The sequence below is a fragment of the Papaver somniferum genome, chromosome 1 (assembly GCF_003573695.1).
Source record: "Papaver somniferum cultivar HN1 chromosome 1, ASM357369v1, whole genome shotgun sequence".
Lineage (NCBI taxonomy): Eukaryota > Viridiplantae > Streptophyta > Magnoliopsida > Ranunculales > Papaveraceae > Papaver > Papaver somniferum.
The window spans coordinates 147709905-147781362 of NC_039358.1; the positions used below are offsets into that span (position 1 = coordinate 147709905).

Consider the following 71458-nt stretch of genomic DNA (forward strand, 5'->3'; position numbering starts at 1 on the left):
TCTGTTCACTGGATGAATCAAGGGATTGTAGAAGAAATAAGACATTTGCTTTCTTCCTTTTATGGTTTTAATGTAAACTATGTTAAAAGAACTCCAAACAATGTAGCGCATGTAATTGCAAACAAATCTAGAACAGACGGGAACTCTTTTGATTATTATTGTAACATCCCGGAAATGTTTGTCAAGGAAATCAGGGATGATCAAACTGTCAGTTGAAGTTATGTAAAAATTTTAAGTAATACAAGAAGTTTGGTTGCATCAAAAAAAAAGTCGACATGGTCTTCATCATCATGACCATGCGGACTGTGTTTTCTTTTTCAATGTTTTTTTTTCTCTTGTTTAGATCTTTAACAGTTGGCATGATTTTCTGGCATGATTTTCGATTTATGATCATCACGAACGTTCTAAATCGACAAGATATAACAATGTTCATTGATCAGTACTTTTCGTTAGCTAGACCAATACTTCTCATTTGTTTTTCGATCTGTTATTATTATTTTGCAATTTTCTGGATTTTTTATTTATTTATGTTTTTAATTTAGAAGGCACAATTACAAGATACAACCCATATAAGTATTCCCCAATTTATGAGAATATTTCCAAATTGTGCCTTCGTAAGTAAGAGTTACATTACAATATACTTCGAGAATATGTAAGAGTTATTAATCCTGGCATTTTTAGGGGCGACCCCAAAAGAATTAGGGGCGACACAAAATGACAAAAAAGGTCACCCAAACCTAAAACAAAGTCACCCTTTATCTCAAATTTTTCGAAATGACAAATATGCCCTCCATAATCGGTAGTTAAGTCTACAATCGGGAGAAATTTGTTATATAGAGGAGATTCCATTTTCACATGATTGAGAACAACCAGAATCAGTAGTTTCATGATGTTTATTTCCTACCGATTGTACAATCGGTAGTTTCATGATGTTTGTTGCCTCCCGATTATGGTAGTAGCCCCAAATTCGAAATTTTCAAAAACCAATAGGAATTTTAGATTTCTTTATTTTCACAATCGGTAGTTTCATGATGTTTATTGCCTACCAATTGTACAGTCGGTAGTTTCATGATGTTTATTGCCTCCCGATTATGGTAGTAGCCCCAAATTCGATTTTTTTCAAAAACCAATGGAATTTTGGATTTCTTTGTTTTCACAATCGGTAGTTTCATGATGTTTATTGCCTACCGATTGTACAATCGGTAGTTTCATGATGTTTATTGCCTCCCGATTATGGTAGTAGCCCCAAATTCGATTTTTTCAAAAACCAATGGAATTTTGGATTTCTTTGTTTTCACAATCGGTAGTTTCATGATGTTTTTTGCCTACCGATTGTACAATCAGTAGTTTCATGATGTTGATTGCCTCCCGATTATGGTAGTAGCCCCAAATTCGATTTTTTCAAAAACCAATGGAATTTTGGATTTCTTTGTTTTCACAATCGGTAGTTTCATGATGTTTACTGCCTACCGATTGTACAATCAGTAGTTTCATGATGTTTATTGCCTCCCGATTATGGTAGTAGCCCCAAATTCGAATTTTTCAAAAACCAATGGAATTTTGGATTTCTTTGTTTTCACAATCGGTAGTTTCATGATGTTTATTGCCTCCCGATTATGGTAGTAGCCCCAAATTCAAATTTTTCAAAAACTAATGGAATTTTGGATTTCTTTGTTTTCACAATCGGTAGTTTCATGATGTTTATTGCCTACAGATTGTACAGGTAGTTTGATGATGTTTATTGCCTACCGATTATGGTAGTAGCTCTAAATTTAATTATTTCAAAACAAAGCTAGGAAGAAAAGAACATAATCACAATCGATAGATAATTTTTTTTTCTTCTCAACTACCGATTATGAAGGGATATATAAGTATTTTCAACCTATTTTGTCATTTTGTGTCGCCCCTAATGCTTTTGGGGTCTCCTAAAAATGACACGTTATTAATATACTCGAAAAAGATGAACAATTCCGTAGTTGGCTTTAGAGGAGGGCTAATTCGGTTTTTAATCTTCTAGTCTTGGCCGTTCTCACCAGCCCCTTGGCCCTTGGTAAGCAGCAAAGTACATGGTGGCCCATGCCGTATTTCTTTGAATAATAATAGAAACACATCTTGTCCATCCATAGATCTGACTAAATCGGCACTAAAGTCAAATTAACCTAAACGTGGGCCCACCAATTCTCATTTCAGCAGTATCTGCCGTTTATTCATATATGGACGGCTCATCAAGGATACATATTTCAATGTTAACCCTCTCTGCTCAGCCACCATGTTGCTAGGTGACTTCACACGCCATGTCAGAATAGTAGTCTGAACATCCGACTTTGCTCTTGTTGGAATTATATGTCTAATCAGCAAGAGAGAGATTGTGTGCTGTGCCCACCCATACTGCAAGGCTGTGGGGCGCAAACTAATTACATAGGGAAGATTTTTCTTATAATGTGGTTAATTTCTTCATATATATAGCGTTTTAAAAGATTTTGCGAGAAATCAAAACAGGAAATTATCTATTTATCTACTCCCTCGGTCCCACTAATAAGTGACCTAGTTACTTTTAGATTTTGTCCCATTATTAAGTGACCTCTATCATAAAACAAGGAGATATTTCTAAAATTATCTTTTAATTGATTATAAGAAATATAAGAAATATGCATAATTTGATAGTCATGTTTATATTCGTTATATAAGTGTTTTAAAATGCTATTCAATGGTACGAGTTTGCGAACATCCGTGGTGTAGTTTGAAAGATAAATCATTTCAAAATTTCACTATTTATTATCCATAAAGATATAACTGTAAAAAATGCTTAAAAATACTTTTCTCCTTACTTGTCTTAAAAATTGTGCAAACTTGAATTAGGTCACTTAATAATGGGACAGAATGATTAGTAATTTTGAAGCATTTCCTAAAAAGTACTCATATAAATATAATTTATTTCCAAAATTTATCGTAACTTTCAAAATTTGGGATTTCCCCAATGTAAATTTCTTTATTAGGTAGTATGTTGATACAAGAACAGACCGAGTCTGGCTTACCTATCTTACACGTGTATGGGCAAACATATAAAAAAGTCCAACTTAAACTAATGACCATCCAGGCATCCACAACGCCAGAGGACACTTTCTTAAAAAACCGAAACACTAATAAAGCGGACTAAATCGTGTCAGTGTCGCGACTCGGTTCTCTTCTTTTCTAAACCCTTTTTTTTTCCTCTTTCCTTTTGGTTCTATTCCTTTCCAAAGGAGAGCTCTGAGAAAGAACACACCACCGTTTTCTCAAACAGGTTCGATTTCTTTTTAGATCTGAAATAAAACTAAGAAAAAATCATGATAAGCCTCCGCTCTTCTCCATATCCATCTAGAGATTCTTACAGACTTTTTTTAAGAATAATATTGAGCTCGTTAATCGGTGATTTCATTTTCAAAAACTAAATAAAAATTATCCATCGATCTCTGATATATGTATGTGTTCGATATTTCTGACTTGTTTGTGATTATTGTTTTTGTTGTTGTAGAGTGAGAAAGAAAAAAATTTCCAAAGATGTTAGCTATTTTAAGGCGAAAAATCGCTTCTGAAGGCTCTAATGCTTCTTCCGTAAGATTTATCTGTTTCTGCTTTGTTCATTGTATCAAGATTTAGTTTTTTTTTTCTTCATATTTTCTTAAACTTGGTTGTTTTCCGTTGATTGTTCAAGTGGTCATGTTCCTTGTCTTTGATAAGGATCATTCATGATTATGTTTGTTGAATTGTTTATCAGACTATAGGGCAGTCTTTGCATAGATTACGCCCATCCGCATCTTCTGCAACAAGAAGTTACACAGCAGCAAGCAATGAGGTATACAAGTTTTATTTTTGTTCGTTTGATGATTTTTAAGTTAAATCTGAAGCTCGCATCATGAGTTCATTTGATAGATCATACAAGATGTTGCTATTGTTATTCTTCTTGCATTTTCAAGTCAAAATTGGGGTTTGATAGTTTAAAAATGATCCTTGCTGTCTTTTCTAGGAAATTGTTTTGCTGTCTTTCTGTGGACAAGTATCAATTATTTGTAAAGTAAACCAATTGGGTTGAAAATAGAAGACTTGGTTATTTGAAAACTTGTAACCATATCAGCTCTGCTAAAAAGAAACTTTAAAGACTTAGTGGTTCTAAATAGTGAAGTTCTGGTTAATCGATCTGATTGCCAGAGAAACAACCATATACATGCAAATTAATGCTACTTAATTGTTAATAACATGGAAGTACTTTACACACCTTAAAAACTGGAGCCTCCATGTCCTCAATCTTTATGCACTGCGTGTTTTGATCTTTCAATTGGACCAAAAAGTTGTGCACGGAACACAGGCGACCTAGCTGAGAGCACTAATTTATGTGCAGCAAATGTCTCCTCATCTACTACAAAATTCACATCTGTTCTCTTGCCACTTTCCAAGAGCTTCCCAAAGTGCTAGCCGATATCAGGAGGAGGTACTCGTATGGAATATATCTTGGGTCCCTCTGTATGAGATTTGACTACGGCGACGCTCTTGTACATAGACCACGAGAAAATTTGACACTATTTTGACCTCTGTATGTTAGATTTGACACTATTTTGCAAATTGGAATGGACGAGGAGTTCATCAATACTAATAAGCATACAACACAGACTCAGTATGTAGTCATAACCATCCCTTTAGGAGACATTGTTTTTCCTAGAATCTGACGTAGCGCACTTGCTTAATGTTTTCCATTTTCTCGTGGATGAAGATTCTTATTGGCATTTCACAATTTTCTATGCAGACCCTACTTCTTCGAAGAGGATCTAAGTATGTGCAGAACTTCAGTTGCCAGATTTTACCTGGTAAGAAGTAAAACAATGTTTTAGTCCTTTGGTTGTGAAGATACATGTATACTGTTGTTTCAAGGCTAAAATTCTGATCACTGTAAACCTTGTGCTTGCAGGTACTACAGTTACTTCAAAGTCTATGAGGTCAGCTCTCAGTGGAACTTACCCAGTCATTAGAGAAGTTTGAGACTGTAATTTTAATCCACTTAGTTTCTTCTATGGAACGTGCCTTAACTCAACAAGCAATATTTTGCATGCAATGTGATGCAGGGAGCTTGGCTGTTTACTTCAAAAAGATTCAAAGCTTCAAGGGTGGACTAGGTCATTCTCTTCAGATAATGGTGCGATATTCACATATTCCTCTTGTAGCTATTCCCGCTTTTGATACAATTTAGTCATACTTTTTTAGAGCAGTGTAATCTGAAAAGTAATCTGTTGATTTGAAGGTGACCTTGTTGATGCTGTTGTCCCTTTCATGGGAGAATCTATTACAGATGGTACTCTAGCAGCTTTCTTGAAAAGTATGTCATAACTTCTCATCATCATATTTCTTTGTAAGATTTTCTGTTTTGTGTGTTTGATTAAAGTATTTGTGCTATTTGAAATACGTTCGATGTAGAACCTGGTGATAGTGTTCAAATCGACGAGCCAATTGCTCAAGTTGAAACCGATAAGGTACATATCAGGAATTATTTCCAATCCTTCAAATAGTGTCTATTTTCACAAACCGCCTTTCCTGAATCTTCGATTATGCAATTCTTAGGTAACCATCGACGTCGCTAGTCCTGAAACTGGAGTTATCCAGAAGGTAAATTATTTGTTGTTGCTGTATCTTGTGTACACAAATATATTCTATTTCTTTTCCAGTTTCCTTCATGAATTTACTTATGTTAGTAAGTTCCTTTTTTGATTAAAGTTTGTAGCCAAAGAAGGTGATACCGTAGAACCAGGGACCAAAATTGCAGTCATTTCAAAATCTGGTGAGGGTGCGAACGTGACACATGTTGCTCCATCCGAGGAGAAGAATACTGTTAAAGAGACGCCAAAGCCATCACCTCCTGCAGAAAAGGAGATAAAGCCTTCCGTAGAAACTGTTGTTGCCAAGGACAAACCTAAAACACCCTCCCCAGCACCATCTAGAACTTCAGCTACAGAACCTATTCTTCCTCCCAAGGAAAGGGAAAGAAGAGTAAGTTACGTGACTTCTATGTAAATATGTCTCGTCATTTTTGTTTATACTTCATCATAGAGGGGTCTAATCTAATACATTTCTTTTTTCTCAACAATACAATAAGTAAGTTGTGAAAATAGCACATTGGTCTTTGATTACTGAAGTCACTCTGGTCCTCATTGCAGGTACCAATGACAAGGCTTAGAAAGAGAGTTGCTGCACGGCTGAAGGATTCGCAGAACACGTTTGCTTTGTTGACCACGTTTAATGAAGTTGATATGTGAGTCAATTATTTTCTCCTTACCAGAATTTTGGGTTACCCTCTGACCTTTGTTTTTTCCATCCTCTAGGTTCCCTGAGGATACCTTATTTCTCACTAACTAATGCATATATATCATGACAACTGGCTTCATATTTTATATTCGTGGTAATACAGGACTAACCTGATGAAGCTTCGTTCTGAATATAAGGATGCCTTTGTAGAGAAACATGGAGTCAAGTTGGGATTTATGTCAGGGTTTGTTAAGGTATGTACCGATCCTTGGCTGATCTTTTATTGTGGATGGGCAGATACATGTATTTCAGTTGACAATATTTCTGTGTTCCGCAGGCTGCTGTCAGTGGTCTCCAGAATCAGCCAATTATCAATGCAGTCATTGACGGCGATGATATCATCTATAGAGACTATGTTGATATTAGTATTGCTGTTGGTACTCCAAAGGTTTGTCATCGTCTGAGATGAAGTTTTTTATTCTTTTTCTTTTTCGGGTATTACATAATTTTAAATCCGGTTTAATGCGTCTTTTGCTATTGACTGAAAGTTTTCCTCATTCACTTTGTTTTTGAAGGGTCTGGTTGTTCCAGTTATCCGGGACGCCGAAAAAATGAATTTTGCTGACATTGAGAAGGAGATTAACAGGCTGGCAAAGAAGGCAAATGATGGTTCTCTGTCTATCGATGAGATGGCAGGAGGCTCCTTTACCATATCCAATGGTGGTGTATATGGAAGCCTTTTAAGCACTCCCATTATCAACCCTCCACAGGTATATCACAGACCTCTTTTTTTTTTTTTTGTAAATACAACTAATTGGGCCTAAGAGTTGAAGGTGTGCTGTAGTGTGCCAAATTTTAGTAGACTTGTCTGCGTACCGGCAATAGGAGCCTTAATTCTCATTTTTCAGAGTATTCTTACTGAAAAGGAGTCTAATAACTGGATATTCGTTTTGCAGTCAGCTATCTTGGGTATGCATTCGATCGTGAGCCGTCCGATGGTAGTTGGCGGCAACGTTGTTCCAAGGCCAATGATGTACATTGCACTGACATATGATCACCGACTGATTGATGGGAGAGAGGCAGTTTTCTTCTTACGTCGTATCAAAGATGTCGTTGAGGACCCCCGCAGACTTCTCCTCGACATATGAATGCACACAACAGATGTTTGTTGGTATTATAATGATAAAACAGAATAAGCCTATCATATGAAAACCAAAATTTTGAATCCTGTTTATTTAGATCCTTAGCAGATACTGAAATCGCGGTCTCCACCATGGTTATATTTGCAGCGAGAGACTACAAATTCATGGTGTACTTGAAAAACTCGGTACAGAGTTTTGTTATTCTTTCTGTTTAAGTTTGAGTTCCAGTTTGTATGGGAAACTCCCAGATTTGATGGCTACGCTGCTCTTACAAGATCTGGTTTGTAACAGATTGATGTTATTAATCAGAGCTGCTTCTTTTAATCTCGAATTGAGTCTGACAAATTTCCTGGGGTAGTTGTCTCTAAATTAATGGCAACTGTAAGATGAAACTTAGCTTATATAAAGACAATTCTCTTTATTGATGTTTAGAAAATCTCTCAAAACTAAACACAAGCTCTAATCTTGCTCATATGATCAACCACAACTTTGGTGATCATATATATATAGAACTATGAATTCCTTTTCCTAGTCATATTACCTTATTACATGTCTTTTCTTTTCTTAGAACTAGATGACTTCTAATTCCCTTAGGATTACATCAATTTCCTAATCTTGTCCTAACCAGCTTGTTAGTGACTTCTATGTTGAAGTTTAACCAACATTCTCCCCGTTAAGCTTCAACCTTACCCGTGACATATCTTGTACTCCAATCAGTTGTCTCATTTCTTCAAACTTGATCCGAGCTAATGCCTTTGTCAATATATCTGCTTTCTGCTCAGTTCCAGGTATGTGTTCAACGTTGACGATCTCCTTCTCGATACATTTTCGTATGAAATGATACCTTTTGTGAATGTGTTTTGTCTTCCCATGAAACACTGGATTTTTAGTGAGTGCAATTGCAGACTTATTATCAATCTTGATGAGAACTTTTTCAGGTTCTCTTTCTTTGATTTCACCCAACAGTTCTTGAAGCCATATTGATTGTTTAGCTGCTTCTGTTGCAGCCATAAACTCAGCTTCACATGATGAGAGGGCTACAGTGTCTTGCTTCTGTGAACACCATGTAATAGGTGCTTCACCTAGATAAAATATATGACCAGTTGTACCTTTTCCATCATCTTGGTCAATATTATGACTGCTGTCACTATACCCAACAATTCCTTTTGATCCTCCTCGACCATACTTCAATCCACAGCTGATTGTTCCTCTTAGATATCTCAATATCTGCTTTATTACATCACCATGAGACTTGCGTGGACTCTGCATATAATGGCTTGCTACTCCCACAGAGAAAGCCAAGTATGGTCTTGTGTGTAACAAGTATCTAAGGCATCCAACATTTCTTCTATAACTCGTTGGATCAATCTCAGCTTCTTCTTGTGCCTTTGAAACTTTAAGTCCAAACTCCATTGGTATCTTAGTTGGATTACAAGTTTCAAGTCCTGCTTCTTTCAGAATTCTCCTTGCATAAGCTTCTTGTTTAATCTGAATCTCATCTGCTCCTTGATGGACTTCTATGCCAAGGTAATAAGTGAGTTTTCCGAGGTCTGACATCTCAAACTTTGATGACATTTCTCTCTTGAACTTATTGATCACCTTAAGGGAGTTGCCAGTCAAAAATAGATCATCTACATAGACTGCAATCACAAGAAGCGTTCCCTTTTCTTCTCCTCTGTATACTGATGTTTCTTTAGAGCACTTAACAAATCTGATTTCTCTTAATATTTGATCTAACTTTGTATTCCAGGCTCGAGGAGCTTGTCTTAGACCATATAGAGCTTTTGATAACTTATAAACCTTATGCTCTTGTCTTTTTACTTCAAAACCTTCTGGTTGTTCAACATACACATCTTCTCGCAATTCACCATGTAAGAATGTTATCTTAACGTCTAAGTGGTGAATTTCCCATGAGTTTGATGCTTCTTATGCTATTAAGAGACGAATTGTCTCTAGTCTAGCAACTGGTGCGAAAACTTCATCAAAGTCTATGCCTGATTCTTGAACGTATCCCTTAGCTACAAGTCTTGCCTTATATTTGTTGACAGTACCATCAGCATTCCGTTTTATTTTGAAGATCCACTTAAGACCAATCACTTTTACCCCACCTGGATTATCAACTAGAAACCGAGTCTTGTTTCTGTTGATTGAAATAATTTCTTCTCTACATGCTTGTGTCCATTTAGTCGAGACCTTTGCTTCCTGAAAATTACTTGGTTCATCATTAACAGAAAGTAGCATAATCTCACATTCTTCTGCAGCTTGAAGAACATAATCCTCCAGATACTGTGGCTTTTGCATCTGTCTTGTTGATTTTCGCAGTGAAATGGGTTGAGTTATTTCATCGATCTCTTCTTCTTCTTCTTCTTCTTCTTCTTCGTTATTCTCAGTGTTTTCATTATTCTCTTCTTCTTCTTGATTAACATCATTGTTTCCATTGGTATTGATGATTATGGGTCATTCGCCTTCATCAATTACTTGACCCCATCTCATGTGAAACATTCCTGGATCCCTACTTGGTCCATCATTAGTTTCTTTCCAGTTCCAGTTTGCTTTTTCATCGAATACCACATCTCGACTCACTATCACTCTTTTCATTGTTGGATTGAATAATCTGTAAGCTTTGGATCCAGGCTCAACTCCTAGATTCACAAGAGTCTGAGATCGATCATCCAGTTTCTTAAGAGTTGCAGAATCAACTTTTGCGTATGCTTTGCAACCAAACACTCTTAAATGATCTATGTTTGGTTTTCTCTTTCGCAAACTTTCATATGGAGTCATGTCTTTCAGAGCTTTCGTAGGTATCATGTTTATTAGGTATGTGGTGTGTCGTACAACTTCTCCCCATAGATAATTAGGTACCTGCATAGCCTTTAAATAACTTCTTGTCATCTCCATTAGAGTCCTGTTTCTCCTCTCCACCACTCCGTTTTGTTGTGGTGTATATGATGCCGTGAGTTTCCTTTTGATTCCATTTGAATCACAGAACTTGTTGAACTCTAAGGAAGTGAACTCTCCTCCTCTATCAGTTCTAAGCATTTTGACCTCCTCTTTTAATTCTTTTTCTATCAGATTTCTGAAAGCTTTGAATCTGTCAAATGCTTCACTCTTTTCTTTCATAAGAATAGACCACATATATCTTGAGAAGTCATCTATAATAACAAATATGTATTTGTTATTTGCAAGGGGTTTTTGTGTAATAGGACCACATAAATCAGCATGAAGAAGCTCTAATGGCTTTGAGGCTCTGAATGTTGTTGCTTTTGGAAAACCTTGACGCGTTTGTTTCCCAACTAAACATGATTCACAGATCCTTGATTCATCGTTTATCTGTGGTAGCCCTCGAACCATCTTGTTCTGAGACATTGCCTTTAAGGGTCTGAAACTTATGTGTCCTAACCTTGCGTGCCACTTCCATGTCTGATCTTCCAGTTTCATATTCAGACACAATAGCCTTCCAATCATGAGACTTATCTTGTAGAGTCTATTCTGTGAGCGTGAGACTCTAAATAAAAGTCTTCCACTTGGGTCATGAACTGTTAGATAATCTTGTCGCATTCTAACATCACATACAACTTCTGTAGCTTGTCCTAAACTTAGAATGTTGCTTTGTAAGTTTGGGATGAAGTAGATGTTTGTGACAAGCTTCTGTTCTCCGGTCTTGCTCTGAAATAGAATTGATCCTTTCCCTTCAATTTCTACAGAATATCCATCCCCAAACTTCACTTGTCCTTTGATTTTCTCATTGAGTTCAGAAAAGTAGTGTCTCTTACCAGTCATGTGATTGCTGGCTCCATTATCTAAATACCAGATTCCTTCTTCTCCATCCTTTGATTCGTAGTTCTTTGGTATTAGGTTCCCTTCGTTTAAGAATACAACTTCGTGCATGAAAAGAGCTGTATCTGCTTCCCTTGTTTCATTCTTGTTTGCTTCTTCCATCTTTTGTATTCTTTCAGGGCATACAGAGGAGAAGTGTCCTGGTTTATCACATCTGTAACAAATAATGTTTGATCTATCCTTCTTTTCTTTCCCTTGGTTTTGATCATTCTGACTTGTTGTTCTATCTTGTGACTTAAACCTTCCTCCCCTTCCTCGGCCTCTGTTTCCTCTACCACCTCTTCCACGACCTCTTCCTCTTGTCGCAGAGTTTTGTTGGTAAGAGTTTGTGTACAAGAGTTTTCCTTGAGTTTCTCCATTGTTTTCTTCATCAAGGATTCTCTCTTCACATGCTTTCAATCTTCCAATTATATCTTCATAGCTAGTCTTCTTTAAATCTAAGACTTGTTCGAGAGAAGCTATGATATGAATATACTTGGATCTTGGTAAACTATTGAGAAACTTCTTTACCAGTTTATCTTCATCAATGGATTGTCCAAGTGACGCAGCTTTTGAGGATATCTCTGATAGCTTTCCTGCAAAGCTATCAATAGTATCAGTGTCTTTCATCTTCACTCTTTCAAATTCAGACATTAAGGTTTGCAGACGGGCTTCTTTAACTCGATCAGCTCCGAGATTACGTGCCTTTATTGCATCCCAAATTTTCTTTGAAGTTTCATGTTCACCAACTTGTAGAACAAGACATTCTGGTATTGCTTGGAAGAGTAATCCAATGGCAACATTGTTTTTGTCTGGGTCCAATGTACCAGGATCAATTGTTTCCCAAACTTTGTAGATTTTCATCAGTACCTTCATTCTCATGGCCCATACTGTGTAGTTTGTGGCGTTGAGGATTGGAACTTGTATTGATGGTAGCGTGAACTGTTTTGCACCCACAATGGTGGTTTCGTTTTCCATGGCTCAGAAACAAGCTCTGATACCAATTAATGGCAACTGCAAGATGAAACTTAGCTTATATAAAGACAATTCTCTTTATTGATGTTTAGAAAATCTCTCAAAACTAAACACAAGCTCTAATCTTGCTCATATGATCAACCACAACTTTGGTGATCATATATATATAGAACTATGATTTCCTTTTCCTAGTCCTATTACCTTATTACATGTCTTTCCTTTTCTTAGAACTAGATGACTTCTAATTCCCTTAGGATTACATTAATTTCCTAATATTGTCCTAACCAGCTTGTTAGTGACTTCGATGTTGAAGTTTAACCAACATAAATGGCATCTCTCTTTAGAAGGATAACAAGTTGTTTTTGTGGAAGTGATGGTAATACACAGTAAATTTGCCTTTTAGCAGACCTTTATAATGTTTTGCAACCAACTCTAGTTTTGTTTTTTGACAAAGAGAAAAATATTATACATTAAAGAAAAGTTAAATCAGTAGCAAGTTTTACATGAAGAGAGCTGTTGACGGAACTTGCCACCATTCTCCAGGATTCAAACCTCTAAGGACAGATTTAGCTAAGCCACCCTATTATAAACTCAAGGGACATAAACACAAGAGCAGTTATTATGATTATTACACAGCTGAATACACTTACTTATCAAGGGACATAAACACGAGCAATTATTATGATTATTACACAGCTGCATACACTTACTTATCAAGGGAGAACATTTCCAGCAAGGAAGCAAACCTTCATTTACAGAAAGTATTACATTTTTACAGTCGGACATGACTCAAAGATTACTTTGTTCCAGTTGTGTTGCATTGCCCACTGCATAGCTTTAAGTAAAGCCCAACTTTTCAGCCTGATGAACATGACTTAATCTTTTAAGAACTCCTTTTCCTGCAACATATGACCCTGTAGAATTTCTAGTTAACATAGCAATACCAACCAAATGAAAAGGCTTATGAAAAGAAGCATCCACATTGATTTTTAAAGTGTCTGGTGGAGGTGGAGTCCAATGATGTAGTATGTAATGCATGAGTAGTATTGATTATATCAGCCAGATATTTGAAAAGAGGTAGTAAAGCAGAGTAGTACTGATTATATCAGCCAGATATGGTCGACTGTTTCATGTTGATATTGTACTCTCCAGATTTCAGATTCCTTAAAAACCTGTTTACCTCGCAAACAAAATAAAGAGAACTACATTTAGAAGCGTCTGGTACAGATACAACATGGGATAAAATCTTAATCTGCGCGCTCCAAAATCAATAAAAATTCAATGATGCTTAAGTATTAAATATTTAAATTGTTCAGACTACGTTATTACATTTTCTTCTTATGAAAAGCTCAAGAAGCAGAAAAGCTATATGATAGGTTCTTAGCGGCAGTTCAATATAAAACTAAAAGAGGTAAGGCATTTTTCACTTTTAACAAATACCTCAATAGAACCTGCAGCAACCAAAAGGTCCCTCACTGTTTCAAGGCAGAAGAAATAAGATCGCAGGTACTCCCTTAATCCTATTCTTCGGTTTGGCGGAAATCGAAGCATTGTCATGTCATAAAGACCTGAGGTTCAACAGAAAAGAGTTTCCAGCAAGGACCAGAAACCTGTGTCACACAAAGAAAAATAGGGGAAAAGAGCTATGTAGAACTTGAAATGAAATTTTTAACACTAACAGCGACTGTTTAGGTGGAAAATTCTCGTTTAAATCAAAATTCCATCATAGTTAAAAAGATTTACCTTAATCTCTGAATAGGAGCACCCCGCCAGGCCTTAGAACAGCAAGGCATTCTGCAATTGCTAGTGGCATCTTTTCGGATGGCACAGCTGAGCTGATAATGTGAATATCTAGAAAATAGCATGAAGGGAACTCATTACATCGACATTACTTAATACAAACTTGAAACTCGCAACAAAATTAGAAATGTGAGAGAATGACTCTTGATAGATCAATAGCTTTTTGAACTCGTCATTAACTATTTCAAGAACTTATTTATCCCTGCAACTTCGTTCTAATAACTATATCAATTTGCATTTATCAACTAATTAGGCAGGGATAACTAAAGTTTTGCACTCTCGTAGCTATCTGTTCAGGCAAAAACACTATCAAGTGCCATTTATATAACATTAAAGTAAATTTGTTCCTTTAACAGAAAATCAACTTCCAAGCATTCAGAGAAACTAAACAGCTCAAGTTTTCCAATCACAACATTCAAACCACCCGATTAAGAGCTGTAAGAGGATGAATTACTTGACGTACAATCAAAATCTTACTACATCAAAACAAGCCATTGTCTGTGTTAACACTACTACTGCCCCCATTCAAAAAACCACAACTATAAGGGCACAATCAAGATAACAAACACTATCGAACTACAACTGACTTTTGGCATGATACATTAATAAAGATAAAATTCAAAAGATGGTTTCTCGTGTAGCGACAAAAGATGACTTTTGACAAGCAAGTTTTCGCAGCGAAGGTGGCCAGACCGCGCCATTCAACTCAATTGATACATTGCCGAGCAGGGACAAGCAAGTTTTAACATAAAAGGTGGCCAAAGTGTCGCGCCATTTGCTTCCCTTTGAAAATGCACAAAGATTACGCACTCGAGTTCTCAGCCAACATTCCCTCCCTAGCTATATATGCCTTATTAACATTTCTACAAAAACACAGTTTTAAGTGATGTTTTGTGGTTCGAGTGTCAGATATCTAGCTATTAGAGCTAGAGTTAAAATTAGGACGTTTTACAAAGTGAAGTTTTGATGGTATCTAAAAAGTTTGTTTAGGGCCTGATAAGGCCCTTTAATCTCTTATGACGACTTATCTAAAATACTAGGTGGTGAAACTGCCATGGATGGGGCTCAATTGACGTGGTTGTAAGATGATTGAGCCGGTTCTGCTTTGTTGCAGTTAATGCAGGTGTTGCCTGGAGTTGGGACTCAGATAAGTGAACTGGGTTTGGTCGATGGTGCTGATGGTGGAGACGATTGCTGTGGCCGGAAGTAGGGAAGTGTTGAATTGAGAATAAGAAGTGGTGCTGTGGGTTTCAGCCTGAAATGAATTTGCTATGGAAGACATAAAATGATTTGAATAGAGCCGGTGGAGTCAATGATTTGAATCTGTGTAAAATGTGGTGTTGTGGTCGAAGTGAGGAAAGAGCCAGGATATGGACCGAGGTGGACTGGTATTTGCTAGGTCTCGCAGCATTATATACAGAAACGGAAAGAAAAGAAAAGAGGAGACTGCGGCTACAGAGCCGAATACAGAGAACAAGGGTTTCGAGTTTGTGTTATTTTGATAGCATTTCTAAAACTCGGGTAAGGTTGAATATTACCCACCAAGTCAGGGCAAAAATATAGGAGAGGGAGAAAGAAAAGAAATTCCAAAGATGTTAGCAATTAGGCGAAGAATCGCTTCTGAAGGCTCTAATGCTTCTTCTGTAAGCTTCATCTGTTTTTGCATTGTTCATCGAATCAAGATTTAGTAGTTTTTTTTTTCTCTCCTTTTAAACTAGGTTGTTTTCTGTTGATTTTTTAAGTGGTCACGTTAGTCATATTTGATAAGGATCATTCATGATTATGTTTGTTAAATTGTTTATCAGACTATAGGGCAGTCTTTGCATAGACTACGCCAGTCTGCATCTTCTGCAACAAGAACTTACGAAGCAGCAAGCAATGAGGTATACAAGTTTTATCTTTGTTAGTTTGATGATTTATAAAGTTAAAATCTGAAGCTGCATCATGAGTTCATTTGTTAGATCATACAAGATGTTGCTATGGTAATTCTTTTTGCATTATCAAGTCAAAATTCTGAAGCTGTAGATTTCTAAATTCTAGGGAGAGGGAGGTAGTTTTGATGGTTTCTCGACTTGCTTAATGTTTTGTGTTTTCTCGTGGAAGAGGGTTCTTATTGGTATGCATTTTCACAATTTCCTGTGCAGGCCATACTTCTTGGAAGAGGATCTAAGTACGTGCAGAACTTCAGTTGCCAGATCTTACCTGGTAAGTCCTTTGGTGGCTTTGGGTGTGAAGATACATATATACTGTTGGTTCAAGGATAAAATTTTGATCACCTAAATCTTGTGTTTGCAGGTACTACAGTTACTTCAAAGTCTATGAGGTCAGCTCTCAGTGGAACTTATCAGTCATAAGAGAAGTTTAATACCGTAATTCTAATCCACTTGGTTTTTTCATATGGAATGTGCCGTAACTCAACACGGGAAATTTTGCATGGGATGCAGGGAGCTTGGTTGCTTACTTCGAAAAGATTCAAAGCTTCAAGGGTGGACTAGGTCATTCTCTTCAGATAATGGCGAGATGTTCACATACTCCTCTTGGTAGCTATTCCTGATTTTGATATATAATTTTGTACTCATACTTTTTTCGAGCAGTGTGATCGGAACGTCTTCTGCTTTTGTTGTTTTGAAGGTGACCTTGTTGATGCTGTTCTTCCTTTCATGGGAGAATCTATAACAGATGGTACTCTAGCAGCTTTCTTGAAAAGTATGTCATAACTTCTCATCATCATCTTTGCTCATATAAGATTTTCTGTTATGTATGTTTGATTAATATATTTATGCAATGGAATATTTCTTGCTTTTATATGTAATACGTTTGGTGTAGAACCTGGTGATAGTGTTCAAATCGATGAGCCAATTGCTCAAGTTGAAACCGACAAGGTACATATCAGGATTTATTTTCAATCATTCAAATAGCGTCTATTTCACAAACTGTGTTTCCTGAATCTGTGATTATGCATTAGGTAACCATAGACGTCGCTAGTCCTGAAGCTGGAGTTATCCAGAAGGTAAATTATTTGCTGTCGCTGTATCTTGTGTACAAAAATATTTTGGGGATTTTTATAAAGTGCCACACTTCCAATTTGAAGTTTAAGAAAATGCCACCGTTTTTTTCAGAGTTTATTAAATGCCATACATTTGACCTTTTTCATCCCGTTTTTTTCAAAAGAACAGTTAACATCCATTAGTGCATAGGTGGCAGTTATCCAGCTTAGTAAATGATATTTGTGCCCTCGAAACAAAAGCCGAGAATTCAAAAACCATCACCACCGGTGGCTACATTCCATTGAGATCATAAAACCATCACTGTCATCTACAACCACAGCAGCAAATCCATAACAATCATGTACGCGAAATGGCTGAATGCCTTCTCTATTGATATCACCGTCTTTAAATGAGAATAATGTACAACCTAAATTAGGCAACAAAATATACAGCTAATGCCATTGACTATTTAGCTAACTATTCTAAGTAATATATACAAATACATGGTAAGAAGAATAACTTAATTGGAGCCACAAATCTTGCAAAGAATTCCCGAATTAACGTCATAATTACTGCCATTGATAATCCAGTGGGTAATTCGTTCTCTTAGGCCTTTCGTCAAACATGTTATGTGCCAAACTTGTAATTGGAAGCTAGCACATTTCCCTGTAGTATGATTTCTCTTTGGACCTGCAACTTCGAATTCCATACACACCCATACTCATAAACCTTCTCAGACACACAATAATAGCTTAGTCTTGCATTATTCATCATCAAAAACAACGGAAGCAGTAGCACCATTCCATGTTCTCTTGGTGCTTAATTTATCCAAACTTTCAATTTAGCACAAACCCATCGACCCTAATCCATCAAAGACGACTCTTAATATTTGTTCATCTCCTCCATTGATCAATGAGTCGTAAGATGGTTAAATCAATTACAGATTTTGCACTAATTCAATCAATTACAGATTCAACTCAGCCAACACAACTCAAACAGTTCTTATCAATTCAAGGCCACCAGAATCATCTCTCCGATCTGCTCCACCATCTTTGTTGGCATCATATTGCAATTCGAGCAAACCCATCTCCTAATTCGTACCAGAACTCAGAACCCCTTTCAATTTGTTCTTGACCATTTGAGCAGCAACCAATTCAGTTTCTCCGTAAATTGTAGCTTTAAATCTCTGTCCTAACATTCATCTATTGTATACACACTCTGCAACACCCATTCATGTAGCTTCATAACTGCAATTTCTCATATCCATTTCCCTCAATAAAACAGCAATACCTTGAGCTCGATCTCATGCAGTTCATGAACCTCATCTCCAATTCCTCTTCTTCTCCTCGGTGCGACGACAACTTCACAGCAAAACCCAATCAAACCCTATTCTTATGTAAATTCCATCAGCAACCATCATCATTCTTTCTCTCTAACAACGATTCCAACACAAACCCATGTTCTATTCTTTACAAGCTCTTCAAACCCTTGTTCTTCATCTCTGAACCCATCTGATTTCGAGAACCCACTCATACTCAAGTTCCACTTCCCCCTGAAATTCTCCATTGTCTTCTCTCAAGAACATCACAAACCCGTTTCTCTACTGTTTCTTCTCATCCATCACCGAGATCAACAAATAACAACAATCACCAATTCTAGTATAATAGGGTTTTGAAGGGTAAATATGTAAATCACGACAGATTCTTTTGATCGAGTCAGCGAAAAAGACCGAGTGTGTGGGTCCTGACGGAAAAACTAACGGTTATGGCATTTAATAAACTCTGAAAAAACGGTGGCATTTTCTTGAATCGGGATTTGCAAGTGTGGCAGTTTGTTAAAAATCCCAAATATTTTCTATTTTTTGTTCCTAAATGCTTATGTTGGTAAGTTCCTTTTTTGATTGAAAGTTTGTAGCCAGAGAAGGTGATACCGTAGAACCAGGGACCAAAATTGCAGTCATTTCAAAATCTGGTGAGGGTGCGAATGTGACACATGTTGCTCCATCTGAGGAGAAGAATACTGTAAAAGAGACGCCAAAGCCATCAGCTCCTGCAGAAAAGGAGATAAAGCCTTCAGTAGAAACTGTTGTTGCCAAGGACAAACCTAAAACACCCTCCCCAGCACCGTCTACAACTTCAGCTACAGTGCCTATTCTTCCTCCCAAGGAAAGGGAAATAAAAGTAAGTTACGTGACTTCTTCCATTTTATGTAAATATGTCTCGTCATTTTTGTTTATACCTTACCATAGAGGCTGTAATACATTTCTTTTTCTCAACAATAAAAAAGTTGTGAAGATAGCACATGGATCTTTGATTACTTAAGTCACTCTGGTCATCGTTGCAGGTACCAATGACAAGGCTTAGAAAGAGAGTTGCTAAACGCCTGAAAGAATCACAGAACACGTTTGTTCAGCTGACCACGACTAATGAAGTTGATATGTGAGTCAAATTTTATTTTCTCCTTGCAAGAAGTATGGGTTACCATGAGGTTCTCCTCATGTCTCTCTGTACCTTTGTCTCTTCCATTGTCTATCCCCTTTGGATACCTTACTCTTACATAAACTGATACATATCATGACAACTGGTTTCATATTTAATGTTCATGGTAATGCAGGACTAACCTGATGAACCTTCGTTCTGAATATAAAGATGCCTTTGTAGAAAAACACGGAGTCAAGTTGGGATTTATGTCAGGGTTTGTTAAGGTAGGTACTAGGTACTACCTGATCTTTTATTGTGGATAGGAAGATACATGTATTTCAGTTGACAATATTTCGGTTTTGCTCCAGGCTGCTGTCAGTGGTCTCCAGAATCAGCCAATTTTCAACGCAGTCATTGACGGCGATGATATCATCTATAGAGACTATTTTGACATTAGTATTGCTGTTGGTACTCCAAAGGTTTGTCATCTTCTGAATATGACTTCTTCTTTTTTGGTATTACATAACTTTAAATCGGATTTACTGTGTCCATGTGTAGTTCTTCTGAAATCGACGAGCACCTTTCAGGATATATTTCCTATTGACTGAGCGTTTTCCCTACCCATTCATTTTGTTTTTGAAGGGTCTGGTTGTTCCAGTTATCCGGGATGCTGAAAAAATGAATTTCGCTGACATTGAGAAGGAGATTAACAGGCTGGCAAAGAAGGCCAATGATGGTTGTCTATCTATCGATGATATGACAGGAGGCTCCTTTACCATATCCAATGGTGGTGTATATGGAAGCCTTTTAAGCACTCCCATAATCAACCCTCCACAGGTATATCACTGACCTTTTTTTTTTTTTTTTGCCAATTTTAAGTAGACTTATTTGGCGTACCAGCATTGGGAGCCTTAATGTTCAGCTTGCAGATTATTCTTACTGAAAAAGAGTCCAACAACTGGATGTTCATTTTGCAGTCGGCAATCTTGGGTATGCATTCAATCAAGAGCCGTCCGATGGTAGTTGGCGGCAATGTTGTTCCAAGGCCAGTGATGTACATTGCACTGACATATGATCACCGACTGATTGACGAGAGAGAGGCAGCTTTGTTCTTATGCCGTATCAAAGATGTCGTTGAGGACCCTCGCAGACTTCTTCTCGACATATAGCACACACCAGATGTTTGTTGGTATAAAGATAAACACAGAAATAAGCCTGTCATATGAAAACCAAAATTTGAAATCCTGTTTATTTAGATCCTTGGACCATACATGGTCATATTTGCAGCAAGAGATTACAAATTCATGGTATACACTGGGTACAGAGTTTTGTTATTCTTTCTGTATAAGTTGATTATGTGTTCCAGTTTGCATGGGAAACTCCCAATTTTGATAGCTATGTTGCTCTTACAAGATCTGGGTTAGAGTTGCATCTTTTACTCTCTCTTTAGAAGTAAAATTGATGATAATAATGCACGGTAAAATTGCCTAGGGGGCATGCCAGTCCTGATTTTTACTTTTGATAAAGGAGGGGCAGCCATGCATTTCAGATTTTTACTTTTGATTTTTACTAGTGATGGCATTTCAGATTTTGAAACTGGAACCTATCGGGAAAAAAAACAACCCCAAGCCGAGATCACTCTCCCACTGATGTATACATTTTGGCTTCTATCTCAGTTCGTTCCTCCCAGGTCCCAACTTCCTGGTCTTACTCCTTGATTTTCTGGCGGGCTTATACAGCCATTTCTTTACCTAGTACAACATCAATAAAACAGCAGAGGCTGCAGAGCTGTGGAGCAGTATTCATCACCACAAATCAGGTTGTGAGGTTGTTTAGACGCATCTAACTAATCACAACACGAAATTTCAAGTTACCACCTTCTTAAAGTTAATTCCATAACCATATAAGCGTAAGTAAGATACAGGGATGTTTCTGGAGTCACTGAAAACTTAAACATCACCAGTATTTCCTAGTAGTAGCGAGTAAGTAAAACAACCGTAGACAGATAAACAAGCACATTAAGTACCTAACTACATATCCAATGAAAGCACCATTTCATACATGCAGTATGGTCCATCTCTAACTCTAAATCAGGAAACGTAACACCATTTCATACATCCAGTATGATCCATCTTTAAATCAAGAACGCTTTGGGGGGACGTACGGGATATTATGTTCATCGCAAATTCCCTGCAAAGAGTAAACAAAATGAGTTTATTAGGTTAACTCTGCCACATTACCACAGATGACACACCGGCAACGAGTTTACATCACTAATTGCCATTAGACAGAAGATAACTAAGAAATACATCTCTGTTCTGTTTTGCCTTCAACTAAAAAATTAAAATCTTACAAACATTACTTAAAAGATTCCAAAAACATAACATATGGTTACATGTCGAACGATTGGATGCAAGTCACTCAAAAAACTCAGTAAATAAGTAGAAATCAAAAGGTGTTCTGAGCTCAGTCGACAATTGTAACAGCCAGTTATGAATAATGTTGTTGAAATTGATGGTTTTAATGGCACAAAGTACAAACTGTAAGCTAACCTGCAATTCTCCTGAAAGCGTCTCTGAAACAGCAAGCGTGTAGCAACCAGGAACGAATCTTCCTGGAAAAAACAAATCAGCATGTAACTCTTAAAACTGTTATTATATAAATCAACCGCTTAAGGGAAACCAGTGAACAAAGCCAAGAACCCAGAAAAGTTCTATATCCAGCATACTAAATGCATACAATGAACCCATAAAAGTTCATTGAGGGGTTTGTTTCCACCAATCAGAATATAGTTGCCGGTATCAGACAGGGCAAGGTATCCATTGACAGAAACATGATCCAAAGTTACTATGATGTTCTGTTGGATCCTTCTGTTTAAATCTCTTGCGTCCTGTAATATGGGTTAAATAATCTAACTCCCACTAAACAAGGTTAGAAGACACAGAAAAATCGAAAAGAAGGACAAAAACGGTGATCAGGAATGTAGCAACAGCAATTCAAAACAAAAAGTCAAAAATTGCAATGACAGTCCACTATCTGATATTGTGAAAGGATTGTTTCATTAGTGTGCCAGTGGCTCATTGGGATCTTTAAAAAATTTCTAATGAACCAGATGGAACAAATAAAGATAAAAAAGCAACCCACTATATTCACTTAGGAATAGCGGTGTACAACGGTTCTGTTCTCATCCTATTCTAGTAAAGTTGCAAATGTAAAAGCACAGAACTGAGCAAGTTTTGAATAGACATTGTATTTTCACGAGTGAGGATGACAATTTTATCTAAGGATTCCCAATAACAAAGAAGATGTGTCCTCATCTATGCCATGACTCTCCATCTTAGATATTCTTGACAAGCAAAACTTCAGAATATGAAACCAATCCATATTTCTTGATGCACATTCTGGTTTGTAAACGTGAAAAATTAAACATCACCTTCTTTGGTTTTTGGCGTGCAGGTCTGTAACTGGACACCTAGCTTCGAGGCAGAGTTAGGATTAACTACACATGCATATCTGAAAATAGGATGTAATATCTATCACCTAGTGCAGGAAGGTTAAAAGTTCAATCCCTTCTTAGCCTTCCCCCAAAATAGTACTCATTTTCTTATTCTAAATTCAAACGTTCGTCGAATCATCATTTATTCTTTTAGCTACATGACCTGAAAACCTTTACGTCTTAATTAAGAGTTTCACCATCAGAAGCTCAAAAAGGTTCAAAATATCAATCTTGTTCCCAATTAACTCTAAAGCTAGCAGTACTAGATGGTGAGATGATCAGGTGAACATCTCCCTTGTTGTAAACAAATCAACAAAAATGCACAGAACCAAAGAAGTACAATTGTATGATGTCTAATCATGAGAGAAGCAAGTTCACTGTCTCATATAATCTTCTACATGCGCTTAAGGTACACAAATTTGGAAAACCTCAAAACAATTCTATTTTACTTACCGATTCTCAACCATCTAGCAGCCCAACTTCTTGTCGGATCCATGACAGATATTATCCTGCGACAACAAAAAATTTCAATAACCACAAAAGATGATAAAGATTCATGAAAAGACAATACTTCCAAAGAGAACCTACCCAGTAAAATTCGAGGTAGTGCACTCGCCCACCATTTCATGATCTTTGTCCATATTAAAAAATTGACAATTTTCACATCCCGATTCCCTGAACTGTAATCAGAAACAAAACCTAAAATCGCAAGAAAAAGTATTCCGCCATTGAAAACATAATAAGATCGAATAGGTAAAGCTCGAGAAAGAAATAAACCTGGTCGTAAGTTTTTACAAGCCTACAACGAAGGCAAGCCCTAAGTTCGTGTCCGAAAGAAGTTGGTATCTGTGCAACGTTGCTCATATCTCCTCCTGTTCCCTACTTCTTCACTCAAGACTAGAAAAGTAGAAAACCAAACGAAGGTTAACCCAGTGTGATAAAAAAGAAGAAGAAGAAGAAGAAGAGGGCAAATGCTTTTACTTTTGGAATCCGATGGTATTTCTGACGTGGCATCACTAGATGGGTTTATGCATTTATAGATGGGGAAATTTCTGTTTGGTCCTTAATTCTTTGAAAGTGTAAAATGTACAGGAATACTCTCCCATACTCATTACCGCCTTAGACCCAATCACCTACCAAAAAGCATTACAACTTTTCTCTCATATTAGAGTTGTGCCCATGTCACGGCTTCAAATGTTCCAAGTAATTTTTCGCGAAGGTATAACCCAGCAATACAGTGGTTCAGTGATTTCTTATCACCCACTCGTATTTCAGCCTTATAAGTTTGCACCAATACAAACTTACTTAGATTTTCTCTACCAAACAATATAACCCATACTACAAAGAGGTTAGTGCCAGGTTTATGCTTCACAGAATTGGGGAAGTATTATCAAATCAACAGTAAACCAAAGCCAAACGTATTAGCTAACAAACTCACGTTTATTAACTTAAGGGGAAGATACAAAATCGTCCAACCAATGGACTTTACAAGCTTATTCTCTAAGCCTAATGCAGAATCACTCTCTACTGCAAATGTGGTTCCTCAACACTCAAACTATTGAACTTTTGAACAACCTGATTTGTAAGGCTTCTCTGGCTATTTATAATGCCAAGAAACCAGGGACAATCTGTATGCAACTCTGTTGCACGCCACATGAACAACCATTTGTCCTTGGGCAGTTCCCCTAACCGCCAGTTCCACTTTTTAACTGCTAACTTTGGTTAGTGTAGCACAGAACAGGATATAGCAAACTAGTTTCTTAGGTTTTGAAGATAGATGAAGTTCCGTCAAGAACTTAGTTAAAATCTGATTCTAGGAACTAGATTCTAAGGTAAAAAGATTGATAATCAAACTTGATAATAATATTGATAATAAGATGTTCTTAAAACAATAAGGCAGAGCCTTTAAATAGGTTCACAAGAACCAACTAAACTGAACAGAAAAAGGAAATCAAAACAAACTAGGAAAGTAAAGGACTTGCCAGGCAAGTTAACTAAAACATATGGATGAGATCAACTGTAACAGTTGATACACGTATTAGGGATCAACTGTCATAGTTGATACACGCTTCAGGGGTCAACTGTCATGGTTGATTCGTAGAAAGATGCACTGCATCAGTCCCCCTTCTTGAAAGAAACTCGTCCTCGAGTTAATGAATAGAAAGAACTTCATTCTCTCCATGAAAAGTGAAAATTTCTTGCACATTGAATATATTAGAGATGTTCCAAGTTGATGTAAGATCAATAACATATATATTATCACTGATTTTCTTCAAAATATTGAATGGTCCATATTTCTTCATCTTAGTTTTGTTATAAGTACCAGTAGGAAATCTTTCTTTTCTGAGATGAATCATAACCAATTCTCCTTCATCAAAAGTCTTAAGTCTTCTATGTTTATTTGCATCTTCCGTGCACTTGTTATTTGAATCTGCAAGCTTTGACTTTACTTCTTGATGTATGAGTGAAGCTTTCTCAATAAAATTGTCTGCCTTAGCATTTGATTTACGTAGCTTAGGAAGCACCAACAGATCCAAAATATGATTAAGAACCTTAGAATAAACAATCTCAAAAGGTATCTTACCTGTGGATCGATTGACTGAAGTGTTATAAGCAAATTCCATGTTGGGGAGGAAATTGTCCCATTGCTTCTCTTTTCCGCCAATAACCTTTGCTCTAATCAGATTTCCTAGAGATAGATTGACAACTTCAGTTTGTCCATCTGTTTGAGGATGAGCAGTTGTACTATACTGAAGTTTAGTTCCCAGACGCATCCATAAAGACTTCCAAAAGTATCTCAAAAACTTAGTGTCTCAATCAGAAGTAATTGTCTTTGGAATTCCATGCATACGTACTACTTCTTTGAAGAACAAATAAGCAACATTAAGGCATTTGTAGTTTTCTTGCATGGTATAAAGTGAGCCATTTTGGAGTAACGATCAACAACTACCATAATAGAATCATTCCTCCTTGCAGTACGTGGTAAACCAAGCACAAAGTCCATGCTAATGTCCACCCAAGGTGCATCAGGAATAGGAAGTGGAGTATATAAACCAGTGTTTTGAACATTCCCTTTAGACTGCTGACAGACCATGCATTTTTGTACGTACTTTTGAATGTCTATTTTAATTGAAGGCCAAAAATAACGTTCCCCAACTAAAGCAATAGTTTTGTCACGTCCAAAATGTCCTCCCAGGCCACTTCCATGTAATTCTTGGATCAAATGAAGACGTAAAGAACACTGAGGTATACATAAACGATTCCCTTTAAAAAGAAAACCATCTTGAATGAGATAATCATCAACACTTCCTGTTGAAGAACCACACTTTTCCCAGAGTTTCTGAAATTCTTTTTCTTCACTATAGAGATCTTTTAAGAAGTCAAAAGCTAAACTCTCATGTTTGAGAGTAACAAGAAGATGAGCTCTCCTACTCAATGCATCAGCAACTTGATTAAGTTTTCCACTTTGATGTTTAATGGAAAATGTATATTGATTGATAGTTGATAACCACCTATCATGCATCCTATTGACCTTTGCTGAAGTTTTTAAGAACTTGAGAGCTTGATTATCAGTGTTAACAACAAACTCACTGTGAATAAGATAAGGATGCCAATTCTTAAGAGCTTGAACAAGAGCAATTAATTCCAAGTCATAAGTTGACCACTTCTTCCTTGTATCTGAATTCTTTTCACTATAATATGCAACTGGATGTCCTTCTTGAGATAACACAACACCAATGCCAACAACAGAAGCATCACAATGAATCTCAAAAAGTTTATCAAAATTTGGCATGGCAAGAAAAGGTGCACTGAATAATTTTTCTTTAAGAAGATTAAAGCTCTTATCTGCTTCTTCAGTCCATTCAAAAGTATCACACTCAAAACAATCTGTCAAACCAGCTGCAATAGTACTAAAGTTTCTCATAAATCTTCTATAGAAAGAAGCTAACCCATGAAAACTTCTTACTTCACGTATAGATGTTGGAGTAGGCCAATCCACAATTGCCTTAACTTTAGAATCATCCACAGAAATACCAGTATCTGACACAACATAGCCTAAGAAAGTGACTTTGTTTGTAAAGAATGTGCACTTCTTTAAGTTCACATACAAAACATTGCCTTGAAGTGCCTTAAAAACTTGAGATAAATGTGTAAGATGTTCTTCTTCACTGGTGCTAAAGATTAATATGTCATCAAAATAAAAAATGACAAATTTTCCAAGAAAATGTTGCAAAACTTGATTCATGAGACGCATAAAAGTGCTAGGAGCATTAGATAAACCAAAAGGCATTACCAACCATTCATATAAGCCTTCTTTTGTCTTGAAAGTTGTCTTCCACTCATCACCTTCACGGATTCGTATTTGATGATACCCACTACACAAATCAAGCTTTGTAAACACTTTATAACCAGCAAGCACATCAATCATATCATCAATTCTTGGTATAGAAAACCTATATGGTATAGTAACTCTGTTTAATGCTCTACAGTCTATACACATACGATGACCACCATCCTTTTTGTCTATTAAAAAGGCTGGACTAGCACAAGGACTTTTACTAAGTCTTATCAAACCCTTTTGTAACAAATCATCAACCTGACCTTGTAAAATCTCATGTTCTTTAGGACTTAACCTATAATGAGGTTGATTAGGAATAAAGTTCCAGGTATAAAGTCTATCTGATGTTGTAGATCTCTTAATGGAGGCAAAACATTGGGTAACTCAGCAGGAAATAAGTCACTAAAAAAGACAATAAAGGTTGTACCTTGTCTGGAATCTCCACCATAGGTTTAGTAACTTCATGAGATCTCAAAGAATGAGTGTTCAAAGAATGAACAATTGTAGCTACCACTGCAGTCATCTTCTTGTTTGTTGGTTCCTTGATTGAAGAAGAAGATTGTAAAGGCCATAAAACTTTAGTAAAACCTTCATGAACAAAAGTATAAGTGTTGTCATAACAATTATGAACATCACGAATATAATATTGCCAAGGTCTTCCCAATAGTAAGATTGCTGTAGTCATATTAATAACATCACATAAGGCATAATCCGCATATCCAGGGAAAGAAAACTTGACCAAGCACTGATGAGTGATCTGTTGAGTTGAAGAAGTGTTTATCCAACCAACTGAGTATGGATTTGGATGAGTAGTAACAGGTAAACCAAGTTTTTCAACTAATTGAATAGAAACGTAATTTTCCGTACTTCCACTGTCAATGATCATGTTGCAAAGTTTTCTTTCAATGAGACAATGAGATTTGAATATACTATGTCTTTGAGTAGGACATGGTTCAGTGATTAGCAATGGACGAATTACACCAAGAAAATCTTCATCATAAGTCTCATGTTCTTGCAAATAATTAAACTCATCATCTCCCAATTCTTCTTTTGCTTGTGTTTCTTCTTGAATTTCATTAATGTAGGCATGAAACTTTCGACATTCACTAGAAGTATGACCAGTCTGGTTGCATTTGTTACACTTATCTCCTCGAAACTTTGAATAAGGATTAGAGGGTTTAGATAAAGGAGTAAATTCTTGTGGAAATTGATTACCTCGAGTATTTCGAACAAAATTTCGCTGTGGAGAAATCGGAGGTGGCTTAGCAGATGATATATGCATTGTAGGAGCAGGTTCTGTAGGAACAAAAGTAGTTTGTTGTTGCTGATATTGTTGGTTTGCACTTCTGTCGTGTGGATCAACAAAGACAGTTGATCCTTGTGAAGATGGATCAACAACGACTGTTGAACCTTTTTCACCCTGGTAACCATAAGAGTTATATGGTCTGGCAGCTTTGTAAAAATCTTGATAACGAGCCTGTCTTGGAGTTGGTTGGCGAGAAGTACTGAGTACACGTCTCTCAACCTTAAGAGCTTGTTGTATTGATTCAACCATTGTAAAAGCTGATTGTGTCATCCCTTGTTGAATTAAATTGTTCAACCCATCTACAAAGTGTGCAACTAATTTTTCTTCAGTTTCCTTTAATTGGTTACGAGCAACTAAACCATAGAACTCTGCTACATATTCTTCGACCAATTTTGCTCCTTGTCGACAGTATTGAAGCTTAATAAACAATTGCTGCTTATAATCTTTTGGTAAAAACTTGGCTCGTAATAATTCTCTCATTCGTATCCAAGTACGTATAAGAGGTTTGTCATATTTATCTCGATCTTCACATAGGGTTTCCCACCAAGCTGCAGCTTCACCTTTCAATTTATAGGCGACCAGTTTTACTTTAGAAGAGTCAGGGACGTCCATGAATTTGAAAAAGGATTCGACTTCATAAAACCAATCCAGCAAACCTTCAATTTGTAAACCACCATGAAAACTAGGTATATCAGCCTTTAACTTATATTCTGGTAGATTTCCATAAGAATTCAAAGTAGAGTTTAATCTTTTTTCATCCGTCCACTTCTGAAATTCTTGATGTTCGACTATATCATCTTCATCAAGGTTGATAGTCACATTAAATTGTTTTTTTGGAGTATTAAGAAAACCTTCCACCGGTTCTGTATGTTTGATGACATGCGAAACATGGCCAGGAATAGAGGTGTTTTGAACAAAAGAAGTGTCCTTAACTTTATTTGTTTTATCATCTTCTGTTTCTCCAGACTTCTTTTATCCTTCGTGTGTATCATCAGTTAAACTCGGCATGCCTTTCTCTTCTAATCCGGTGTGTACCAATAACTTGTTTATAAATTCGGCATGAGAAATTAATCTTGTTTCAATAGTTTCAAGCTTGTTTGTTACGTCAGTTTTATTGATATCAAACTTGTTTTCCAGAGAGTTAACAGATGTTTGAAGAGAGGTAACAGAGGTTTGAATAGTTGTTAAAACTGCTGCGATTTCAGCTAGGGTAGGAGTTTTGTCTGCCATTGAAAAGCAAATTAGGGTTCTGAGTGTTGTTGCGGAAGCTGAGAAGGATCTGTTTCTAGATAGAAATCCAAAAACGTTGTATCTGATACCAAATAGTGTAGCACAGAACAGGATATAGCAAACTAGTTGCTTAGGTTTTGAAGATAGATGAAGTTCCGCCAAGAACTTAGTTAAAATCTGATTCTAGGATCTAGATTCTAAAGTAAAAAGATTGATAATCAAACTTGATAATAAGATGTCCTTAAAACAATAAGGCAAAGCCTTTAAATAGGTTCACAAGAACCGACTAAACTGAACAGAAAAAGGAAATCAAAACAAACTAGGAAAGTAAAGGACTTGTAAGGAAAGTTAACTAGAGATGGGAGATAGAGACCGACCAAGAGAGCATGGGACCGTTTCTTGGTGATCACGAGACCAGTTGTTGGTCATTTGAAGGATTCCCCAGTTGGTTGGAGAGAGTTCAGGCCCAGTATGAGTAATTGAGCAAATTAGGTCAGAATTATGAAAACATGTGGGACCGGTTTTGTGAAAGCCCTAGGAATGACTCTTGTCGGTCATGAAGGCACGCACGTGTTGCCGTGGTGTCTGTGTTTCCATACTGAGAGTTCAGTATTTTCTGATGCGCGTTCGAGCAACATCGTGAATTTTTAGAAGAGTTTCATCTTGACTGAGAATTCTCGATTTTTTGTTGGAATGAGCATGTATGCTCAATTCATCAATATTTTGAAAATATTAAAATAAAATGTTTTAATATTTAGAATTTCCGTGAGAGGCTAGCTAGTCGTGCGACTATTTTGGCTTTTGGTTTTTCGTGATTTGAGCAATATTTGAGAAAATATGAAGAAATCATGAATTTTTCTCAAACCCCAGGAGTTTCATGAATTGAGGAGAATAATAATTATGAAAGATTAGGGATTGCAAGGTGTGGGACCGACCACGACTAGGGCATGGACGGCCGGCTAGATCTCCCGCATACCTTTCCCTATTTTATTATTTTCCATGAATCCTTAAAGTTATGGAGAATCCTTGAAGTTATGGAGAATCCACGAGTTTTTGTTGAAACAGAGGAGTTTCATGAGATTAGGGAATACTAATTATAAAAAGCTAAGGATTGTGAGGTGTGGGACCTACCACGGCTCGGGCATGGTCGGCCGACTGGGTTGCCCGGTCCCGCACACCTTTCCTTATTTTATAATATTTTTCGTGAATCCACGAAGTTATGGAGAACTCACGAGTTTTGCAAAAACAAGGAAAGTTACTAAAACCAAGGAGTTTCCATGAGTTCATGAAATAACAAAGAATAAAGAAAATAATGGGAGAGGCATGGACCGACCATGGCTAGGGCAGGCCGGCCGGCCGGATGGTGGGCCCACCCTGAGCACCTCTTATTATTTTATTATTATTTATTGTTTCTCCTGTTCTGCGAAGGATCCCTCATTATTTCATATTTTTGGATGCTCGTTCATGCATCCGGGTGCTCAGTAGTGCATCATTGTCGAGTACACTTGCACCATTTTTGTGGGGCTTACTCAGTGATGGTCCAGATGCCCGGTTGTTGAGTGTTTATTACTACTTTATTAAATTCAGTGGAGAATAGTTCATGAAACTGAGTAATAAAAAATGAATAGTTGTTCATTATTAATTCATAGGATAGCTGTGGATTCGACTACGAATTCAGAATAATAGAACAAGTATTACCATCCTATGGGATCGTGGATTCGACCATAGAATCAGAGTAATTAAAATTATCTATTACCACTTCATGAGATCAGTGGATTCGACCATGAAATCGGAGTAATGAGATAGTACAGCTGTTTTATTGCTATTTTATGAGATCAAGTCGTGGATTCGATCATAGAATCGAAGCAATTGTTATTACCGTTCCATGGGATCAAGCCGTGGATTCGACCATGGAATAGGAGCAATTATTTATTGCCATTCCATGGAATCAGGCCGTGGATTCGACCATGGAATAGGAGCAATTGTTATTGCCATTCCATGGGATCAAGCCGTGGATTCGACCATGGAATAGGATCAATAATAGATCATTCTGGGAATTCAGTGGTGATGTCACGGCAGAATTAATCTATTGCAGAAAAGATATTAGCCAGTTAAAGCGTCACATCCATTTTGAATGGTGCATAGTCAGGGACACGGTGTTGTTTACGACCTGAAGGCGTTATTGCTCTCAATCTACGGAGAACCACCTGAATCTATACACGGTCTCTCCACATAGTCAGGGAACGGTGAGTTTCACCGACGTCCTGAAGGCGTCCGCCGCCCAACTATTCTTCTATGTGGAGGTGGGTGTCTCTCATGCAGTCAGGGAACAATGAGTGTCACCGACGTCCTGAAGGCGTTAAGCTCTTAATCTACGGAGAACCGCCCAATTATGTTATTCTGCATAAAGGTCATGATTAAATGCCAGGGATCGAATTTCTCAGCTGGTGGGGTTTTTCGAAAACATAGTCATCATGGCTTCGTAAAATATGAATCGTTACATGCCTGAAAGCCGGGTCAAAAACATGCCTCATGATTTTACGGTTTTGCCCCTTGTTGAAAATCCACCATCAACATTAAGTCCCCTGCTTAGTGAGGGACAGTCATGTTCCGCAGTAAGCATTAAATGGTGATTTTCAGTCGATGAGATCGGTGGTTGAACTCAGTTTACAAAGGTGTTTTCAGAATCCTCAATTTTCCCAAATGGTGTCATGGACAAGCAAATGTTCGGGTGAGGACTCTGATAGTGTGATAGAGTGTCATCCTATGAGCACGGAGAGATGATGCACTGCTGATTTGATTTGGTCGGTCGGACGTCCATTTTTGGTCAGTTTAGCGTTTACGGGCTCGACCCCAAAAAGGAAATGCTTGTTTTAAGAACATGCGTTCGTTCATTAGTTTAAGAAACAAACCAAATAGACCTGAGTCTAATGATATAAAATTTTGTCTATGAGCTTTCATGAAAACCAAAATTTTATTTTTTAAATATGTATGATTTCACAAAGTGTATAAACCCTCATTTCAAAGGTGGATGCTCGTACGAGAGAAAAGTTTTTTTTTTTTTTTTTGAATAGACATGCGTCTGTTAGTAATAAAATTTTATCTATGAGCTTTCATGAAAAATTTTATTTTTGAAAATATACTCTCGTTTCAAAGACGGATGCTCACGAGAGGGACCAAGAAAATACATATTTTCAAAGTTACGTGAGTTTCGCGTTATATATTTTTGTAAAATTAATGTTTTGATTTTGAACAACTATTGAAAGTAGACAATTATTCACGGTGAAATAATATCTGTATGTGAGTTTTCGCAATTGTAGAATGGACGTCTGTCCAATTTTTGAAAAACCAGTGGATGTTCACTCAGTAAAAATTTACGTGGGTTGTTCACGATTTTATGAAAATCAATTTATGATTCTTGAGCAATTGCTGAAAGCAAACAATTGTGTACGTGATGACATAATGTATGTATGAGTTTGGCGATTTTATATTGTATGCGCACATGTAGAAAATCAGCGAATGTTCACATGAAAGGTTATGTGAATTATTCATAGTTTCATGAAAAGTCAGGTGTTGACTTTAAATAATGAACTTTGCTCGTCTTGGCAAGTTTGAAGAAGCGAGCAAGTTTTTTTTGAGGTTTTTACGTTATAATCACTAAGTTCGTTAAACCGTAAATAGGTAAGAGTTGAGGATTACCATTTTTGTTGCGTGTTTGTGAGCACCTTTATTCCATGATTCATTGTTTTGTCGAATCCTGCGCTTTGTATGAACAATGTGCTGAAATAGCCACTTTGAAAGAATGACTGATTCTCAGGATGATACTTCCAAAGATGGTGTTTCCAGAGATGACATCTGTATGGATGAAACTTTAAGAAATGGTACCCCTGGGACCTCTGAGTGATGGTGAGAGATCCTTCATACTGAGTTGTACTTCTGGTTATTTCATTAGTTTTACCCCAGGATGATCGTATAGTGAAATCCTGGATCAATGTAGACTCCACGGAGGAAGAAAGTCTAGGGAGCGGAGAACCCAGAAGTAAGGACTACAGGAGGTTAGCAAATGACGTGCAGTCCCCAGCTGTTTCTTTGGTGAGTTGTTAGCGCTCCTTGTGTCATGACTTTGACCGTGCAATTAGGATCACGAAACCAAGGTTTGTTATTTCTTTTCATACTTTTTCTCCATCTTCAACTTGTTCCCGGACAAACAATTCAGGAATCTGATGAAGAAATCGATGTAAGTATCTCTTTCGTGCAGGTGATTGTGGCATCTCCTTGAATGAAATAATAATAATTGTTGTTGATGAATTCAGGAAGAAATCATTGTAGATAAGCAGCACGTTGATGAAGCGTGCTCTTCTTTGGGATATGGGAATACAGAGAATTCCCGAAATTCCGAACCGAATGGAGATAGCGGCGTTGCCAATGGAGATTCCGGCATTGCCCAGCCTTCAAATGATTTAGAGACTCCCTTAGTAAGCATATCTCCTGTAATCTCTTCATAGAAGTATGAAATTTATGATTTGTGAATGAATGAATGAGAATTCATGTGAGCATACGAGTAATTTTGCTGAAATACGTCACCCGAAAATTTCAGACTTCAGCCTTTTAACCAAAACACTGTAGAATATTCGTTCGAAGTCGTATTTTCGCGATCTGCATATGTATCTTCAAGCCCAGAAAATTTCCAAGCTTTTAAAGAGAAGCTTTTTGAGTTTTGAGCGTGTTTAGGGCATGAAAAAGGCGAAACAGTAAACTTCCAGGAGACTTCCAGAAATTTTTCAGCTGGTATGTAGTCCAATGTTTTGGCCACATCTCTTTGCTCGTTTCTCCAATTGCTGTGAATTTTGGATATATTGTAGAGGACATACCTACGAAGAGACTGGTATATGACCCATCCCTAGATTCTTCACTGATTGCTCCCAGCTTGTCTCTTTGTACAGGGAAGTGTAAAATTACTTCAGACGGATTTGTCCCAAAACACTCATATTGTGTCTTTAGACCATTCGCTTGTGTATTGAATGGTTAGTGAAGGATTATAATGTCATTGGTTCATTTGAGATCAGGAAACCTTGATTGATACATGGTGCTTGTAGTGCCATCTTGTTTCTGTCAGTCGTAGAAACATCGCTTCTGAAACCCTGGTCACGGGACCATAACTGAGGTTGATCCCAAGAGAGGGTGATGTAATGACCATGGTTGCATGTACCGGTGGTAGAATTACTTTATGATGAACGATCAACACATGAAAGTCTGCTGCCACGGGTTTTGGACTGTGAAACTAATCGGCATGATCAGTGAACCGTCAATCCCTAGTATTTTGTCAAATCTCTCCTTTTCGTTTTCCCTTCTTCTGGCGAGACCTAGATAGAGGACTCAGGTAGAAAAAATGATTTAAAGACATAGGTGGTCGAAGTTGGAGGTACCTTGATGAAGGACTTAACGGAAAGACCTGGTGAACACCGATCGACTGTGGAAGTTATGAATCCCGTCTGAGAATTGTTGCTTACATGTTGTATGCTATGGAAGCTGTAGGAACCTCATACGACGTCGGAATTCAATGATTAACCCCAACTTTTGAAGCTAAGAGACTGATTTATCACATGAGCAAAGAATCACTCAATTTGGAGTTGCAGAGGTCAGCCAACGAAGCGTGCACATTTGTAATTTGTAATCCCGTACAAAATTTTCAGATTTCGTAGACCTGACGGTAAATGCCATATCTTTCAGCTCGTATGTCCGATTAATGCGCCCTTTTGGTATGTTGTAGAAGAGACATAGGCGAACATATTTCGTTCAGGAAGCATTGTCCCATTACTCACCCATTGGTACGTTTTTGTAAACCCATGGCCTGAAATGTGTTGTATCTCTTTTGTGGAGGCGATGAGAACTTCTTGTAGAAGACTTTGGTTTATGCCCGTCTGTCGTGTAAGATTTGGGAAGACCTTCATGTTACCATGTTTTAAGGTATAAACATCTTGATATGAATCATTAGAGCTTGAAGAAGTACGATCCATAGATTAACGCTTCAGAGAATGGATAGTTGATGAAGCCGGATGTTGTGTCTGAGGCTGATGAGACCACAATTGAATTTTCTACAGAAATTCTTGTTGATGCTGAGACCATGAATGGAGTTCTTACACATGTTGATGTCGATACTATGATTTGAGTTGATACAGAGACCGAAGATGATAGTCTTTGCTCTTCCATCCAGTGATCATTTACATGCACGAACTAATTGGTGAGTCGAGCATTCCTAAGATGAAGGTGTATTAGAATTTCAATCCAAATTCTCCTGATATGACTTTATTGTGAAGTGGCTTCTTCATGGAATCGATTTTGTTGCGCGGTAGATAGCAGCAACAGTCTTCATTCTGGATATGATTGGTGAAGAGAGGAAGTTCCCCAGTCGTGCAGGGGCTTGTGATGTAGAGAGGCTCCGTTTGACGATGTTTCATGGAATCAGGTTGTAATGACTTGTTATGTGGATAACATTTATTGAAATATATTGAATTGATATTTCCAATAAAATCAAGTCCCCGGTGCATCCCTCATTCACTTAGCAGAGTTGAAGGAGTTTGTAGCATCCATTGATGAATGATGTTGCATCTGCTTCAGAAGTCTTATCATGGGATAGTGAAGGCTTATCGATTGTAATTCACCTATACTTTGATCATATCGAACCAGTGTATCACGTTGAGATACTGTGCTGAAGTTAGAGGCGTTATTATCGAAGGTGTACTCTTTGATTGGGAGTACAATTCGAAGGCTTCTTAGATGCTTGAGTGTTGAAGTGTCAGATGTCTTAGGCTTGATCGTCTCGGCCCGTGTATATTTTGTTGATTCGGCATTCCACTGCTATAGCGGGATTCAACACTTGTGCAGACATCAGAAATTTATGATACACATGGACATTCCTACAAGTCTGTGGAGAAATTCCCAAAGTGCTCTTTTCGATGCTTCCGTCATCTCTCAGAAGTGAATGTCTCGGTGAGATGCTCGATTCGAAGCGGTGTCAGATTCAACCACTTGGTGAAATACTAATGCGGTGAAGCTACCATTCATGACGTATTGCAGAGTTGCTAACAGAATTGAGTCCCCATGCCAGGATAACATGTGAGGAAATAAATGGCATAAACATGGAAGGAATGAGACTTGCCTGAGTGAGGAACCTCTTGATGAATGTCTATGCCTCTTTCTCAGGTTCTTGCTTCAACCTCGTCAAAGTTTGCCAGCGGCTCTCAGGGTTTTCAGTGGAACGATATTGATGACGGTGTCAGTATCGATCAATATTCTTTTGAATTCATTTCCTCTGAGATGGACTGGTAAGCAGTCCCCAGTCGTGCATCTTCTTGTTTGTGGATGAAGGTTCAAGGAGTATTTCTGAGATAGATCGGATGTCTGACACAATGTAATTTGGTACTTTGAACATGTCTTTCCCCTGGGATTATTCATTTCTTCTTCAGTTGGTTGTCTCCTGATGAATGTCAATTTGGTTGCACCATCTTGAATCCAGACTTTTAGTAAATCGATCACTTCTTCAATGACAAGAGATAATTTTGAGTCTTTCTGATCATTTCCTTGTTTGTTGATGCATGGTTGAGGTTTGTGCATTTCAGGATTGGTTATCCTTTATTTGCGCTTCCGAAGGATCCTGGGAGATTGGAAAAGTATGCTTCAACAACAACGCTCATGGAAGTTTGGAGGTTGTATTGTCTGTTGAAGAGACGCTGAGTATCACGAGGTTCTCAGTCTACGTCTTTCTCTTTCCAGTAAAGCATGCGCGGTAGTTACTGATTGCTTGGCTGCTTCATGAAGTTCTGAGAAAGTATGGAATCGCAGATTCTCCAGCAAGGCTCTGTAGATTGGGATCATTCTGTTGTGTTCATGCTCTCCTAATGCCTCCATGAATCGACAGACGTTCTCGAGCGTTCCCAATTACGTTGTAGTGTGGACGTTGGGGAAGTGTAGCTCTTTGGGAGAGGAATATTTTGCGTAGCAGCAGGATATGGAAGTTGATGACGATGAATCGGTGTCTTGTATTTTCATTGATCCTCTATAAAGAGTTCCAGGACTTCACGGTTGATGAAGCCTGCAGGTTCCTTCGTTGGTGGATTGTCTGCAGCCTTTTGGACTTCGTTATCATCTACCACATGGATCCGAGTGGCTTCAGGATTAGCAGTCGAAGATGTTTCTTTGGCCTTTTCTTTCTCTTGAGTTTTCTATGAAATCTTGTCAGTGAGAGTCTTGAGAAAATTGAACAACTCCTTCTGTGTTGCAGCCATGTTAGTCTGATTTTTGGAAAGGGTTTCTTGCACCTCATGAGATCAGCTACGGTAGGAGGATTCTCCCTGACTTCCTCAGGACGTCGGCCGAAGAGAGGATGATTTTCGTTGTTGGTGTAAGGAGGAGTAGTATCACCTCCATCGTTGTTGGAAGCGAGGATGTTTTCCGGAATATCTTCATTGTTATCGTTGTTGCTAGTGCTAGCATCATTTGCATTTGTAATTAACCCAGACCTAAGACCAGCCATTTTGCGAGAATGTGAGATTGAAACCGAGAGATTAATCTCCCACTGTGGTCGCCAATCTGTGGATGGGGAAAACGGTTTGCTGGTTTTCTAGGAAAGTGGAGAGTCGAGCGTGTTGTCGAGACTCTTCGACCGAGCAAACTGCTGAACCTCACACAGATGCACCGCTGCAAAGGGGGTACTTAGATTCGGGAAATCAATCTGTAGGACTCCGGCCTAAACCAAGACAATGGCCGTTCCAGAGTCAATTCGGTCGCAAAGAGGGATATGGGTTGATCTGTAGGAGAGAAGCTGAGAATTGTGTAGGATCAGTGATGATCGAGGATTGTGGGTGTGTTGAAGGTTTCTGCAATATTGCTGAACTGCTGAAGTTGAGTTCTGTGAATAAGTTTGTATCGAGTTGTTGACAGATAATGATGATAATCCATCCTCTTGATGTCCTCGATTTAGACTTATTTATATTGGAAGAATGATGTACCACTGATCCCTGTAAGTGTGACGGTTCTTTGAGTGAAAGAGTGGGGAAATGGAAGATCGTGGTAAAGTCAGTTTCACGTCGTGTGGAGACTTGACTGATCGTGCACCCACTACTTTGCTAACTCCTTCAACCGTTTACACGACTTACGCACATTTCTCGTTGTGGATGAATCCACGTGCCGTAGACCACCATACCAAAACCCTAAGTGATATCCCCCCATTTGTGACGTGATTGATGTCTCACAAATCGTGGAGTCTGCAAGGAAGAAGTGTTTTGATTAGTCAGTTGCTGACTAATTAGACAATGGGTCTAGATTTTGTTGAATAGAGCATGAGTGATGAATGCTCAGCGATTCATGGGTCGTACATGTAGTTCTCTGAAATGATGTCAATATTGTAGATTCAGTGAATTATTGACCAGTACTTGAGCGACTGAGCAAGTATTTCTCAATTCTGCAAATTATTGAATATTGAGAATTTGACGAGCAACTGAGCAAGTATTGCTCAATTCGACAAATTAATGATTTTTTATAATCTGACGTGCAACTGAGCAGGTGTTGCTCAGTTCAACAAAATACTAAATATTGGTAATTTGACGTGCAAATGAGCAAGTGTTGCTCAATTCGACAAACTACTGATGAATTACCGAATATTGATGGTTGGATCAATATTCGAGCAACTGAGCAAGTATTGCTCAATTCGATGAATTATTTAATGGTGCCGTGACCCAATAAAATATTAATCAAAAATATTGGTGAATTACCAAATATTATTAATTTGGATGTTGATTGCTGAATCAACATAATTTTGTGTTTGAACTTGATCAGAATGGTGATTCGTGGAACGTTTGTTCGAAACCCTAATTTTTGATCAATCCTTCAACAATTAAGGAATTACTGAAAATTTGTCATGAGTGAAGAGGGACCGACCACATGGGATGATGAGCGTCCATGTGGTGCCCAGTGCTCGAGTGAGCACACACCAGGGTTCTCAGTCAGTTTGAGGGTTGGTGGAAGAACGATGATTAAATGCCGGTTTCATCATTTATTGAAATATTGCTGGATTCAGCATTAGATGATAAAAACTAGAGATGAGAGATAGGGACCGACCAAGAGAGCATGGGACCGGTTCTTGGTGATCACGGGACCAGTTGTTGGTCATTTGAAGGATTCCCCAGTTGGTTGGAGAGAGTTCGGGCCCAGTATGAGCAATTGAGCGAATTAGGTCAGAATTATGAAAACATGTGGGACCGGATTTGTGCAAGCCCTAGGAATGACTCTGGTTGGTCATGAAGGCATGCACGTGTTGTCGTGGTGTATGTGTTTCCATACTGAGAGTTTCAGTATTTTCTGATGCGCGTTCGAGCAACATCATGAATTTTCAGAAGAGTTTCATCTTGACTGAGAATTCTCGATCTTTATTGGAATGAGCATGTATGCTCAATTCATCAATATTTTGAAAATATTAAAATAAAATATTTTAATATTTAGAATTGTCGTGAGAGGCTAGCTAGTCATGTGACTATGTTGTCTTTTGGTTTATCGTGATTTGAGCAATATTTGAGAAAATATGAAGAAATCATGAATTTTGCTCAAACCCCAGGAGTTTCATGAATTGAGGAAAATAATAATTATGAAAGATTAGGGATTGCAAGGTGTGGGACCGACCACATCTAGGGCATCGCCGGCCGGCTAGGTCGTCGGTCCCGCATACCTTTCCCTATTTTATTATTTTTCATGAATCCTTGAAGTTATGGAGAATCCACGAGTTTTTGTTGAAATAGAGGAGTTTCATGATATTAGGGAACAATAATTATAAAAATCTAAGGATTGTGAGGTATGGGACCGACCACGGATCGGGCATGGCTGGCCGGCTGGGTTGTCCGGTCCCGCACACCTTTTCTTATTTTATAATATTTTTTGTGAATCCACGAAGTTATGGAGAATTCACAAGTTTTGCAAAAACAAGGAAAGTTGCTAAAACCAAGGAGTTTCCATGAGTTCATGAAATAACAAAGAATAAACAAAATAATGGGAGAGGCATGGACCGACCATGGCTAGGGCACGACCGGACGGCTGGCTGGTGGGCCCACCCTGAGCGCCTCTTATTATTTTATTATTATTTATTGTTTTCTCATGTTCTGCGAAGGATTCCTCATTATTTCATATTTTTGGATGCTCGTTCATGCATTCGGGTGCTCAGCCGTGCATCATTGTCGAGTACACTTGCACCATTTTTGTGGGGCTTACTCAGTGATTGTTTAGATGCCCGGTTGTTGAGTATTTATTACTAATTTATGAAATTCAGTGGAGAATAGTTCATGAAACTGAGTAATAAAAAATGAATAGTTGTTCATTATTAATTCATAGGATAGCTGTGGATTCAACTACGAATTCAGAATAATAGAACAAGCATTACCATCCTATGGGATCGTGGATTTGACCATAGAATCAGAGTAATTAAAATTATCTATTACCATTTCATGAGATCAGTAGATTCGATCATGAAATCGGAGTAATGAGATAGTAAAATTGTTTTATTGCTATTCTATGATATCAAGTCGTGGATTCGATCATAGAATCGAAGCAATTGTTATTGTCGTTCCATGGGATCAGGTCGTGGATTCGACCATGGAATAGGAGAAATTGTTTATTTCCATTCCATGGGATCAGGTCGTGGATTCAACCATGGAATAGGAGCACTTGTTATTGTCATTCCATGGGATCAGGCCGTGGATTCGACCATGGAATAGGAGCAATAATAGATCATTCTGGGAATTCAGTGGTGAATGTCACGGCAGAATTAATCTACTGCATAAAAGATATTAGCCAGTTAAAGCGTCACATCCATTCTGAATGGTGCATAGTCAGGGAGTCACGGTGTTGTTTACGACCTGAAGGCGTTATTGCTCTCAATCTACGGAGAACCGCCTGAATCTATACACGGTCTCTCCACATAGTCAGGGAACGGTGAGTGTCACCGACGTCCTGAAGGCATCCCCCGCCCAAATATTCTTCTATGTGGAGGTGGGTCTCTCTCATGCAGTCAGGGAACAGTGAGTGTCACCGACGTCCTGAAGGCGTTAAGCTGTCAATCTACGGAGAACCGCCCAATTATGTTATTCTGCATAAAGGTCATGATGAAATGCCAGGGATCGAATTGCTCAGCTGGTGGGGTTTTTCGAAAACATATTCATCATGGCTTCGTAAAATATGAATCGTTGCATGCCTGAAAGCCGTGTCAAAAACATGCCTTATGATTTTACGGTTTTTCCCTTTGTTGAAAATCCACCATCAACACCTGCCTTCTCACTTCAGCTTGAGCCCACGGCTGCAAACCAGATGTAAAATTGAACAACTTGTCTTCCTACGACATGTTGCGAATGTCTAGCATCAGAGACGATAACACTTTCACGTATTCCCATGGTGTACCGGTATGCTTCAGCTTACGCAAGCTCTCTCTGGATATCCAAGCAGCATTGCTTGGTAAGAATTGACTCTTCAATTCTTTTTTCATGACATCCCATGTCACGATGCCTGGACGACCAGCAGTAAGGTCATCATCAGTTCTAGTTCTCCACCATAATTTCGCATCACCCTCCAGGTACATGCTAACGAGAGTAACCTTTTGTTCTTCCGGGGTTCTGGCGGCCTTGAAGTATTGATCCATATCCCACATGAAATTCTCCAATGCCTTCGGATATCTTGCGCCAGAAAACGCCTTAGGTTATGGAACTTTAATCTTCATAAAGTCACTGCCACTACCACCCGCAGTAGCTTGATCTGACCCAATTACACCCACCATTCGCCTCAAGACACTTAACTCATCAGTTAGTCCTTTCAAGGCTCCTGTGAACATGGTCTTAACAGCATTGATTTGGCCTTCCAAATCAGTATGCTTTTTAGTTGCTTCTTGGTTTGACTCCAGCATATCAGCAACATACTCATCAAGAGCCTGAATGTGAGCCAACACCGTTGCATTATAATTGGCATTGTTAGGATGGCGCACCTCATCGCCAATATTGTCTTCCAAGTCCGCTACCCTATCAGTTAAGGCATCTAGCGTACTCTTCTTACCATCCATTATCTCTTGCAATTTCAGCAACTAAACTCGAGCAAAACAGAGAAAATATTCCAACACAAAACTAAAACAGAGCAATTTGTGCTCTGATACCGTATTGTCACGCCTTCAAATGCTCCAAGCAATTTTTCGCGAAGGTATAACCCGACAATACAGTGGTTCAGTGATCTCTTATCACCCACTCATATTTCAACCTTATAAGTTTGCACCAATGCAAACAACCAACTCTATCTTGAGTATGCAACGGAAGACTTACTTAGATTTTCTCTGCCAAACAACGTAACCCATATGAAAAAACGGGGGTCTAACAACACCACCCAATATTTCGCTTAGCAATCTGTATGGACTAACTCCGAAATACTTTCTAGAGAATCAACTAGATAGTCAGACTAAATCTAGGTAAAAGTATCTCAAGGAGTTAATATCTCTCTCTTGTTTTGATTCACTCAAGCTAATAGAAATCAGCGAGTCTATAATCAAACACAAGGAATAACTTGGACGGTACCAAAGACCAATGCCCAAGGATGAATCAATATCAATCAACAACCAAAGGTCGTATTTCCAATTGATTGATTCAAATGCACAACCTGTATTATTTCTATTATATAATCAAATATAATGCGGAAAGAAAATAACATAGACACCAAAAGTTTTGTTAACGAGGAAACCGAAAATGCATAAAAACCCCGGGACCTAATCCAAATTGAATACACATTGTATTAAGCCGCTACAGACACTAGCCTACTCCAAGCTAACTTCGGACTGGACTATAGTTGAACCCCAATCAGTCTCCCTCTGATCCAAGGTACAGTTGTACTCCCTACACCTCTGATCCCAGCAGGATACTGCGCACTTGATTCCCTTAGCTGATCTCACCCACAACTAAGAGTTGATACGACCCAAAATCGCAGGCTTTAACAATAAACAAATCTGTCTCACACAGACAAGTCTATCAAAGGATCAATCTGTTTCCCACAGAAAAACCCTAAAAGTTTTTGTTCCGTCTTTTGATAATAATCAAGGTGAACATGAACCAATTGATAATCCGGTCTTATATTCCTGAAGAACAACCTAGATTAATCAATCACCTCACAACAATCTTAATTGTATGGTAGCGAAACAAGATGTCGTGGAATCACAAACAATGAGACGAAGGTGTTTGTGATTACATTTTATATCTTGCCTATCGGAGAACTCTCACGATCTCAAGCCAATCAATATGATTGTACTGTTACGATAGAAGATACAAGATCAGATCACACAACTACGATAAAAGTAGTATCGGTCTGGCTTCACAATCCAAATGAAGTTTTTAAGTCGTTAACCTAGTTCTAGAAGAACAAAACCAAAGGTTAAAGGAGAATCAACTCTAGCAGAGAAACTAGTATCACACGGACGTGTGGGGATCAGTTTTCTCAATGCTAAATGTCTCCTCTATATAGCCTTCCAAATCAGGGTTTTGCCTTAGTTATAAAGCAATCAATATTCACCGTTAGATGAAAACCTGATTTAGATTCAAGCTAATAATTCTCAACCGTTAGATCGAAAACTTAGCTTGTCATACACAAATGATTATACGCTTCTAGGTTTGTTAACCGAACCCAAACATGTACATTGTTGGTTCAACAATAGTCTACCCAAAGAGGTTAATCATATGAGTGTTTCATACCAACCATGTTCTTCTTCACCATAACTAGTTCAATTTACTCAAATGAACTAGTTAAGAAAGTTGGTCAATTGCAAGGAAATCTTACGTAACTACACAAGACACAATTGAAGCAAAGATGATTTGATTCACTCGAATCGGTTCATGAACTTTAATAGCCACGGTTTGCAAATGCATTCCTTAGTCTTTTAAGATTAAGTTCAGAAATCATCTTTAGATATATAACCTTCTCAAGTTCGCAGATAGGTTCGCGGACTTAAGACACCGGATAGAGTTTACAAACTCCAGCAGAAATTCTCGGGTTAGAGAACTACGCCGGTTCGCGGACTAGGTTCGTGGACTTGGCTCACGTAAGTAGTTTGTCAACTCCAGCAGAAATTCTCGGGTTTGAGAACTTCGGCAGTTCGCGGACTGAGTTCGCGGACTTGGCACTTGCCATACTTCCGGTTCTCTTGATCAACAAAGTTCGAAAACTTCGGTTCAAGGAATCCATTGGTTATGTAATTTAAACTCTCATTCCAATCATTGAAACATTCTTAGAGGACGTTATATAGTTGCTACACTATTTCTCGTCAAAGCAATTTTCTAAGTGATTAAAACATTCATGACTTTTGTCACTAGGTAAAGATAAACTTGGTCGAAGCGAAAAGCTTACCAACACATATTTCGAGATATAGATAGGCGAGGTATACTCGGCTCGAAATACCAAATGTGTATTATCTTGTCTATATATATATCATACGACTTTTGTCTCAAAGAGTAGGAGATAGAATAGATAGACTTTTGAGTGACAGATAAGTTCAAGTCTCCACATACCTTTTACCTTTTTGTCGAGAAGTTCCACCGGTTCCTTGAGTAGATCTTCTACTTGTATGATGAATCTCCATGAAGTCCTTGAGCTCAAATACACTTATTATCCTAGTCCGAGACTTAGCTATAAGAGACTAGAAATCAAGACTTATTGTTTGATCACTAACATTGACAAACATGCTTGAGATAGCAACGCATGCGAGTTTGACCGAGGAGTGCTCTAACAATCTCCCTATTTGTCAATTTTAGTGACAAAACTATCAATACATATGGAATACAAAAAAGATAATGAAACTTTAGTAGATCCTATTCCACATGTCTAATCTTCAACATTCCTCGAAATCTTCGTCACTTCCAAGTACTCTAATGATCCCAAAGGTTGTAAGTTTAGCATCACCGTTGTTGAAGATCCGTAGCTATAACAATGAGAAAGCATCGGTCTCGATCATTGTTATACAGTGTCATAGTATTATTACACAGTGTCAAAGTCCAATTGTATCACAAATTCAACAATAATATTATGGTGATATGTATCACTCCCCCTTAGTCAATAATCCATCTCACATGAAAACCACTCCCCCTTACACAATGATCCGAAAACCATATGTATTTGTAGTGTGAACTACATATTAATTCTCCCCCTTTTTGTCAATAAAACAGGCAAAGGTACAAAAACGGGATCATAATGAAATTTCCGTAAGAGACATTTCATGACTGAGAGAAAGAAACACACATCATCTTATTTAGATGCAATCATATAGCCGAAGCTAACAACATTCATCAAGGAGTTTAAAGATACAAGATAACCCCTCTAAAATTCCACAGCCGCACACCCCTCAAGATATGACCATTAAGCACAAGTTCAAAAGAACTCTTCTCCATTAGATGTCATTCCCAAGGGAACAACAACGAGCGACCTTAATTTCAAGAGAAACGAAGGATTTTATTGGACAACAAAACCATGAGAATGATTTTTATATCCAACACTCAATCAAATTATTCATAAGTAAACTCATGAATAATCTAATCGGAATACATAATCAAATTAACCACAAAAGTGATCAATTTAATTCATTGTGCTTAACATAAGTAAACTTACGGAGCAACGACTAACATAACCATTAGAAAATGATTAAAATAGCCGTTCATATACTCAACAAAAGAAAAACTCATGGAATATATGAAAACTCAACTAGACTAATTACAAGAGATCTCATAATTAATCTAATTGGAACACACAATCAAACTAATCACAAATGTAATCAATTTAATTGTAATTTGTTTTGCTCGACATAAGAGAACTTACGGAGCAATAACTAAATAACCAAACAAGATGATTAATTTAGTTCACAAATGCTCAACATAAAGTATCTTACGAAACAACCAACCAAGCTAATCAAAAATTAATCAACTTAGTCGTATCGTGCTCAACATAAGACACATTACGGAACCTCACAGTATTACAAAATATAGATCAGTGAAGATTAATACCGTGGAATACACAAGGATTCATTCTTTTGCACAAACATATACAATAGCAATAATCCTTGGATACAAAAGATTTTAACCTATCTTCCGTCAAGGGTTGACAATATAGGCTTAACTTTTGTATATGTCAAAAGTCTATTAATTCTTAAACCAATACATGAATACCGATCATGAACGACTTTACTTTTGACAAAATATGGGACAACAAAGTTCACGAACGTAAACACAAATATCGCATAACAAGTTGCAATATAACAAAATCAAAAATATTGCAAAACATCATCCTCAAAATAGTTTTAGAATTTTAAACCAAAAAACCTAAAAACAAGAAGATGAAAATAATAGCTATGTGTAGTCACAATCATCGCTATTCAAAGCACTAGTTATTCTTCCAACTGAGCCAAAAAGAAGACTTACTAGGCATAGTAGATTTTCCTCAAGGTATCTACAGAAAACTCCTTCTCATTATTGAAAATTCCACTGATAATGGGATTGTTCAATTCTTCCAACTCTTTGGGAATAACCGTCAACATACTAAGTTCTCTTTTCAGTTTACGTACGGTGTTCGTTGTTAAAGACATCATCTATTCGTAGTGAATGAGCACTTCCAAAGATGAAGCGATTTGAGATTTTAAGTCGTTTCTTTTGTTGATGAACTCTTTTACCAGGTTCCTGAAACTATCATCACACTGATAAAAGGATACAAACCAGTTTGAGGAAGGATTTTTACCATTAATTACAGTCTTCACTCTCTTCACCCTTGTGGATGAGATTCATGTACACCTCCGTACGTTAGCTGCTTCAGCTGCATTCCTGCTTGCGCTACCTCTAGTCACATGAGCCATGAAACAGTATTCCTTTGGAAAATCACAACGTTTACGAACTGCTCCAAACCCTAGACAAGGGTTCCTTTAGTTTTAAAGAATCCTTATTTATATTTAATCAAGACTTACCAAAAAAATACTTGAGTCAAAAGGACGCAACAAACCCCATCTTCTCAAGTTAAGAATGAGGATGCGAACGTCTAGGATTAGTAGGAGACATTGTGAGCAAAAAGCTCCCCTTGTTTATCACTTTGTGAAATTTCAAGGTTTGTTACGTGAGTAGAGATCCTCCCCTTTTTGATTCTGGAAAAACCTGTTTCCAAGGGCTTATGATTCAACAGCACAGGACATTCTACTGGAACTAACGGTTCGTCACACACAAAAGCTTTAGTTCGTGAGGATCCTTGATCAACAATGATGGCATTATCAGAACCAATAGCATTGATATTGAACTGACATGGTACAAGATCCCACGCGGTTTGTCTGTGAAATTGATCCAACTCTTCATGCATTGTTTTTTCCCAAAAAGAAATATTCAGAGTTTTATCAGGATTTCCTGGTTCAATTTGTGGAGAATAACCACCAATCTGAAGACGTCCTTTTTTTCTGGATATAGGATCTCTTCTACTTTTAAAGTTGATAGATGATACACACAATGGAGAGTCGCCTATCACATGTAGAAAAAGGCTACAACTACTGTCACGACACCATTGGACGCAAGATGTAAGACTAGAAACAAGATTACCCATACCATCAGTACTTTTCTGTTTAGAATTTTCTGATAGTTTTGTACGTCTTTTTAGAGTAACAAAAGATCGTTTACTTTTCTTACAAGGATTACTCGCAATCTTCAGACTCTTCAAAATTGACGTACAAACTTGTGGAGGTTGATTTGACGAACAACAATATGGGATAGAACCTTGATGTTTGTCTGAGTGGTTCCTAGTCATATCAGTTTTCTTATCAACTGATCGTTGATTGTTATCTGAATGGTGACTATTCTTTGGAGAGGAACAACTGGATTTTCTCAGATTCACTGAGAGAATCTTACTGGATAGCAAATTCTTAAGACTTGAAATTTCTGCAACAAGACCAGAGTAGATCTGGATTTGTTCATCCAACTTTTTTGGAAGAGTGACCAGTTTATCAGACCTTTTTCTGCGGTTGTTTTTTAATCCTGGTGAAACGTCAATTGAGACTTTATGATCCATATAGTCAGATCGCTACAGACACAGACTTTTGAGGTCTTAAACGTGTTTGCCTGCTTTGATACCAATTGAAAAAGCGGGGGTCTAACAACACCACCCAATATTTCGCTTAGCAATCTGTATGGACTAACTCCAAAATACTTTCTAGAGAATCAACTAGACAGTCAGACTCAATCTAGGTAAAAGTATCTCAAGGAGTTAATATCTCTATCTTGTTTTGATTCACTCAAGCTAATAGAAATCAACGAGTGTATAATCAAACACAAGAAATAACTTGGACGGTACCAAAGACCAATGCCCAAGGATCAATCAATATCAATCAACAACCAAAGTTCGGATTTCCAATTGATTGATTCAAACGCACAACTTGTATTATTTCTATTATATAATCAAATATAATGCGGAAAGGAAATAACACAGACACCAGAAGTTTTGTTAACGAGGAAACCGCAAATGCAGAAAAACCCCGGTACCTAGTCCAGATTGAATACACATTGTATTGAGCCGCTACAGACACTATCCTGCTCCAAGCTAACTTCGGACTGGACTATAGTTGAACCCCAATCAGTCTCCCACGGATCCAAGGTAAAGTTGTACTCCCAACGCCTCTGTTTCCAGCAGGATACTGCGCACTTGATTCCCTTAGCTGATCTCACCCACAACTAAGAGTTGCTACGACCCAAAATCGCAGGCTTTAACAATAAACAAATTTGTCTCACACAGACAAGTCTATCAAAGGATCAATCTGTCTCCCACAGAAAAACCCTAAAAGTTTTTGTTCCGTCTTTTGATAATAATACGGTGAACAGCCTAGATTAATCAATCACCTCACAACAATCCTAATATTATGGTAGCGAAGCAAGATGTCGTGGAATCACAAACAATGAGAGGAAGGTGTTTGTGATTACTTTTTATATCTTGCCTATCGGAGAACTCTCACGATATCAAGACAATCAATATGATTGTACTGTTACGTTAGAAGATGCAAGATCAGATCACACAACTACGATAAAAGTAGTATCGGTCTGGCTTCACAATCCCAATGAAGTCTTTAAGTCATTAACCTGGTTTTAGAAGAAGAAAACCAAAGGTTAAAGGAGAATCGACTCTAGCAGAGAAACTAGTATCACACGGACGTGTGGGGATCAGTTTTCTCAATGCTAAATGTCTCCTTTATATAGCCTTCCAAATCAGGGTTTTTCCTTAGTTACAAAGCAATCAATATTCACCGTTAGATGAAAACCTGATTTAGATTCAATCTATTATTTCTCAACCGTTAGATCGAAAACTTAGCTTGTCTTACACAAATGATTGTACGCTTCTAGGTTTGTTAACCGCACCCAAACGTGTACATTGTTGGTTCAACAATAGTCTACCCAAAGAGGTTAACCATATGAGCGTTTCATACCAACCATGTTCGTCTTCACCATAACTAGTTCAATTGAATCAAATGAACTAGTTAAGAGAGTTGTTCAATTGCAAGGAAATCTTATGTAACTACACAAGACACAATTGAAGCAAAGATGATTTGATTCACTCGAATCGATTCATGAACTTTAATAGCCACGGTTTGCAAATGCATTCCTTAGTATTTTAAGATTAAGTTCAGAAATTATCTTTAGATATATAACCTTCTCAAGTTCGCAGACTAGGTTCGCGGACTTAAGACACCGGATAGAGTTTACAAACTCCAGCAGAAATTCTCGGGTTCGAGAACTACGCCAGTTCGCGGACTAGGTTCGCAGACTGGGTTTGCGGACTAGGTTCGTGGACTTGTCTCACGCAAGTAGTTTGTCAACTCCAGCAGAAATTCTCGGGTTTGAGAACTTCGGCAGTTCGCGGACTGAGTTCGCGGACTTGGCACTTACCATACTTCCGGTTCTCTTGATCAACAAAGTTCGAAAACTTCGGTTCAAGGAATCCATTGGTTATGTAATCTAAACTCTCATTACAATCATTGAAACATTCTTAGAGGACGTTATATAGTTGTTGCACTATTTCTCGTCAAAGCAATTTTCAAAGTGATTGAAACATTCATGACTTTCGTCACTAGGTAAAGATAAACTTGGTCGAAGCGAAAAGATTACCAACACATATTTCGAGATATAGATAGGCGAGGTATACTCGGCTCGAAATACCAAATGTGTATGATCTAGTCTATATATATATAGCATACGACTTTTGTCTCAAAGAGTAGGAGATAGAATAGATAGACTTTTGAGTGACGGATAAGTTCAAGTCTCCACATACCTTTTTGTCAAGAAGTTCCACTGGTTCCTTGAGTAGATCTTCTACTTGTATGATGAATCGCCATGAAGTCCTTGAGCTCAACTACACTTACTATCCTAGTCCGAGACTTAGCTATAAGAGACTAGAAATCAAGACTTATAGTTTTGATCACTAACATTGACAAACATGCTTGAGATAGCAACGCATGCGAGTTTGACCTTGCAGTTCTCTAACACCATACTGTAAAGAGGTTCCTGCCATGTTTATGCTTCACAGAGTTGGGGGAGTATTATCAAATCAACAGTAAACCAAAGCCAAACGTATTAGCCAACAAACTCACATTTATTAGCTTAAGGGGAAGATACAAAATCGTCCAACCAATGGACTTTACAAGCTTATTCTCTAAGTCTAATGCAGAATCATTCTCTACTGCAAATGTGGTTCCTCAATACTCGAACTATTGAACTCTTGAACAACCTGATTTGTAAGGCTTCTCTGGCTATTTATAATTCCAAGAAACTAGGGCCAATCTGTATGCAACTCTGTTGCACGCCCCATGAACATCCATCTGTCCATGGGCAGTTCCCCTAACCGCCAGTTCAACTTTTTAACTGCTAACTTTGGTGCTGGCTTGCACAATGGCGCTACACCTGTTTCCAACGGTTAGGCTATGCCAAACTCGGTTACAAATCTCCTTTATAATCGTCTCTAACTTTCTCTTTACTCTTGGCATGCGTGTGATGCACACACACTCGCAACTGACAGCTTGAACTCAAGTCTGACAATTATTATGCCTCACTGAACTTTGGCCCTGCCAATGTTCGATAATAATTGTGCTTCACTCACTCTTGGCCTACGCCAAGTGCCCGATAATGATTACGCTTCATGAAACTTGCACTTCTGCCAAGTATTTGGCAATGGTTACGCTTCACTTCACTTGCTACGCACTTAGCTCATTTGGATGTCAACATCCAAATATTGTGCCAACTGAGTCTTGACTTGCTTAATTCAACTTCATGCTTCATATGCATCACTTGCATCTCTTTTGGTGAACAGTTATCACCAATGGCGCATTTGGCAACGCCATTGTTGCATATGCATCATCCAAGTCTTGGCCAGTGCTTGGAACGATGTCAAAGTCATGCCATGACTTTGCATTTCATCCTTTACTCTTCTCTTGAGATGGGATAACTCTGAATAAGCATATGCAACACTATCACGTCGTATTGCATTTTCTAAGTAGCCTTTCTTGTCTCAGCCATGTTGGCACTGCACCGTCGGCATGTGCAGCTCCATCCGCTAGGCTTCATTCTCAGTAACGCGCCACTGTGGTGCTTCACTATTGGGGCATGTCATACCGTGCTACGCATCGGACATATTTTTTCTTTTTACTTGGTGTGTGCGGGGCTTCGCCCTCCCCGTGGCAATGTATTTTTGATTTGGTGCGCGCGGGATTTCATCTTGCCCCATGACGATGAATTTTTGATTTGGTATGGCGGCGCAAATACATTAAATAGGTGGAGAGTATGTGCAGATTTTATGTATTTTTCCTTTTAACTTGCTTTGCGCGTGGCGTCGCCCTTCCCCGTGGCGATGCATTTTTGATTTGGTGTGCGCGGAGATTCGCTCCGTCCCATGACAATACTTTCTGACTTGGTGTGGCGGGGCAAATACATTAAATAGGTGGAGAATATGTGCAGATTTCTTATAAAATATTCTCCATTGTGCTACGCACCGGGCATTTTTTTCAATTTTAAATTGGTGTGTCCGGGAATTTTCTTCGTCCCGTGACGATACATTTTTAACTTGGTGTGCGCTGGGCCTTGACCCACCCTGTGACGATGCATTTTTTATTTAGTGCCGTCCCACCCCGTCTCGTTGCATTAAATAAGTGGAAAAAAATAGTAAATATGTGTTTTTTTCTTTCTATTAATTATTTTGAAAATCATTTTGAAAAAAATAAGTGAAATTTGTGATTTATTTTTTATTTTTTTTTGCATTCATCTAATATATGTATTAGGCATTTTACCTTAAACAATATTTCGAAACCCATGCTAAAAAGTTCCTAACCGACCTTTTCGTCATTGTCCAACTTTTTGGTAGAAGGCGACTGCAAAAATCTCTTTGACTATCTGAATGGGAAAGAGTCTGAAATTGAATGGCAGAATCAATCCATAATGGATGAAGTCAAGAGCGAATTTAAACTTTGTCAAAAAAAAATTAGGTTTTTATTATGTCCCTAGAACTGTAAACAATGTGGCAGATGCCTTGGCCAAGAAAGCCAAATCTTTCAGACATATCCTGAATTGGAGGAATACACCTCCCTCTTGTATTAATTATGCTTTAGAAGTAGATAAATCAAATGCTAGGATGGAAGCTACCATCCTTACAATCGATGGCTCTACTCATCATGATGTAAAGATTACTAACTCCCAAAATTAATCTTTTGAACGCACTTAACTTATAAAAATAAAATAAAAAATCTAGCTTCCTTTTCCATCTCTTCTATCCAAAGCTTAACATACCTATTTTCTATACAGCTTGATTACTCTAATCCATCTCAACACCTTTCAATCTTGAGAACAACAAAAAAACAAAACATACCTACTATTCCATCATCCTAACAAATATCTCAACATCCTACAAATGTATTAATTAGTCTCCCATCCAATGATAAAAGCACAAAAATCAACCATATTGGCTCTAAGGCCTTATATCAAAACATTAAAAGTTAGCTTATTAAAATCAACTGTTATCAATTCAACCTTTGAAATTGATGGCCAGTAGTTATTGTCACAAACATTCTCCAAACTTCAGGTCCTCTGTTAAATCGAAGCTCATGAGCATTCATGGTATAATAAGAATATCAAACATTAGCCATCATCATATGAGTCAAATAATTCTTTTTACGTGGTTTCAATTCCAAACCTTGTTTTGATATCTTCCATAATTGAGATCATCTCTTGCTTCGAGTTAGAAATTCTAATCAAAACTGAAATCTCTTGTTTCGAATTCAAGTAGCTATGTTTATGTTTCTTCCTGATAAGTTTGATATAAACCAAAATCTTATTGAAGATCGAAGTCTTGCTATCGATGAGAAGAATGAGACACTTACATGTAAAAAAAATACAAAAAAAAAAGATGATAAGATTGGTATAACCGATTAGTGTACCTAGTATATAAGCTTATCATCCCCTTTGTAAGTTCTTAATTAACCGTAGATCTTGTTGTCGAGAACTGCCAAGCCGGTGAAGATACAAAAAACTAAAGATTTGGAGATTGAGAGAGTAAACCGAAAAGAACGACAATGATATAGATCCATCGCTAGGAATGCCTTATTGGGAATGTAATTTATATCAATTAATAATCCGTAATCAAGAAACACATCTATATCAGGAAACTCAATGAATGAAAGTATATTAGGAAACTCAATGAATGAATGTAAATATGAGAATGAGACTCCTTTGTGGCAAAATATTAGAGTTTAAAACACGGCAAGACATGGGTTCTCTTTTTATTTTGTTTTCCCTAATTTTTTCTAGACAATCATATGTTGCCAAGTGTCCTCACCAAAATGCTCGTTTCACAAAACTCAAAAAAGGTCTATTTCGGCCAATAGGAATTAAGGGTTTCCTCACTGTTCAACGTGGGAGCTTTATTTATCTAGGCCTTTAAGTATTTAGATTTTAGTCTCTTCATTTTCCATCTGAAAAACCTTTCTCTCAATTCTCTTTGTCTCCTTTCTTTATCTTTTGTTCATTCTCGATTTTCCTTGTCTCCTCTCTTCATCTTCATTTAAATTCATCAATCAAAACAAAAAAAGAAATAAAAAATATCGACAAATAAAAATCACCAAGAAAAAACCGAGAAATAAAAAAAAAACCTAAAAATGAAAAAACCGAAGAAAAAAACAACAGAACAATCAATAATCGAAGAAGAAGAAAACAATCAATTAGTTGTGATGAAGAAGCTGAAGAAGAACCAGTTCCAAAAAAATCCAAATCAAATAAACCAACAAAAAGTACGATTCGAGAAGAAAAAAAAACATATGTTCAATGGACTACCAATAGTATTATAAATGAATGTTTAGAATTGCTTAAGTTATTTAATAAATGGGAATGTCGTTATGTCCCAAGAGAGACAAATGAAGTAGCTCATCTTTTATCCAAAGATGCAAAACTTCTAAGTAGTGCTACATACTGGTCGGAGAACTTACCAATGTGGATATCTTCTCTGATCCAGGAAAAACTAGATGTATCTTAATAATTATTTTTAATGAAATACTTTCCTATTTAAAAAAAAAGAAAGAAGAAAAAAAACCTAAATCTCCAAATTGAAGTACTATAAATTGATTTTTGATGTTGAATGTTCTTCTGTAGTTGATTTTTTTCATCTGAATGCATATTCATCATCTTTTTTGTTGTTGCATGTTGATTCAATTACAGGTAGCATATATAGGTAGGGTATATCTTGTCGAAGTTCAAGGAATAAAATGAAGTCTAAGAAAATTGTAGATCTGGATGTTCGATGTTTGATATAGTGTTGGCCCTTCTTTGATTGAGTTCATTTTGTAGTATGAACTTTCTTCTTCTTTGAGAATTCATGTGAGAGAATGAAGACTAGAAAAAATTATAGATATAGATGCTACACAGTTCGTTCTTCTTTGAGAGTTCACGAAAGATAATGAAGTCTAGACAAAATGTAGATCTAGATGGTACGATTCATTCTATAAAATCAACTTCTTTCTTCTTTGAGAGTTCAAGGAACATAATGAAGTCTCAAGTGTTGGTCCTTCTTTCAGAGCTTATTTTATTGAATGAACTCTGGAATGCTTTCTTCTTTGAGAGCTCATTTTGTAGAACGAACACTTTATCTTCTTCTAGCAGCTAAGTGTTTGTCCTTCTTTTGCTATTATAGACTTAATATTATGGAAGTGACCCATTAATTACCTTTTTTAAATCAAAAAAGAAGATAAAGTGTAGCTTTGCTGCACTCAGTTTACTTGCTGATAGGATTAATGCACTAGTAAACCAAGAGACTTTAAAGGAAGCTTTGTATAGTAGTCCATTGGGGAATGTAATCCAAGTAATCCTGGAAGACAACATTTTGCTGCTGAATTGAATAAGACAAAAAAAGGTGCACAAATTCTCTGTAACTCACATTAGTTTATTCGTGATAGAAATGATGATGCGTTCATTTTCAAACTAGGGGGAAACATATGTTCTAAGATCCTCACGTGAAGAGTTATCCCTAATGTTTGGAATCCTATGTATCCCTGGAGAAGGAATAGAATAATCTTTCTTAGACTCAAGAAACCTGACTTGTAAGAAAATATGATTTTGATATAAAAAAACAAGGATTTGTAAGAAAAATCATTGAGTTGACTAAGAGTAAAACGTCTAATAACCATGTTTGAACTTTTTTATCCTGTCAGCGTTTTTCTTACTAGTGATGGAGGTTCCATCCACACCAAGTACCTAGGTTGCCTAGAGTCAGTAGGTAGAGTATCTTTGCCACATCTCATATACAAGCATTTGATAGAAAGCTTGAGAAGAGGTTTTATTAAAGGGTGTTACCTTTACTTGTTGGTGAGATACAAAACTGTTAGATGATTTTTCATAGTTGTTTAGCGGTTTATTTATATATTTCTTTATAATTGTTGTTCATAATTTGCTAGTGTAATTCTTGTTTTACAGCTTTGGTTTGTTGAGCATTCAAAAAGAATTACACTGAGGTGGAAGGTGCTGAAAACAGTAGAAGATAAGCTCTACTATCCAAGATTTGCAAGGTGGAACATTGACACCATTTGCAAACACTTAGAAATGAATGTTGGAGATTATGAAGAGGTAAAGAATTAAGATGCTACTGTTATTCAACTTGGAGTTCATTCTGGAATGAATTTTGTATATAAATATTTAATAATGATGCAACTGGGAATTCATTCCATGGAATGAACTCTGACTATTAATGTAGATGCTTTTGAAGTTGGAATTCATTCTTTGGAATGAATTACGACTATAGACGACCCTTGATAAATGTTTAATAAGGATGTAATTGGGGGTTCATTGTGTGAAATGAACTCTCATTATAATTATATAATATATACTTCTGACTATAAAATTATTGATAATGTCTAACTATTTGGATTTTGATGTGTACAGATATCACCAAAACTCATGAAAGAATACATTGATATTGAAAACAAGCTACTCTAATAACAAAAAGACAAGACAAAAGTTGAATTGCTTGAGAAGAACTCATGAATATGGAAACTCAGATAAAAAGTTTGAAACCTACACATGGTCAAGAGATAGAGAACCTAAGAGTTGAACATGCTCGAGAGATAAAACATTTGACAAGAAAATATGTTGCAGAGATGGGGAATCTTTTGTTTAAGCAAAAAGAACTTGAATCTGCACTTGCAGAAGCAACAACTTCAAAGACAACTTTTGAAAAATAAATAAAAATGGAATGCCTTTCTATCACTTCGCTTCTAAGCAAACTTAAGTTGATGTATTGCCAGCAAAGGACGAAAATATGGCAAAATACATGGCAGAAAATCAAAATTCATGCGTACTGTTTTCATTTCTGAACACAACAGTGCATTATTAGATGAGCAAATAAGCAAAATATTAAATGATGTAAGTGAAGATGTTGAAATGCGAGATGTTATGAATGAAGGGACGAAAGCTGGTGGAGGTTCTGGTGAGTTTGGGATCTCTGAGAATCAAGCTGATGAAACACCAGATGATGTGGATGAGGGAATAAGAGCAATGACAGATGTTGTGAATGAAGGAATGGGAGATGGTGGAGGTTCTGGTGAGCCTGGGAACATTTTTCCTATCTTATCTGTTGAAAATATTTCTATTGAAGTCGTTGGAAGTTATATTCAAACTAATCTCCTCGATACGATGAATGAAGAACAATTTTCGTTGTTTTTGACAGCCATCACCATTGACGGAGTTCCTTTTGATAACGTTCAATGTGTAGATCTAGGTAAAAATTCAAAACATTTTTTTTCTTTCTGTAAAATTCATTCATAGTGAAAAATAAAGTTTATCCTTTAGAGTTAATTATGTTAAATGAACTTTGTTAATGTAGATGCTTCAAAAGTTAGAGTTTATAGGTTGGAGTTCATTTTGTATAATGAATTCTGACTACACTATAAAGGTTAGAGTTCATTCCATATGATGCAGAAATAACTCTAACTACAATATAGAGGTTGGAGTTCATTCTGTGGAATGAACTTTAACTACAATGTAGAGGTTTGAGTTCTTTCTGACTATGAGCATGTTGGTAAAGTTGATCAATGATTTCTTCTTCTTCAAATTATTTTTAACAGCAAGTAAGAAAGATGATAGATTCATCAATGAAGAGCGTGTTATTAGAGCATTGCTCGGTCGAACTCGCATGCGTTGCTATATCAAGCATGTTTGTCAATATTAGTGATCAAAACTATATATCTTGATTTCTAGTATACTTATGACTAAGTCTCGGTCTAGGATAGTTAGGAATAGTTGAGCTCCAGACTCCATGGAGATTATCTTGCAAAGACGGAGAACTACTCAAGGAACCGGTGGAACTTCATCCGACTAAAAGGTATGTGGAGACTTGAACTCATCTTGTCACTCAAAAGTCTATCTACTATATCTCCTACTCTTGAGACAACAGTCGTATAAGTATGATAGTTTTCATACATACACATTTGTTATTTCGAGCCGATTTTACTCGCCTATCTTTTCTCGAAATACATGTTGGTAAGCTTTTGATTTAACCATCTTCATCTTTACCCGTGACGAAAGTCATGATGACATTTCAATCTTGAAAATAGCTTTGATGACGATAATCAATTCTTTATGTCTAACGACTATTATAACATTATAGAAGAATGTTTCAATGATTGAAATGTAGAGTTGAGAATATGTAACCACCTATGGATGTAAGCATTTAGTGTGTTCGCACATTTGTGTATAAATCCATGTGCTGGAAACCAAGTGCGTGCATATGTGTGCATGCGGTATTGGTTAAGGAGACAGGTTGGGTATGCGTACCCGTACGCATACTGGCGGAAGTTCACGCCCGTGAAATTATGCTGGGTTTGAAGTTTACGAACTCAAAAACCAGTCACCTTAGGTACGTGTACCCGTACGCGTACTGGGGGAACTTTTTCACCCGAAAAAGTCTGCTGAGTTTGGAAACTAAAACCAACTCAAAATTCGGTAGCCTAGGTACGCATACCCGTACGCGTACCCAAGATGGTTATTTCTCAAATCGGTAGTTCATGGACTTAAAACAATAAATTATAAGGAATGCAATCTTTGCAAACTGTGGGTATATTGTTCATGAATTGATTCAAATGAATCAAACCGATTTTGTTTTAATTGTGTCTATGTATAAAGACCTAAGCAATGAACAACTCTTGAACTAGTTCTTATGAGTCATTTGAACTAGTTATGACAAAGATGAATAGGGTTGATATGAAAGCACTCATATGGCTAACCATTGGTGAACCATTTGTGAACCAACCAATGTACACGTTTAGGTACGGTTACTCAAACCTAAATGAATACATTTCATTTGTGTGTGACAAGCTAAGTTTCGATCTAACGGTTGAAAGATATTAGCTTGGATAAATCAGGTTTTTCATCTAACGGTGAATATTGGATGCTTTGTTCCAAGGTAACTAGATTGCAAACCCTGATTTGAAAACTATATAAGGAGACGTCTAGCAACTGTGCAAAACTAATCCCCACACCTCCTGTGTGATACTAGTTAGTTTGATAGAGTCGATTCTCCTTTAATCGTAGGTTTCTTCTTGAGACCCTGTCGATTAACGACTGAAATACTTCATTGGGATTGTGAAGCCAGACGAAACTACTTCTCTTGTAGTTGAGCGATCTGATCTTGCCATTTTCTATCGTACGAGTTCATTTGGAATAATTGACTTGAGATTATATCTCTGATAGGGCAAGATAAAAAGAAATCACAAACATATCATCGTTTGTAATTCCACAATATCTAGTTTCGCTACCATACGATTTAGATTATTGTGAGGTGATTGATAATACTAGGTTGTTCTTCGGGAATATAAGTCCGGTTCATCAATTGGTTCTTGTTCACCTTGATTTTTATCAAAAGACAGAACAAAACTTTTAGTTTTATCTGTGGGAGACAGATTTATCTATCTTTGTAGACTTTTCTGTGTGATACAGATTTGTTTGCTAAAGTCTTCGACTTTGGGTCGTAGCAACTCTTGGTTGTGGGTGAGATCATCTAAGGGAATCAAGTGCGTAGTATCCTGCTGGGATCAGAGACGTAAGGAGCGCAACTGTACCTTGAATCAGTGTGAGATTCATTAGGGTTCAACTACAGTCCAGACCGAAGTTAGTTTGTAGGAGGCTAGTGTCTGTAGCGGCTTAATACAGTGTGGTGTTCAATCTGGACTAGGTCCCGGGGTTTTTCTACATTTGCGGTTTCCTCGTCAACAATACTTCTGATGTCTGTGTTATTTTTATTCCACATTATATTTCGTTATATAATTAAAATATCACAGCTTGTGCGTTTGTATCGATCAATTGTGAAATCCAACCTTTGGTTGTTGATTGGAAATTGATTGATCCTTGGAAATTGTACTTTGGTACCATCCAAGTTTATTATCCCTGTATTTGATAAAGACTCGCAGATTTCTATTTGCTTGAGTAAAATCAAATCAAGAGAGATATTAACTCCTCGATATACTTTTCTCTAGATTGAGTCTGACTGTCTAGTTGATTCTCTAGAAAGTATATTGGAGTTAGTCTATACAGATTGCTAATCGAAATATTGGGTGAGGTTGTTAGACCCCCGATTTTTGACGTGTGGGTCTGCAGCTTATAAATCTCAAGAATTTGAACAGTGATTATTTGAATGACAATGAGTCCTTTACCATTATCAACACTACCGTAAACGAAATTAATTGTAGCCATCCTAGTTTTTCGATTGGGATGTCAAAATATCCAACCACACCTATACCAGAAGAACAAATTGGAGTGATTACAAGAGCAAAGAAGCAAAAAATGACTGCTGCAAATGTAGAGAAAGCTTTACAAATAATTGTTGAATTGAACGAAATAGGTCTTGGTTAGTCATGTGAGCAGACTCAACACACACCCATACCAGAAGAAAGAATTGGAGTGACTATAAGAGCAAACAAGACAGTGAAACCAATAGGCCAGATTTTGTAACTGGATCCGATTACAGTTTGAAAAAAAAACAAAAATCAGATTGACTATCTGACCTAACAACATCTTCATTTTACTCAAAATTTGATGACGCTGAGAAGTCGGTATTTGGTGAATTCTTCAACAAAACTATGATTATGTATGTTTCTCTTACTAAATATAAACTTTTGATATGTTATTCTTACTCACGGTTGTTCATGTAACATACAGTTCATTTTTTTGTGTATTTGCAGTCAAGCAGCTTGGAAAGCAGAAAATCACAAAGAAATTGCAATATCAGTCCAAAGAAGTAAAATTTGTTCACTCTTGTTCAATGACTACTTGGACGCCACCTTGCTTTTCTACTATATATTCATAAAGTATAAAGCTCCAAAAAAAAGAGAGAATGTACATACCAAGCTAGGACAGTGAAGCTCAAACAAAATATATCAACTTTGAAACTATGAATCCTACGATATTCATAAGTATATTCTGCGTATTCATTTGATGAAATGAAATTTTTGCTTCAGCAATTTATCTGATTAGAAAAGCATGACTAGCAGGGACGAATCCACAGTGGGGCGAGTGGGGTCACTGGCCCCCCATAAAATGTTTGAGAATGTAAAAGTCGGATGCATTTTTCATGCAAAATTACTTTGTGCCCGCACAAGAAATATATATATATATATGAAAATTACCCATAAATATGAAATTAACATAAAACTAAGGATCATGTATAGAAATAAACCCTATTTTACCGGAAATTAATTGATTTTCTAAAGTTTAAAAGTATAAACAAATAAAACTAATCATCTTCGACTATACCGATCCCATTTTCAAGGGTTCTACGTTACTCGATCTTTTATTTTTGTTCACCAAACTCTTTTTTTCTTCTTCTTCAATTAGCTAATTTTGTTATCGCTTGTTTATTGATTGGTGAAACTGGGTTTAGTACGACAGGGGTCTGTTTTTAGTTATTATGATAGAAGAAATTGTGCCCCCATCGAACTTTTATTCTGGATTCGCCACTGATGACTAGGAAGATTTTCTGATATTTATTAGTTTTTGAATTGTGGAATAAACACCATAGTGCATTCTGCTTAATCAAAAGGTTTCTAGAATTGTTGGTGCATGTTATGCATTAGGGAAGACTATTCCCGCATTGTGATGAAAATCCTCCAATCTTTACCCGCAAGATACGAGTCTAAAAAACATGTCATCATGGAAGGAAATAACCTTGAAACACTTTCCAGATTTGATCATGAACTGCAATCCAAAGTCAAAAAGGATATTGCGTTCAAGGTACTGAAAAACACTAAAACTCTTAAAAGTAAAAGTGTTGACAACTCTGTGAACAATCTTGTTGATCCTGAATTTTCAGATGAAGATCTTGATAACTCAGTTTTAAGGCCATGGACATTTGATGTTTTACCGCTGGCGTATAATGTTAATCCATCAACGGATAAATAACTCAATACGCGCGGTTTTATCTCAACCGCTGCGCATTTTCTTGGTCCGCGCGGTATTAAATCAAACGTGCGGCTTTTGTTGGTCCGCAGTCAAAAAATCCATAGAATTATTGCCCGTTTTTCAAACAAAAATAAACTAACTTCATATTTGTGGAGTCCGTAAGAACTGCCCTTACGGGTGGTCGCTAAATACCAAGGTTACCAACTCATTTGGTAATCCCTAGTGGAAATTGAGAACCCCTGTAGCAGTCTAGTTTTTTTATAAAATCCATAACATCCTAGAGTCGGCCATTTACACATGCCCATGGGCACAAATCTAGTTTTACCTTAGTGTAAACCTATTAATGGTGCAATTGCCATTAAAGATGGATGTCTCGAGACGAATTCCACCGAGATTTCCCAGGTGTGCCTAGAATCACTCTGCCAACTTTAACTAGTTTTATATTTTGCTCATCAAAAGAAAGATCACAAGTGGGTGTGGTCAAGATCAATGGAAGAGGAAGGGTTCTAAGCATATATATAGCACTGAAACATAATTATATGGAGATCCGCGTACCCAAAATTTAATTACAAAATCATACAACTAGTGATAACCATGGGTTTCAAGATATAAAACTCATTCCACCAAAAACGGCCATCCTCCATTTGCATTGAAAAATTAGTCGCCTATCAAATAGAATTCACCTACAAGTTGCCCTACTTCATGCTTAGGCATCTTAGGAAAACAAGAATCTCAAATCTGCTTCTGTCAATTTTGTCAAGGCCTCTGAAGAGTCGCCAACAGTGCTGTAAAAGATTAGCATGATGCAAAAGTATCAGTTTTATGTAGCTGCATCATCCTTGCAATACCAGTTCAACCCAACATGAACAAGATTAAACTTACCCTTCAAATATTAATTTCTTCTTCTCTTGAAGTTTTAAAATCCTCTCCTCAACAGTGCTCTCGATTATGAATCTAACAATTCTACACAAATAGATGAAACGTCAGACAGAAATCCCAGAAAAGTGATATAGCGACTATACAGTAGCGTAATAGCTGTATATACAAAGAACCCACCTTATTGGTTTATACTGCCCTATACGGTGTATTCGATCTTGAGCTTGGCTTTCGACAGCAGGGTTCCACCAGGGATCCATCAGAAAAACCTATTTTAATATGGGTGAGCAACCACTGAGCCAAAAACAGACAATCTCAAGAACGGAATGGAAGCTTAATGTCAGAAAAGAGAATACTTACATGTGACGCGACCGTCAGATTGAGAGCAACACCTCCAGCCTTCAAACTCATAAGGAAGATCTTGCAATCTGGCTCTTCAGTAAATCTTTTTATTGCAGCATCTCTGGCAGGCCTTGTCATACTCCCCACCAATTGGACACAACTTATACCAGACTGAAAAAGTTGCACAAGTTAGCAAAGAAAAATATTTTAATTTTTTCACAACGCCAAACTAAACCTTGCAAGTTAACTTCACCTTCTGGAGGGAGTAATGTATCAAATCCAAGAATGCAGTGAACTGGCTGAATACAATCCCTTTGGCAGAACCATCCTTTTCAATCATATATCTTATTTCTTCTCGCTTGAAAAATGTCCAAATAATACTAGTTAGCACGTTGACAGCGGGGAAAGTGGGCAACTAGACATTATATAAACATAAGCTGCAGTCAATATTAAGGAAAGAGTCTAATAACTGAGCCATGACTCCATAGTCTCCAATAGTCACCACTAAGTATAAAGCGTACTTAAAGAAAAGAAATGAAATATATATCTTACAGCTCCAAGTACCTTGAGAGTCATCCGCAATGTACTTAACTGCTTTATTTAATAATTCAATTTAATTTTCTTCTATACTATTAGACAATTGGAGAAGTAGCATTCCTTCAGACAAGTTTTACCGCTGAACTATTTGACAAAGAAACTACAAACAGTGCTTAAAGAGAATTTCCCCTTACTAACTTGAACAGTCTATTTGTGAACAATTAGACATATGTCAGCAGAAGGACAAGCTACCCACTTTTACAAGCTTTCTTGTTAAAACTTAAGGTTTCAGGGTTGAGAAACATGCATATCCTAAACATAAACAATATCTGTGATCTGAAAAGGAAGACTATCGTAATCATTTGTCGTAACAGTGCACTCATCCGACTTACACAAACAATTAATTGCAAGAAACTCTAACGTCAAAAAGGAAAAGGAAAAGAGAAGGAAATGGATAACATATAAAAGAACATGAGTGTACATATATACCAGGGCATCAATTTTCGTGCTTGTCTGAAAATCCTCAAGACGAAGTCTGTTTAAAATACTAGCACTTCTAAAACCTTTTACAGTTGTTTTAGAGCGCTGGTCCCCTGGATCTATCTTTTTTGTGAAGTCTGCGGTTAATGGTTTTGAACAAGAAGGGCATGTTACTTTTCCTGATTCAGCAGAGTAATCTGTCAAGCAATCCTTACAGAAAACTTGCGCACAGCAAGATGTAACCTGACGAAAAATATTAATACGAAAATCAGGAGCCGTAGTAATGTTAGAAACACTCCAAACAGACTTGGTTATTCAACATAAAGTTCTCAAATAGCTTACAACTGGATCTTCCACCGGGTCATGACAAAGACCACAATCTTTGCCTCCACCATTGTCATCAATCGCATTCCTTTGTGCTGCACTCTGGGAGTAGATCACTAGGTAAGGATGGTTAACTGCCTGTGAAGTTTCAGAGAATAGCTAAATTAGACGGATTAACATAAATGAGGTTGCTAAAGAAAAACGGAACTTCAAAACTACTTGAGAAACCTAGTAAGTGGAAAGGATAATCAATGAGTCAGCCTTCACCTGTCGCAATCGTGTCAGCAGATCAAAAATGTGAGCATAATTATGCATCAGGTTTCCAGCTTCAACATATCTGTAAATATAAAAGCATAATAAAGAAGCCATGTCACAGAAAGAGGTGCCACGACAAAAAATAAATGCAACTACCAACATTCTTGTGTGGGGAATATTCAGCAAAAACATTTATTATGCAATTTCCAAAAGTATTGACCACTAAGTTGTGTAGCAGCTGGTGAGGACCAAAAGCAACAAGATACGAGAGAAAACACATTGTTGAAAATTGGAAAACTCAAGTACGTTAATCATGGGACCAATAAAACTATAGTGCACATCAAGAACAAAGTTTCTCAACTTCTCCAGAGAAAGAATACATTATTGATGCAAATAGTAGGAAACCAAGAATCCACGTATTTGTAGGGAGAGTAAGTCACTGGTAGGCTAGACAATATTCATACAAAATGAATTAGACAAGACTGTGCTGCTGCTTAGTTATTTTGCAAGTCAAAAGAACATGGTTAAAGGAGAAAGGAGTTACGCACGTATTAAACTGTGACTGACTTTCATTATATATTGATTCATAATAGTCTTCTTCTTTAATATCCAGAGTGTCCCGCCTCAAGGTGACCTAGAAAAAAAAGGAAAACATAAATGATAATCTCTTAAACTGACTAGCGAATTTGCACATATGAACACAAAACAAGAACTCAAAAGAGTAAAACTTACAATTCTTGTAGGAAGACCAAGATCTGCAGCCCTGCCTGTCTTAGTACGTCGTAGCACAACACTCTTCAAAAGTTTGCCTGTTAGTAAAGTCATGGCTCTTCTTCCTTCTTCGCTGTTTCCAGATTTTTGTATTGGATTAACCACAAACTGATGTAGAGAAAAAGAGAAAATAGTAAATATATTAATCCATGGAGAACTCAATGCACACAACCATAGCTGAGCTCTAAGTCGCGATAGTTCAACTTGTTGACTTCCAATTTTTCAACCGAGATCTAGATGATTTATAGCAAGTTATCAACCAGGTTGGTAAAAGAGCAAAATAATGTTCTGCACTGTAACGCTCACCTTGTTCCACCAGCAAAAATGCCTCACAGATTTGTGATCACAGTTTGGACACTGAGAATCAGGGCTGCAGATTAAAACTATGTTATGATTGAAAATGAAAACAAAAAACTAAAGCTTGAGAGTGCAACTATAGCCAACCAACATAACATACTGTACAACACTCACCTATGATCTAGGGTTTTGCAATTACAATCTTTGCAGAAGTAATATGAGTAAGGGGATACTTGCAGGAAACGGACCTGATTACCAATTATGGGAGCTCATCAGCATAAAAGCATAAAGTATGTACGCACCTGTCAGGTGAATGGAACACAAATAAAAGCTTACCAACGAATAAAGTTCCCCAACACGGTTCTGAAGGGGAGTGCCGCTCAAGGCCCACCTGTATGAAGACTCTAAAGCAAAAACTGCCCTTGCAGTATTACAGCGTCTTTCTTTTATGAAATGGGCCTGCATCAACAACAACAAATGACTATTAGCAGTTCGATATGCTCAAAAGTTGAATTTAACTAACACTTCATAGTTGTTTTGCTAAGATGATAAAGTTCTCCTAATGCATCTTATTTTATTTGGTAATGCTGGTACTGCATAAAAGTACTAAACAGATACAAGTATTAATAAAACACCCAGACTCACAAAGTACAGCAAAAGAATGACCAAGCATAACCACCATAACCCCGTAAAATGATTCTCGTATGCAATACTGTTCAAAGACGGATAGAAGGTCAATGGGATTTAATGCTTTCCAAAAATAGTTGGTATACACAAGGAAAACTAACCTCATCCAGAATGATGCGGTTCCACTTCACCAGATGCAAGATCGATCTCCTAGTTGATGAATCTTGTTCTACACCTGCTTGACCAGCTGCTGGAGAACTAACCCCTGGCGCTGACTTCTGGTCTCCTCGCTTTTTAGTCTTCTTTCTAGCCTTCTCTGCTGTACTACCTTCAGACTCACTTGAACCATCTAGGACAGGAAGCTTTTGTTTTGATTTAAAAGATTTTGACCCTTCTTTTCCTTTCTTTGTCACTTGTTTCGACTGCTTTGCAGTCTTCACAGCATTAGGACCACAGAAATATTTCAGATGATTTTTCATGGCCTTGTGAACATACAACTTCCCACAGTAGATACAGCGTTCTTTAGATGGCATGTTATTTCTGTACTCCAACTCAACGATGGAGTATGTGGTCAGGACGAAATCATACTCATGAAACTTATCAGCATACTGCTGTCTACCCTTATCATGATACTTTAACACTTTGATGCTCCCTTTCGGAGTGAATTTGTGAATCTCATTCTCCCACTGAGTAAGAGCAACCACAGGGCAAATAACAAGAGTGGTTTTTATTTCAGGCAAAGCAGTTGACGCATTTGGTGAGTTCGCAAACCCAGTTTGAGACATCTTCCTTTGAGCAAGAATAAGTGCAATGGCTTGGACAGTCTTCCCCATTCCCATCTCATCTGCAAGGATTCCCCCTCTGTTAAGAGACTGCTCCTGCTTCAAGGCCCAAGCTAACCACTCCTTTTGGTATCTCAATAGAGGCGTGAGCAGATCAGAAGGTGCCTCAGTAGCTTCCATCTCTTCATCCTGACAACTTGAGGCAACAGGTTTTGCTTCCATCTGATCAATCCAATCGTCATTCTCATCCTCCCAAAGCTCCCAAATTAATGGTGCTCTAACCTCACCTTTTCTTCCTCTTCTTTTTCTCTGCCTTTTCCGTTTCATTGGCACAAGAGCCGCATTATTATCAACAGCTTCTCCAGCTTCATTCATATGTACGTTTATTTCTTCATTTGGAACTTCTAACCCTATATTCAGGTTCACAAAATGAGCTACTCCATCTTCATCCATACGCATTTCCGCATCTTGTTGAGCAAAAGCAGAAAAATCCAAGTCTATTGGTTGCGCCGATCTGCTAGGCTTTGCCTTCTTTGTGATTTTCCTTCCATGTTGAGCATAAGATGAATCATCTGATTCCCCATCTTCAGAATCCATAACAAAATAGTCATCTAGTTCATCAGAATGGTCCGAATCAGTATCCGCCCCACTATTCTCAATTACTTCCTTTCCTTTTCCCTTATAATCCAAGAAATTTATAAATACTTTGTCATCTTTCTCTTCTTTCTTATCACCATCAACTACATTCAAAGAAGATTTACCCACATTATTAAAAAAAAAAAAACTATCAGCAACTGAGTTCCTTAACCACAGTAAATTTCAACGAAAACCCCAATAAAACTTAACCTAATTATTCACAATCCATCTATATATATTTTAACCCCAAATGTTAAACCCGAACAAGAAATAGAAGAAGAAATAAAATTACCTTGATCATCATCACTGTGAATTAAAGAATGAAATTCAACCAAATCAGAAACTGGATTAAAATCTTCCTCTTCTTCACCATCACACTGATTCTCAGTCCTTTTAGCTATTTAAAGATTACAAACAAAAACCCATACAAATCAAGAACCAAGAAAACAGTATAAACAACCAAAATCAAACTTTAGGGTAAAAAAAAATCCAGATTCTTTTTCAGAAAGAAAAGTACCTTTTGTTGAGGAACGAGTTAATCGTGTGGAACGCCGAGTCATGATTATTCAGTAAAATTAAGAAGAAGAGATTTAAAAGATTACGTCTGGGTTTCTTCAACTTTGGGGTTTTGAAGAAAATGAAGAAGGTTTTAACGGTGGTGGTGGAGGTGGTGGGTTTTTCAAGAGTTTGTTTTAGTTTAGTGTTTTTTTTGGGTTTTGTTTACACTCCCCCATTACTACGAAGAATACCATGCGGCGGGAAAAGTCTCTTCGTGGGGAACTAACTATGTCGTGTCGTATCGTTTTCACCCTATATGTAGAGTGGGTTAACGAAACCCTTTATCATGTATGCAGTGTTGATTTTCATAGAGGGCAAGATGATGGAAGGTGTAGTACACTTACGTTTATTCATAGTTTAACAATGCCACCTTTCAAGTCTGATCACGTCCAATACTACTACGCATCCCAAGCCAAGCGACATAGACAAAGATTTTACCTTCCCTTGTACGTTTCTTGGTCGCTATTGGTCATCTGTTTTGCATCTCTTTACTAAAGGGAAAGAAACTACAATATATGGTATTTAAGTGTCGAGGGATTTTTTTGTGGGGGTGTGTGGAAAGTGTCGAGGAATCGTGGGCTTTTTGAAAGTTTTGCAAAAAGAAAAAATATAAAATTTTATGCCAAGATGCTAGTAAAAAGGAGGTTTTATAAAATAACTTTTCTTCCAAGCAAAATTTGATAAGATACTAGAGGAGACGACCCGTAATGACATGGGCTTGATAGTAAGTAAATTTTGCACACAATAATCATTGTTTCTGATATTAAAATAAAATCATTTACGATTATTTGTGTTGTAACGACACAGAACTACACAATGACCACGCTACGCACCACCATCGTAATAACCACCTATTACCTCTACCGTACTGCTTTCACCACCTCTCGCCAATAATAACGCCTCTGCCTCCTCCACCACTTCCCAAGATCCATCACCTTTACAACCACTACACCAACACCTCTATAGTTACCACCAATGATGTTTGATAATATAATTAAGGCTGGTGTTAATTTGTATAGAGATATTTGTAAAAGGATCTTAAATTTAGTGTCTAACTAGGGTCTAGGTTCTAGAATATACAGTTAATGCATTAGGATGTAGACTGAACAAAGACTAGTTTGACTGTCTGAATTTTCTACGAAGTGACCTTGTAAGTAACCATGTTATAAAACTTAATTGGATTTTTTCAGAAAACTGTTGTGCATTGTATGTAACGAACCACATTATTAAAATCAAAACTCGAAACACCCTAGTTGAATCGCAATCAACAAAAACTCCCAAGTCAAGCTACTGATACACCATTGATTCAAAATACAAACATTAAATTAAATAACAGTTAAATACACAATTTGAATGCTTCAACAAAAAAAAATACATAATTTGAAGTAAAGTGTCATCAAAATTAAATTCAAATTCTCAAAAGAAAATCCCAATTCTACAATACCTTCCAAGAAATTGAGAAACTAATTTTTGTTGTTGAAGTACAAAAAAAAAACAGCTAAAGAAGCTCTTATAGAAAAACAAACAATATTATCTAAAACTCTCCTTAGAACAGATGGTAGTGAAGTGGAGAATCTAAATAAGGAAGAAACTAAAGGAGGTGATGATGATGAGGAAGAAGAATTGAGTGAGTGGAGATGAACCAAGAACAACAGCCATTTAGAGTTGAAAAAAATTAACGAAAAACCCTTGTTGGAATTGTTAATATCTCGTGGAAATTTTCATCAAGAGTTCACTGAAACTCCGCTAAAACCCTAATTACGATTCTTCTTGTAATACATCTTTGTGCAGATTGAGATATGTGTAGTGGATCATGTGAAGATTCAATACATCGATTACAAGTTTACGATGTACCTAGTTTTTAGGTTCAAACAGTCAGCATTACTCAAACGTTGGTCGAAATCAACTAACACTTTTTAATGGTCTTTGGTTGGTCTACTACGCTAGTGCATCAACTCCATATTCCACGATTCAGCCCTAGTTAAGCACTAAATTTACAACGTCCTTTTTACAAAATATCTCACTTGTATACACATATACAAGGGAACAAGAATATTATCGACCTTAGATTTTTTTCAAGAAACATTAGGCTGTAATTATTAATAATGAGTTTCTCTGCTCATCTCACACGAGCTTACCTTTGGGATATTTTGACTTTTGGGTTCCAAATAAATGACTAGTGTTGTGTTTGGGCCCCAAAAAGTTTTAAAC

General features: G+C 37.3%; 5 protein-coding genes across 5 annotated transcripts; 2 read left to right on the top strand and 3 right to left on the bottom strand.

The window, feature by feature from the left end:
• The first annotated feature begins 3128 nt into the window (after positions 1–3128).
• Positions 3129–7743, top strand: LOC113303802 (dihydrolipoyllysine-residue succinyltransferase component of 2-oxoglutarate dehydrogenase complex 1, mitochondrial-like). The gene is made up of 15 exons (XM_026552883.1): positions 3129–3283; positions 3515–3594; positions 3758–3835; positions 4781–4841; positions 4943–4970; positions 5097–5167; positions 5273–5347; positions 5446–5501; positions 5590–5634; positions 5743–6015; positions 6183–6277; positions 6434–6524; positions 6608–6718; positions 6846–7040; positions 7227–7743. The coding sequence occupies exons 2-15, from the start codon at positions 3541–3543 to the stop codon at positions 7416–7418; spliced, it is 1425 nt and encodes a 474-aa protein (XP_026408668.1). The 5' UTR covers positions 3129–3283; positions 3515–3540; the 3' UTR covers positions 7419–7743.
• Positions 7744–16453: 8710 nt separating this feature from the next.
• On the top strand, positions 16454–20726 carry LOC113333314 (dihydrolipoyllysine-residue succinyltransferase component of 2-oxoglutarate dehydrogenase complex 1, mitochondrial-like). The gene is made up of 10 exons (XM_026579826.1): positions 16454–16543; positions 16635–16709; positions 16830–16885; positions 16969–17013; positions 18898–19170; positions 19334–19428; positions 19604–19694; positions 19779–19889; positions 20053–20247; positions 20388–20726. The coding sequence occupies exons 1-10, from the start codon at positions 16516–16518 to the stop codon at positions 20577–20579; spliced, it is 1161 nt and encodes a 386-aa protein (XP_026435611.1). The 5' UTR covers positions 16454–16515; the 3' UTR covers positions 20580–20726.
• Positions 20727–21273: 547 nt separating this feature from the next.
• LOC113303810 (transcription elongation factor SPT4 homolog 2-like) lies at positions 21274–23870 on the bottom strand. The gene is made up of 5 exons (XM_026552895.1): positions 23684–23870; positions 23495–23586; positions 23360–23415; positions 21963–22024; positions 21274–21600 (listed from the first exon to the last, which is right to left on the bottom strand). Exons 1-5 carry the CDS (start codon positions 23768–23770, stop codon positions 21550–21552), a joined length of 348 nt encoding a protein of 115 aa, XP_026408680.1. The 5' UTR covers positions 23771–23870; the 3' UTR covers positions 21274–21549.
• A 1890-nt stretch (positions 23871–25760) lies between these two features.
• On the bottom strand, positions 25761–38314 carry LOC113351950. The gene is made up of 4 exons (XM_026595852.1): positions 38100–38314; positions 29562–29863; positions 27659–29414; positions 25761–27540 (listed from the first exon to the last, which is right to left on the bottom strand). Exons 1-4 carry the CDS (start codon positions 38312–38314, stop codon positions 25761–25763), a joined length of 4053 nt encoding a protein of 1350 aa, XP_026451637.1.
• Positions 38315–63252: 24938 nt separating this feature from the next.
• Positions 63253–69404, bottom strand: LOC113303817 (ATP-dependent helicase rhp16-like). The gene is made up of 16 exons (XM_026552906.1): positions 69207–69404; positions 68982–69086; positions 67433–68793; positions 66981–67103; positions 66819–66892; positions 66654–66717; positions 66309–66455; positions 66125–66210; positions 65589–65658; positions 65340–65459; positions 65007–65240; positions 64234–64338; positions 63999–64151; positions 63819–63907; positions 63645–63725; positions 63253–63547 (listed from the first exon to the last, which is right to left on the bottom strand). The coding sequence occupies exons 1-16, from the start codon at positions 69247–69249 to the stop codon at positions 63478–63480; spliced, it is 2925 nt and encodes a 974-aa protein (XP_026408691.1). The 5' UTR covers positions 69250–69404; the 3' UTR covers positions 63253–63477.
• Positions 69405–71458: the final 2054 nt, after the last annotated feature.

Bases quoted from the DNA above. Each gene is read 5' to 3' on its own strand.
- LOC113351950 (XM_026595852.1), bottom strand. From the start codon at position 38,314: ATGGCTGGTCTTAGGTCTGGGTTAATTACAAATGCAAATGATGCTAGC. The intron at 29,415-29,561 runs GCATGCCGAGTT...TCAAACATACAG, and splicing joins CACCGGATTAGAAGAGAAAG to AACCGGTGGAAGGTTTTCTT. The intron at 27,541-27,658 runs GTCTTTTTTAGT...ACCTCATTATAG, and splicing joins GACAAGGTACAACCTTTATT to GTTAAGTCCTAAAGAACATG.
- LOC113333314 (XM_026579826.1), top strand. From the start codon at position 16,516: ATGGCGAGATGTTCACATACTCCTCTTG. The intron at 19,695-19,778 runs GTAGGTACTAGG...GTTTTGCTCCAG, and splicing joins TTATGTCAGGGTTTGTTAAG to GCTGCTGTCAGTGGTCTCCA. The intron at 20,248-20,387 runs GTATATCACTGA...TTCATTTTGCAG, and splicing joins CCATAATCAACCCTCCACAG to TCGGCAATCTTGGGTATGCA.
- LOC113303802 (XM_026552883.1), top strand. From the start codon at position 3,541: ATGTTAGCTATTTTAAGGCGAAAAATCGCTTCTGAAGGCTCTAATGCT. The intron at 3,595-3,757 runs GTAAGATTTATC...ATTGTTTATCAG, and splicing joins AAGGCTCTAATGCTTCTTCC to ACTATAGGGCAGTCTTTGCA. The intron at 5,502-5,589 runs GTACATATCAGG...TGCAATTCTTAG, and splicing joins CTCAAGTTGAAACCGATAAG to GTAACCATCGACGTCGCTAG.
- LOC113303817 (XM_026552906.1), bottom strand. From the start codon at position 69,249: ATGACTCGGCGTTCCACACGATTAACTCGTTCCTCAACAAAAG. The intron at 68,794-68,981 runs GTAATTTTATTT...CTTTGAATGTAG, and splicing joins TCACAGTGATGATGATCAAG to TTGATGGTGATAAGAAAGAA. The intron at 65,460-65,588 runs GTGAAGGCTGAC...GAAACTTCACAG, and splicing joins TGCTGACACGATTGCGACAG to GCAGTTAACCATCCTTACCT.
- LOC113303810 (XM_026552895.1), bottom strand. From the start codon at position 23,770: ATGAGCAACGTTGCACAGATACCAACTTCTTTCGGACACGAACTTAGG. The intron at 23,416-23,494 runs GTAGGTTCTCTT...TTGTTGTCGCAG, and splicing joins ACTACCTCGAATTTTACTGG to GATAATATCTGTCATGGATC. The intron at 22,025-23,359 runs GTAAGTAAAATA...TGTTTTTTCCAG, and splicing joins TGCTAGATGGTTGAGAATCG to GAAGATTCGTTCCTGGTTGC.